The sequence below is a fragment of the Malania oleifera genome, chromosome 1 (genome assembly GCF_029873635.1).
Source record: "Malania oleifera isolate guangnan ecotype guangnan chromosome 1, ASM2987363v1, whole genome shotgun sequence".
NCBI lineage: Eukaryota > Viridiplantae > Streptophyta > Magnoliopsida > Santalales > Ximeniaceae > Malania > Malania oleifera.
In genome coordinates, this window is record NC_080417.1 from 99,546,939 (window position 1) to 99,619,027 (window position 72,089).

Below are 72,089 nucleotides of genomic sequence, written 5' to 3' on the forward strand. Positions count from 1 at the left end.
AGAGTGACAGACTCCCAGGGTCGTACCGTGAGTTTCACCAATACAGTTATTATCATGACTTCAAATGTGGGATCACAGTACATAATTAATACAGATGATGAGAATTTACCCAAGGAATCAGGTTATGAAATTATTAAGCAAAGGGTGATGGATGCAGCAAGATCAGTCTTTCGACCTGAGTTTATGAATCGGGTCGATGAGTACATAGTTTTCCAGCCCCTGGATCGTGGTCAGATTAGCAGTATTGTAAGGTTACAGGTAAGTTGCTGCACTTCTATGAATTTATGTTGCTTCTTGTTCTGCAAATATAAAGGGACTATGCATTCAATTAATGTCTGTTAATTTGATTGACTAATCATTTTGCTTAAAATTAATAAGCAAGCAAATCTGGACAAAATAGAATCAGCTAGCTGAAGATTACTGTTGGAACTAGAGATGCAATGGTAAAATTAAGCTGTGCATATAAAAAAAAATTTTAGTTTCTTTTCAACTTCGGAAAATTTAATGGTGAAATTGAAATCAAAGTCTAAATCAATGTGCAAAGAATAAAAATTGAAATAAAAAACTAAAATCAACTAGATTGAAGTGTAGAGAGAGAGATTTGGTTTTGGTGGTTCTTTCTGGTTTCAGGTAAAATTATGAATACCCTGAAGGGGTGCCTTATTTTTGCACTTGTTCTTCTGTGCAGCTGGAACGGGTGCAGAAGAGGATAGCAGACAGGAAAATGAAAATCCAGGTGAGCGATGCAGCAGTACAACTGCTGGGAAGCCTGGGGTATGATCCTAACTATGGTGCAAGGCCGGTTAAGCGGGTAATCCAGCAGTATGTTGAGAATGAACTAGCCAAGGGCATATTGCGAGGGGATTTTAATGACGAGGACACCATCTTAATCGACACAGAGGTTACGGCATTTTCTAACGGCCAACTTCCCCAGCAAAAGCTCGTATTTACCAAATTAGACTCCGATTCAGACTCAAGTTCTGCAACTGAAGAGGATCGGCAAGTTTTTTCAGAGAGTCGATGAGTGTTGTATTTTAGTTTTGCTTCACGGAATCACACTCACAGTGATGCACCACAGAAAGCTTGTGCCCAAGATATGTGTAAGGAGTTCATGCTACTCCAAATTCTCAAATGCTGTTTGTAGCTTATTTATTTATAGCTGAGGGTTGTTTATATATATATATATATATATTTTAAACCAGGGGTGAGAATAGATTCAAGAAAAATGCTTCTTTATTAAGAGAGAGAATACAGAAGTATGAAACTCCGATCATCACTAAAATTGTTCGAGGCCAACCCTAGACGTTATACACACATACTTGATAAAATATGGTTGCTTATTAACCCTCTTACTAATAATGAATTTACTTGTCTAATACCTTTTTCTGAAGAATCATGTATATTTGAAGCAAATGCAGTGTCTTCATCTTTGCCCATTTAATGATTGGAGCCTCTTCAGCTTCCTTCTGAATTGAACTATTTTGATTGATATTATTGTAGGTCTCAATTGAAAAAATATGGTTTTAGTAAATTAATGTCTTAGGTTAACTTATTTGTGTATGAGTGGCTATATTTTGTATGATGCATATGCTTCTTTTGTACTGACTTGACAATCATTTTTGTGTATTATGACTATATTTTTAGGGATGATTGTTTATAAGGGGCTGGGAAATGAAACAAAATTGATTGATTGTTTTTGTTATTATATTTTTGTCTATTATGATTTTATTTGGAAGAATTTTTTTTTGACTTTTTGAGTTCAACCGTTATTTTGATGTTGACAAAATACAAGTATTTTATGTGTGTAATTAGTGTTTAAATAAAAATGAAAACAATGAGAGCCTTGAAGAGCACATTGACTTGACGCATTCTATGGAAAAGTAGAGCAAAGGAAGGGTGCTATAATTTATTTGATTGTATTGCATTTATTTTAATTTTTATATTTGGTATGTAATAATGCATATCATGCATGATGTGGGTAAATGCTCAAATAGAGACCATAGAATGACCCTAGATAACCAAAGTTTTCATAGAAATAATTTTGACAAATTATAAGGTCAAATCAGGACTTAAGTTGTGATTTCATCTGAGCTCAATTGACAGACCCATAAGTGACTTATTTAGCTCGGTCGATCGATCATCGGTCAATCGACCGGTTTTTTACTAAACCTTCCTTAGTTGACCGATGGGCAAGGAAATTTGAAATTACTTTAAGGCCAGTCGACCGACACTTTGCTCAGTCGATCCAAGTTCTTTGATCTGGCCATACTTTGTGTTCAGTCGATCGGCAAAGTGAGTGCAAAATGTGCTTAGTCGACCGAATTTCAGTGCTCAACCAACCTTCCTAATGCGACAGCCGACCAAGTATCCAACGTTTTGAAATCGCTTTAACTCAGTCGACCGAAATTCTTGGGATTAGTCTAATTTTCCAACACTAAACATCATTATTTTTTAATTAAATATTTCTAAAAATGACGAGCGTATCCCTAACAGTCATATTTTGTGGAAACTCTATATATAGCCAATTCTAAAACACAATTAAGGACTTTTGATTAGCTTGAAATACTCTCAAAATTTATTGTGCTATTGTTGCTTATACTCACACTTACACAAGCATACACTACTTATACTCTTTCATTTATTCCTTTACAAAATCATTTTAAAAAGAGTTCATAAATTCATTCTCTTCAGTTATTGCAAACTTGAAAATTGAGTGAATACATTCTTGTGGGCATACTATATTCCCTTCAAAGTTGATACTCTCTCATACTCATTCATATTTTGAAAAATCATTTTTAGAGAGTAAGCTTGAGTTTTTCTCATATTATTTCTTTGATAAATACTATTTGGGAAAACTTATCTTCAACTTCTTCTGAATCTTTGCTTCCTCTTTGCTAGATGCAAAAACTTGTTTTTGTGCTTACTGCAATAATACATTTGTGAAGCTAATCTTCATTATCTCTCATAGTTTATAGCTGAAAATTATTTTTGTAGAGATAATATTTTTTGAGGTTTAGATCTTTGAAAAGTACTTACTGATTTTTATATATTTGAATCAAAGATTATTTTTACCATCATCTCTCACATTTCTTAATAAACATATTTTTTTGAGAGATAAAATCCATATACTCTACTGAGCATTAACTCTCATCATACAAGAGTGCGTTTGAGCTTCAACTTGTACATCCATGCTTATTTTAGAAACAATTTATTTGTACAAATTGTTATCTTTGTATTCCAGGCGTGGCCTGAAGAGGGAGAGTTGTCCTTGTAAGGAGTCCCGATTTGGCTCAAACCCGGTTAGGTGAGTTAAGATTTGCTCCATTCTGTAAAGTGTGCATAGTTTGACTCAACCTGGTAACTGAGCTAATGTGTCTCTATCTCGTAAGGAGAATTGGTTGTGACTCAATCCCGTAATTGAGTTAGAGAGTTTTTGCCCCGTAAGGAGAGTATAAGTGGCATCGCTCTACCTGATTAAAGTGAGCACTTAGTGAATTCTTGAACTGCTGGCTTAAGGCAAGGACGTAGGCAGGATTAACCGAATCCCGATAACAAATTTTGTGTAGTGTCTTCTTTTTCCCTGCACTATTTAATTTCCACACTTGCATGCTAATATTTAACTTGTTGTGAATGCTATATTTGTTCTTAAATATTTGCATATTTATTTATTCGAAAAATTGGTCACTACTTAAAAAGACCTGAGGTTGTGAAATACTGAATGTAATTTGAATTTAACTTAAGAATATTTTTAATACCCAATCCACTCCCTCTTGGGAAAACACCATTCCTATCAAATTTCTTTATTTTGACTATGATGAAATGGAAAAAATTGATTGTTATTCACATTGTTTAGTGACGGGTCCATTTATTATTTGTTTCTTTTTGTGTTCAATCTAAAATCAAATGTGTAGTTTAGAACTTGAATGCTCGAGAACTTTATTCATGCTTTTAAATAAATTTAAAATAATTTCATTTTGAATAAATTTTTTTTTTGGTTTGGAGTTCATATCGTTTTCCCTTTATTTTTGTTAAGACAAAAATAAGACCATTGCTATTGCTTATTTGTTTCTTTCAAATTTTTTTTTTTTTTAAAAGTTATTGGATGCAACACTCAATTTTATAACTCAATTTGCAACATTACATTCTCACTCAATGCCATAACTAGAAATAGAATTTTTTTTTGAGAATTATTTTGTTTAGTTTTCATTTGTGTAAAATTTGTATTTTACTTTTGATCACAGTGCTTGTCTCTATTTTTTTTTTTTCCAGAAACAGAAACAAGTGCAACTTGATTAAAGTAGTTAATAGGATAGGACGTGGTTTACTCACTTCGAGAAAGATTTTTTTTTTTTTTTTTATTGTTTAGATTAAAAAAAAAAAATCAATGACAGTATCAAGGTTAATTGCGTGTCTTACCCAATTGAAGGATTTCTAATTAGCTAAGCCTTTAATTTTTAGTAGTCATTTGTTTGTTAAATGAAATCTAAATTCGAGGAATGAATTAGCTTGGTTAAAAGTTAGTGTTCAATTATACAGATTTTAAATATAAATTTTAAAGATTTATTAAAATATATATATATATATATATATATATATATATATATATATATATATAAATAGAGTTGTTGTTAAAATTTTGACAAATGCACCCACACATGATTTGAATTGTATTATTTTTTTTTTCGGAAAAAGTATGCCGCTATTAAATTAGCCTATTCGTTATTTTTATGTTAAGATTCAATTGCAAAGGTACACATTAATTTATATAATAGTAGAGTTAGTTGATCTAAAGAATGAATGCAAATATTTAATTAAAATGTTTGAATTTTAAATTTAATTTTCACTAGTAGTTTATCTATATATTCATTGATTTTGAACTTATCTATTTTTTTTTTCACAAAATATTAAATTCATTTAACACATTATGTGTGTATAATGCACGTGCACTACTATATATATATATGTATATAATCGTGCCTGCTTGTGTTATCATTTAACTGCTAGATAGCATGGCAGTCAAGTTCATGTCTTCACCGCATAGTTAAACTTTAGGATGAATATTTAACTCCCTCTTCATCTACAAATATCAATTTGTGGATTTCTCACTCTTTGATCTAGGTCATACTTTTATTATTTTGTTTGTAGGGGACCAATTATTCAATCATTACATAGAAAGGACTACATATGGTTGTTATTGAATCTTGTGTCACTAGTGCTAGGATCAGAGGAGCTCATGGAGGGACTTGATACACATGGTGAACACCAATTTGACTCAAAAGCTTAAACATATTGGGTCTCGAGTCTAACCATGTACATAAGCACCCATCATCCACTCTAATTTCCAATGCGGGACAAACTCACAAGTAAAATTCTCAACAATCTCTCCCTCAATTGTGAGTTCCAACCGCTCTCTCTTGAACAAAAACCATTTCCTTTATGGGAGTAAGTCCAATTCCCCAACAGTTACTCAAGTGGGCCTTACCATTGGCGCCTTATGTGTGTCAAATTGCATTCCACGTGCCTCTGAACCAATCCTACCTCTCACGTATTGACCCTATTTGAATCCATCCGCAGCCTAGATGATCCTTATTGGTCTCGGCGACACACTTGGTCCTCCAACTGTTAGCACGTTAGGATAATTAGTTTCAAGCCTCGACTTTTATGATGTCACTCACCCAGAGTTACGAACCTAACTCTGATACCACTTGTTAAGACTGGAAGAGCCCATGGGTGGGCTTGATATTAAATGCCACAGACTTCGATAACGTCATTTTGATAGCTTTGAGAGCTTTCCGATTAAGCAACTCCCACTCGTCCTCATTCATAGATTCTAGATTTCCCTTCAATGGTAAGTGCAACTCCTTCCCAAACAAGTATTCTTTAATCTGCATCTTCCAGAAACCAAAATTGTTGCTGTTAAACATTTCGATATTTGAGCTCTTCTCGTTCGACATCTCGATTCGCTGATTTAGAGATGAAATTAGCTCAAATGGACAGTACGATTGGATCCAGAACGGTCGAAAACCTTAGAAATGGTTTAAGTCTTCCGAAAAATGGCTCTGACACAACTTCAAAAAATCCAGTCAAATCCTTGGTCAAATCTGGTCAAACACAGTCAAACTTAACGGAATATACCTCTGACTAATGGAATATTCCTAACGGCATCACTGACACAGTTAACAGATGCCGTTTGCTGATGTGGTAGGGTGTGGGGTCCACTGTTGACATGGCGCTGACATGGCACTATGGGGCCCACCTGCTAGCAGATTATGTGGGTCCCACTAGATGACTAGGTAGCGCTATCGTGTCAGTTGCTGCGGTTGCCACATGGTGACTGATGGGGATGTCGCGTGTCGGTTGGTCAGGTCTAGATCAACCGGCATGGATCCGGGTAGGGTACGGTTCGGGTCTGGAGCGGGTTACCGGGTCGGGTCGAAGTGACCAGGTGAGGAAGACACGTGGAGCGCGTGCGGGCACGTGGCCGGCAGGTCGCTAGTGCGTGAAGGCGCGTGAAGACACGGACGACTTCGGCGTGGGGCATGTGGTGCCGTCTGGGCTCCTTTCGAGCTCCGATTTGCACCATTGGCTTTGTCTCGACGAGATGAACATGATGGTGACCTTAAAATTAACAACTAGGCCTTATATTGAATGTATATTATCAAATAAAGGAGACATCCAAATTGAATGAATATGTTGATTGTAGAGACCCTTCATTTATGCTTAGTGATGGAATAACTTAATAAGTAAGTCTGTTAATAATTAAAATGTTTTTTGTTTCCTATTAAGTGTGTTAATAATTATAATGTTCTCCATTTCCTAGTTGTTCAAGTTTTGTGTGAATGTTTTTTGAAGTGTTGATGTGGTGATTGGTTATGGGAAGATATATTTAGAAACGTTGGGATCTTATGCCTATTTCTGTTAGAAATGTTGAGATCCTTTGCCTGTTCCTATTATACATATAGGGATAGATGCCCTTTACACAAAGATGTCCTTAAAAAACAAGAGATTGGAATCTTAGAAATTGTAAAAATTATAGAAGTGAGAAAGGAGGAAGGAGAGTAGACTCAAATAGAATAGTTAAAGGCCGTGATAGATAAGAATTTAGAGTGTTTAGAATAGTGTAGCCCCCGTTTGAATCATCTCAATAAATAAGTACTCTTTTTTATTTATTTATAAATATTTATGCTAATAAGTAGTGTTTGATTTACACTTAAATAAGTACTTATTTCAAAAAATACTTTTCTAATATACTTTTTTCAGGAAAATAAATATTTTCTATATATATAACAAAGTACTTATATAGAAAAAACACTTATAATAAGTAATTTCACACTGCTTTTAAATGTGTGCATTTTTAGATAAGTACGTTTTTCGAAAAAAGTAGTTCTATATAAGTAGCTCCAAACGATCTTATATATGAATCTAATAAAGTTGTGTAGGGACCAATTGTATGCGTATTGTGTTGATTGAAATGTGTTTGAGGTGTCTTTCATTAATGCCTATTACATGACTATTTATACTGTTTTTAGTTAATCATTAGCCTAAACTAATTAGGGAACGGAACATCCCTTTGATTGATTTCCTTTGCCCAACTAGTATAATTCCTTTTAACACACTTTTATCAAATGGTTTAACTTGACAAATTGTGCCATTATTACATTTGGCTTCTTGAATCATTGCCTATTTAAGCTATTTACATGATTGTGGTCCTAAATGATCTTGCTTGCTAAAATCTTACTCAACCAAATCTCTAATTGATTTTGTATCTCAAAGTAACAAAACTTATGCAATCCTTGAGGTCCATGTCTATAGTTGATATCATAGAAGTTCTGAACTTGGGATGATGATACGGTACTTAGTTGGCATATGACTTACCGTAGTTAGGCAATCTCACATGTTTGGGTTGTCGTTGAGCTTTTAGATGTGAGTTGGGTGATACATATTTCTTGATCGGTTACGAATCATGACCTTTTTAATGCCACAAGACAATTTTTGGACTTGCACGATACATTTTTAGAAGGTGTACAAACATTCCAAAAAAAAAGAAAAAAGAAAAAAGACACCCCACGGTTGCATATTTAAAAGAATCCCAACCGTTTCACCACATGCACTGATACAACTTTATACATGTATTTTCAGAAACATTTTAAACTATTTTCAATACACCCTTATTTTTCTCAATTGACTTCAATTCTTTCAAATCCATATTTAAATCCATTCACATCATTTTCTAATAAATTCTTGTTGAAGGATTGCCGGCACAACCCCTCAACCATGTCCTCAATATCCAATAGAGCTACTTCATCCTCGCTAAACTAATTAGAAAAATCAATTCTACCACCGCTCTATAAACGTTTACCCTTTACAAAGACTCACTAACCATCATGGTGAAACTTCAAACAAAAGCACTCACCATTATAGCCTAGCCAGAGTGAAGAACAATGTGATGATAAAAATGCTCGAAACATAAGGACTTACATTCATATGTGAATTTTACTAAAGGTCAATAACCTTCAAAATAAAGTTTTGGAGTTTTGAAATTCACTACCTCATTTTATATTCTAGTGAGATTTTCTATGCAATAATACATGATATGTTGTTACTAAAGGACTAAACAATTTTTTTTTTTTTTAAACTTATATTTGCATTGTGATTTTAAATTTTTCTTATTTTTAAAATCACAAACCTTGTTGAATACTCTTACATACCTTATTCAGTCCAAATTGAAGAAACCTCCCTTCTTCTCGTAAGTCCTTACAATATATTCCAAAAAAAGAAATCTCTAATACAACAAGTGCGGATGTGAACATTTTTTACATAAGAAATTGAAACTTACAATCACCTCGTTCTCTTCCCTAATCTAACCTTGATATTGGAATTGTGAGTACTGAAAGTTTTTAAAAAAAAATTAAGATTTGTTAAAAGCCTTGACTTTTGTGATTTTCTCATCTAATTTTATATAAATAATAATTTTTGATTATAATTTAACTAGATTTTAAAACTTTGAGGGGATGAATTACATCAAATTTAAGTAAATTTATGTTGTAAGGTCATGACCAATTTTGCAATAAAATAAAGAAGATAGAATCGTAAATGGTAATGGAGATGTGTCCCGGGGGTCGGGTTGGCCGAACGTCCAATTGATGCAAGGAAGCCGTATCTTTATTTCGAACTTTACTTGATCTGCGAGACCTAAGTGAATTACGCTGATCTGTAGGTTTGGTGCCGCATCAGGGTGCGAAGGGCTTATTGGTGGCTGGAGTTTCTATGTAATAAAAAAAAAAAAAAAAAAGAAAAGAGAAGAAGAAGAAGACAGAACCGTGTTTGTAGAGCAGAGCAGAGCACACGCGTCGGTTTCCCTTTCCCCCTTCGCAAGAAATGTTTTTTGTTTAAAAATAAATTTTTGCTCCTAAAGCAGTGGGAAATTGAAAAACAAGAGGAATTCTGAAATTCAGAATTGGATTTCAGGGTAATTTCTGACTCGATCTCAGTATCATTTCTGATACGCTTAGGGTTCCAAATCAAGGGGCTTTAGGGTTTTTGTTAAAGATGGCTTCCTCTGATGATGCTCTGAGGCAGCAATTGTTGGATCTCCAGAAACAGCTTTCTAAGAAACAAGCCTTCGAAGGGGCTGTCTTCTCCATCAAATCTCTGTTTCAGGAGCGATACCCCTCCGCCTCCCCTTCTCTCCAGAACTTGGTGCGTTAATTCATGAATTTATTGCTTTCTTTTCAGATTGATTGATTTTGCTTGATTTGTGCAATTTTTTTTTTCCTTTCGTTTTTCTGGTTGAGTTTCTGTTTGAATTTCACTACGGCATCTTCCTTCTAGGTTTACTATTCATAATTTTCTTCTGACGCATTCCATGGATCGAGCAGACCTATGATTGTTAGCTGGTTGCGTATTGATTGATTCTTTCTCCTTCAAGATACTTTAACTCTCAGCATATCTGAAGGATGGTTCAATCGAACCTGAAATTTATCCTATCTTAATGAATTTTTTTTTTTGTTGAATATTGTCCCACTCAATTGCTCATTTCATTCACTCCTTCATTTTATTCTCTCAATTGCTGTTTGGAGGAAATAATTTAAATATTGTATTGGTCAGAACCTCAACTGCTCGCAGCTATATATGTGTGTGTGCAGGCTCGCGCGATTGTATATATGTTTGTGTTAATCATTTTTGGGATTCTTCGCTGAACTAAATTGCCAATTGATGCAGTTTTTCTCTGTCATAAGCCGGGTTGGCACGGTTTTAAAGACTAGATACACAGCACCTGGCTTCTGGCTTGCGGGGCTTAAGCTTTTTGAGCAAGCTGAACGTCTAGTATCTGATTCTTCTGAGAGGGAACACTTGAAGAGTTGCATTGCCGGGGCTAGGGAACAGTTGCATGAACCAGAGAATCAGCCTGGGGCTTTAGAATCAACTCAAGATAGAGCAAATAGAGGTCCAGAATTGTTCTTGTTAAAAATATTTTGAATATTTATCATATAGTTTATTTTTATAAGCTTTGAGTTTGTTATCGATGCATTCAGGATATCTTTTCGAGGGGCACCTCACTGTGGATCGTGAGCCCCCACAGCCTGACTGGCTGGTGCAATCAAACCTTTTATCAACTGCCGCCTCACTTTTTACAGCGGAATCTTCCCAAGGTCATGCAGATGATAATAACATATCAGAAAGTGCTGCCAATATACTTCAAGAACTGATAGCAAGCTACGAGAATATAGTGCCAGAGGTATTTATTAGCTTCTTGTCCTCAGCAAATATAGTCTTGAGCTTTCTTTCAGACATTGAAATAATGCTGTGTATCCATGTAATTTAAACATTGATTATCTGCTTATTTTTTATCATGATTTCATCATTTCACATCCTCTAGTTTGTTATATGTTTATTTATCACAATCATTATTTGAAATAAGTTTACAATTATGGCTCTTAGTTCACTTCATGAAGTAGAATTGAAATGAAACAGTTTTCTTGAACAACACAAGTTTTTCATTTAGTAAGTAGTTGCTGAAGTGGAACTAATGCAATCTTGGATAAAAATTCTGTGGGGAGAACCCTTTTTATACATTACTAGCAGTAGACTTTCAGTCTTGGTCAATTGAAGCTTGGCAAAAAAGAGTTTGGTGCAACTGCAAACTGAAACCAGTTGCCTATAAATTGTTATATATTCCATCAATGATAAATGCATAACATGCGAGATTTTGATGCAGTTTTCCTTTAGCATGGTTTAAATATCTGCGGTCATATATGCCTGAATTGTATAGCCGAACACGATTAAAATTGGACTAAAATTCATTCTTCAATATTTCTCGTTACTGGTAATAAAATATCAATTAGAACCCAGCAAGCAGATTAATAACTTTGTCTCTAGACTACTGCAGCATAAATGTGCATGCTAAAGGTAGATCATTAACAAACTGTCTGTTTCAAGAGAGAATTATTTGAAGCCTAATTTTGTGAAGAAATTAGAGCCTTGAATACTTGATCTGTTTTGTTTTTTTCTTTTATTTGTAAAGAAAGATAGAGGAGGGAGCTGAGATGGGACACCTGCAATGGTGGTCAAATAATGCATAAGTGAGGATGGGTGAGCTAGCTAATGTGAGTGGTAGCAGAAAGGCTAGGGATAGACCTAGAAGAACTTGGAATGAGATAGTAAGTATTTAACAGCCCTCAACCTATGAAAGGATATTTTTCAAGATTGTGTAAATTGTCAAAAAAGGATTCACGTAGCTGACCCACATAACGGGGCTTAAGGCTTGTTTGATGTTGTGAATACCTTTCTCAACAGTCATCTAACGTGCCCTTTAGTATGCTTCTATAAATAAATTACTATTGGCTCACTTCTTACAAATAAATTTGGTTTACAATGAAGTATATGTTATTAGACATATAAATTCAAGTGCCCGATTACCTTTTTTTTTTTTTTTTTGATCTTTTTCATTCGTATTTAGTTGTGCTCCTGTTGAATCTCTTTAAAATGTTCCTGGTTATTGATGTATGAGTTTTTATTTGAAACTGATTGGGTTCTATATCTCATACCATTGTCATTGTGCCTAAGATTCTAGAGAATGGTGGTGTTGCTCCAAGGGCACCACCTGCCAGTAAAGAGGTGGTGGCAAAGCTTCCTGTTATAACTGTTACAGATGATGTCCAGACCAAGCTTGGAAAAGAAGCAGAATGTGCTATTTGCAAGGAGAATTTTGTTGAAGGCGACAGTATGCAAGAGTTGCCTTGCAAACACATGTTTCACCCTCCATGTCTAAAGCCATGGCTGGTAATGCTCTTAAACCTAATTGTTGGCGAATTATAGAAACTAACATTACTATGGCATCTAACTGTGGAAATCGGGGCCTTCGATTTGAAATTGTGTGAAATTTGCAAAACATAGGATGGAAGTATATTAATTTTGTCTAGTTTGCACAATCTCAAATCCAAAGGCTTGAACTCCATGTTATCAAGCACAACCAAGTATTCCCCTACTTCCACTGGTTGTGGGTTGAGGTAGGTGCTGGGTAGGCATTCTGGCTATCATGTGGAGTTTTGTGCTTTCTGTGATTCTTTTTCGTTACTTTCTTGTTAGGTCGTGTGGTATTTTGTTAGTGTGGTAGCTTCAACATTTTATTGTTTACTTCGTCATTTTCTTGGTCTGTGGAGTAACTTGTTTTCCCTTTGTGGCAGGATGAGCACAATTCTTGTCCAATCTGCCGACATGAGCTGCAAACCGATGATCATGCCTATGAGAGCTGGAAGGAGCGGGAAAAGGAGGCTGAAGAAGAGAGAAAAGGGGCTGCAAATGCTGTTCGTGGTGGTGAATTCATGTATGTCTAAAATGACTGATCGGAAAAATTAGTTCATGTGTTCACTATTGTAAAACATGTTTGGCAACTTCAAAAAAATAAAATAAAAATTAATGATGTCACTTCCTTTGCCCAACAATGTTTTGAGGAGGAACACACTATCGCTTTATTTATTTAGTATATGTATTCTTTGGTCTGCTCTCAATTTAGATTGCTGAACTCCTTGTTCATGTATTTGTGTGGCTAGGAAGTCATGTGGTTTTGTTGATTTTAATCATGGTTTGATTATAATTGCCATGTTTATGCTTGTTTCACATAATAGAGTTAGGGTGGAAATGAAGTTGAAATTGTGTTGGTATATAGTAATTTGCAGGAAAGTTACTTTTGTAAAAGAATGTGCTATTTCATTATGCAATGGGATAGAAATAAATATTCAACATTGTGTATTAATATAAATTTTTATGTTATCCACTTGCTTTGTATGATTCTTATTTCATTATTATACTTTTTCATTCTACGAACCCAATTCTTGTGACAATTTTTTTTTTTTTTTTCAATAATTGGCTTAAAAATGATAATTATGAATGCTTTAAAGTCTCGTTCGAAGCCTAGTAGACAGTCGGAAGAAACGGGAAAAAAACTTTAGCGAATTTTTCTTAGAAGTTTTAATAATGAAAAATTGATTCTTTTAATTATATTGTTTTTGTCAGAATAAAAATCTTCTTGGAAACAAAGGGACACTCAAATTCAATGTGAATTTACTTGTACAAAATTGAGGCAAAGATGTTTTTCCCGCCCTTTCATTGATGAATTCTGCCTTTCTTTCCGCACATACATTAAATCAAATATTTGTCACAATCACCACAAGGAAGCGACATATAATAACGACACTATACATGAAAGTTCTTCCTTTGAAAATTACTAATAAAAAATATTATATTAGTATTTGGATTTGCTAAAGCTACGACACTATACATGAAAGTTCTTCCTTTGAAAATTACTAATAAAAAATATTATATTAGTATTTAGATTTACTAAAGCATAGCGAAACACATTACTATTACTCACACCAAAACTTAGTTTTTTAATTTATGTGAATTCAAGTATTGTTGTGATATTTTATAATTAATGAATTCTATTTCTCTAGCTAAAATAAGATACACTTGGTGTCTAAGTTTATGGTTTCTAATGCCTTAGTTACCACTAAAAATTATAAAATTAAAAAGAATTTTCCTAGTATTGCCTAAACTTTCTAAGCTGAGAAAATAAAAGTAAGTATGAGCAAATGGATGGATGAAAGTCTAGTCATGTCTTCTTTTCAAGTACTTAAGGATGATTATATATTTTTTCTCCAATGATGAAGATATTTATAATTGTTTTTTAGGTTACTCACACATTTAGTTAGTGAACTTGTGATTGAAGGTTAAAAATGTCATTGAAAGCTTTAATTTAATATAATTTGTAACTTTTGGAATTGTTTCAATTTAGCATGAACTCTAATGCATAGGAAAATCAGTAGATAAAAAGTTACCTTGACATCTTAATCAGCCTTCCATAGTATCCAGTTGTCAACTTAGTTAGCTAATTCGACTCAACTAACTCTAAATTGATTGATTACACTTACCCCTAGTTCCTCCTAATATCCTAACATTGAAATTAAAACAAAAATAAAAAACTACCTTACTTGGGGCTAGCTTAAATGAATCATATTTGATTCTTTAGGGCCTTTGCTGCATGTGAGACAAAGGGATGCTTTTAATGCATAAATGGCTCCATGTGAAGGTTAGATGACGGAAAAGAGTTATTCCACGATAAGCATTGTGTCAGGGTCTTAGAGTTTTGTGATCTTAATACTTGGTTTTGGTGTATGATTCTGACTTGGAGGGAAGGTCGATTAACCTAAATGTTACCATGCAGATGTCACGTGAATGGTCCTAGTATGTCATTGTGACTTTGTGGTTGGCTTTGCGATCTTAATGCAAGGTTTTGGTGTATGATTCTGACTTGGAGGGAAGGCTGATTAACCTAAATGTGACTATGCAAATGTCACGGGAATGGTTCTGGTACGTCATTGTGACTTTGTGGTTGGTTTTGCGATCTTAATACGTGGTTTTGGTGTATGATTCTGACTTGGAGGGAAGGTCGATTAACCTAAATGTGACTATGCAAATGTCACAGGAATGGTTTTGGTACGTCATTGTGATGTGGTTGGTTCAGATTTTATTAATGGTGGTGTTCTCAACCAAGATGTATGATCATTAGATCTTTCATGGTTTCTCGTATGTGAATAAGAATATTTCAGAATACATGACTTTAGGGGAACACTAGGTGAGCGACCTACATCCCTTAGTATCCTATTGGGCACAAAATGAGCGCCCTGAGGAGCACTCAAGGGCGGGCTCTTGACGTCCTTTAGGGGTGTCCTGGGCTCTTGTGTGGGATTGTAAGCTCCATAGATGATCCATTTGAGAATAATATTGTGTGGTACTCTTAGCCTCTAGGTTTGGGTGGTCGCCCATGGTCCCTGGCTATTCAATTGTATAGTGTCATACAAAACCCCAATTGTGTTATGGGGATGAGAGTTATCCTGAATACTCATAAAATTTGAGTTTATTTCCCTTACCATTTGAGTATGGGTTCCTCAATGATGACCTTAGTTAGGTCAAGGGTTGTCAAGCCATGAGGCTTAACCATTGGATTAGACATTTGAGTGTTTCCTTGGCTAAGGATGAGTACGACTAGGCTAGACTTGGTGTAGTCTTGTTGTCGCCTTTTGGCCATTGAGATCTCCATGTTCGTGATAGTTAGTATTAGGGAAAATCTCTCGATCTTGAATGAAAATGAGATTGATATTATTGGCATCAACTCAATTGTGGAATTTAGTTTGTGACATTAAGTGGGAGAATGAGTAAGTTATCTTCGAGTAGGTTTTTGTCTCACACTTCTCTTTTGTTATGTAACTTGTTATGGGCAATGAAGTGAAAGTTGGCCTTTATTGAATATCTTGTGAACATTAGGTTACTTGATGGTGCTTTATCCCCTTGAGAAAGGAAGAGGCTAATTGAGGGGAACTAAGATAAGTATACCTTGTGGCCTTGAGGCATGTATGATAGCCACACTTTGAGAGTCATCCTATTGTGGTTAGCATTGGAGCTCAAATGGTCATCCTTTGAGACTTTGTGGTGTCCTTGTTCCATAGGTAGAGGTGATGCTCTTAGATTTGGTGAAAGTGGACGATTGGAGGATTTTTCCCAAGATTGTCTTTCTCAAAACTTGGGAAGTTCATACATATAGAAATAGGTAACATTCTTGGATCAATGGAGAAGAATGGTGGAACGTGCGGGGTTTAGGCACGTCAAAAAATCGTTTACATAAGTTAATGAGGAATTTTTCACCTTCTATTTTGGTTCTTTCAGAGCCATTTTCTGATGAAAGTCTGATGTCGCAATGGGCTGACTTTCTAAATTTTTTGAATTTTTGTGTGAATGCTTCCGTTGGGGGGGGGGGGGTAAAATTTGGATGTTTTGGGAAGAGGAAGTGCACTTTGAGTTACAACATATGTCTGATCAAGTTATTTAGGGTATTTTTAATTCTGTGGACCAGATTTTCTTGGCTTCTTTTGTTTATGCTAAATGTCGTCAAACAGATTGTCGGGAACTTTGGAATGATTTGGAGTTTGTAAAGAGGGATGATTTCCCTTGGTTAGTGGCGGGAGATTTCAATATCATCTGTTCATATTCAGAACGTATTGGTGGTCATATGAGGCCATTATCGGCTATGGAGGAATTTAATAATTGCTTGGACAACTGTGGTCTTATGAATTTGGTTGGTACTAGCAGCAACATGTCTTGGTGTAATGGTCATAGTGGTAATTCTCGGAGTTGGGCAAAACTGGATAGGGTGCTCTATAATTCAAATCTTCTCCAAGTTTTGCCAAATATTTATTTTGAGTATGGAAAGAGGAGGACTTCAGATCATAACCCATTGATTATTCAATTTCATAGAAATCTGCATCGGTATGGTCCTTCTCCCTTCAGGTATTAGAATATGTAGAGTATGCACCAGTCTTTTAAGTATTGCGTGGAGGAAGCCTATAGGGAGGAGTCTCATGGTTCTGGTTTAGTTGGACTTGCTGGTAAATTGAAACATACGAAAGTTGCAATTTGAAACTCGAACAAACAAGTTTTTGGACATGTACAACAGAACATTAAAAAATTGAAGGAAAGTAAGGAGGCTCTAGAGGCTCAGCTTCAGGAAGGGTAATCGCTAGAAATGGAGGAAGATTTTTTCCTTACTAAACTCGAGTTGGAAGCATGAGGAAAGAGGGAGGAGGCTCGTATTTTTCAGCTAGCCAAAAAGAAATGGTTGGAGGTGGGGGATAACAATACAAAGTTCTTTCATGCATTTGTGAACCAAAGGAGGAAGAAGACTATGATTCATTCATTGAAACTTCTAAATGGAGAAGTGTTGAATTCTATGGAGGTTGTTCATGAGGGTGCAGTAAGGTATTTTTGAACTTTCTTAACAGGTGCAGGCCCCAATCGAACAGCTAACCTTGTTGATATAATATCTCCTATGGTTTCTGAAGAGGAGAATATTGATCTTTGTCGTGAACCGTCTGAGGTGGAGGTAAGGGATGCTATTCTTTCTATCCCGAGAAATAGTAGCCAAGGTTCGGATGGTTTTGGTTTGGCTTTTTTCCAAGATTGCTGGGATATTGTAAAAGAAGACGTGATCGATGCAACTAGAGATTTTTTTGCTGGGTCTCCTCTTCCTAGATTTTATTCTGCATCTTACATTGTTTTAATCCCAAAAGTTCAGAATCCTCAAAGTTTTGACAAGTTTAGGCCTATTAGTCTTTGTAGTGTTATCTACAAAATTTTTTCAAAAATTATTGTTATAAGGATGACAGGTTTATTGTCTGCATTGATTTCTCTGGAACAAGGAGCTTTCATTCCTGGTAGACGTATATTTGAAAATATTTCTTTGGCACAAGAAATGGTTCATTCTCTGCATAAGAAGTCTAATGGTGGAAATGTAATGATCAAAGTAGACATGGCTAAGGCATATGATAGGGTCGATTGAGATTTTTTAAACTTGGTTATGAAAAGCTTTGGTTTCTCATGAAGATTCTGTGGTTTAGTGGTGGAATACGTTTCCTCTCCTTGGTTCTCCATTATGATGAATGACACTTATAAAGGTTTTTTTAAACCTTCTCGAGGGCTTCGCCAAGGAGATCCTCTATCTCCTTATCTATTTATTATTTTACAGGAAGTTCTCTCTCGGCTTCTAAAGAAAAATTTTATGGAGAATAAGATAGGGGCTTACTATCATCCTCGTGGGGCGCCTTTGGCATCTCACATTCTCTATGAGAATGACATTCTTATTTTTCCCAATGGCAAGAGAAGTTCTATTCGAATGCTTATTAAGACTTTGAAGAAGTATGAGGATTGGTCTAGTCAATTGATAAATAAAGAAAAGTCAAGTATTTTTTTGTCAAAGAGAATTGCTTTTGCTCGGAAGAGATCTCTGTTAAGGATGACTGGCTTTGCAGAAGGAGGTTTCCTTGCTACATACTTGGCTGTTCCTTTTGTATCGGGACGTCTTACGACCCGTATTTAGAGCCCCTAGTTGATAAATTGAGGAAAAAGATAGCGGGTTAGAAATTTAAGCTTTTATCTCAAGGGGCCCGCCTAATTTTAATTAAGCATGTATTATCATCAATGGCGGTTCATCAATTGGCGGTATTGGACATTCCTAATATTGTCTTCAAAAAGATAAATTCTATGTTATCGAATTTTTTTTAGAGTGGAGTAAATGACAAATGGAAAAGGAATTGGTGTTCCTAGTTTAATATATTTAAGCCTGTTTGTGAGGGTGGTTTGGGTGTTAGAGATTTGGAAGAGGCAAAAAAATCATTGCATATGAAGTTTGTGTGGAGATTGTTAACTATGGATAATTTGTGGACTCAATTTTAAAGCTAAGTATTTGTATAAGAAACACTACTTGAGAGAAATGAAACTAGATAAAGAAACTAGATTTTGGAGATCGATTGTTCGTGTGATTCCTGAAGTTTTAGAGCATGTCCGTGTTCGAATTAAAGAAGGGTCGGCTTCTTTCTAGTTTGATCGTTGGTTAGCCTCCGGTCCCCTTTGTGCTAAGGTTTAGGAAATTAGTAACCATAAGCTACGAACTCGAGATTGTTGGGATAAAGATGAGTGGAATGTTGATTTATTAGTGGATCTATTGGATGAAGATCAAGTTGAGGAAGTAATGAACTTTGCTATTGTGACGACCTGTTATTTATTCAACATTTTTTTTCTTTTCTGAATATAATAAATGTCATTTGTCAGAAATACTAAAAATAACATCCCAGGCTCAAAGAGCATTGAGGAAAGTCTGTCTGTCATACATATCTAAGCAACGGTACACAAAACTGGGAATTGCTATATACAATACAATATAATATACCAGAAAACTATACTGCTCTGCGACATATTTACAATACAAAATACCCAGTGACGTCACTACAATCTGAAGACTATCCTAAAAATACTGTTATCTCAAAAATACCTAACCTTCCCACAAGGGCAGCTCAAGTCAATCTCCACTTGCGAGCCTAATCTGCTCGCCTAACTAGATCTCCTGAAAAATGGTAAGTCACTGGGATGAGACAACGCTCAGTAAGTGGAAATATGTTATTACTAGTGTGTGACGACTGAGTTAAATAATTAAAATACTGAAATAATACTGTAATCTAAGAAAACTGATAAACTGTACAGAATATATCTATCTACCATGTAATCTTAAAAATATGACTGTGTATTTGAGTTTACTATCTGAAGGTACTGCTAGTATAATAATATAAATTGCCGCTATGTGATATATCTGTACATAGGAACTTTTGCTATACCATGGGATCTGTATATCATGATATATCCCCTCATGATAGGGTTGTGCGGCTCGTAGGTTGGACTTACTCTAGTCGGCCCTCCAGGTAAGTCAATCTCTATCATCCGCCAATCTGTGATGATCTATGTAGATCCTAGCCCACTGCAATCACTCCGAGCTATCTCAAAGCTCTATCATCGTCTAACCGGCTACCTCAACCCAGCATGCTGGGGAGACTACAAATCTCTCCTAGCATGGTTAGATGAAATCCACATGCTAACTGAGTCATGTGGTTGCACGTGTCTGAAACTAGCAACGGTACCGTGCTCTGTTGTAATTATATCTGTCTGTAATTTCCACAAGGATATGATATTATGTAATACTGTATACATATATATAAATATACACTCATCTTGCTGCTTTTAACATGATTTCAAAAACAACCATAACACTATATTTCTGAGCTATATTATCTGTATGCTCTGTATATAATATCTGTATGCTCCGTATATAATATATGTGTACTTTGTATATAATATCTGTATACTCTGTATATAATATATGTATGCTCTATATATAATATATGTATGTTCTTTATATAATATATGTGTACTCTGTATATCTGCTGTAGCATTTTGATGCTATCACTGTATAATCTGTCTGAGTGTTATGGTCTAGAAATAATGTTTTCTTTGAAAATACTGTAAGTCTAATTTATTTCTAATATTCTGAAATATCTGAATATCTGTAAATCTGAAATACTGTAAAATCTATATATGTAGGGTATTGTAATAACTCATCCCACACATTTGAATAAACGTAGTCTCACGCTCAATTTTTGTAATTTATGTTATAAAAATAATATTCATAATTGTCTGGAAATAATCTGATATACATGCTTGAAACACTCATTCATAATCTTCTGTATGCATAATAAAAATTTCTAGCATAGTATATTTCCCTTACCTTAATTCTGAAAAGCCCCTATTAAATTCTGGCCCTATACCCGCAGGGTTCCTAACTCAATATCCTGAAAACAATATCTCTCAGAACAAAACATCAGTATTTTTTTTACCTACAACATTTCTCATAATTACAAGGAAGGCATAATCTGAACAAAATATCTTACCTTGGATTTGGGATGAATTTCCAATCAACTTTCCCCACGATCTACTCTGGCAGACTTGTGGAGAACTTTGCTAGGAGCATCGTGGTGGCCTCAGATCTTCAATTCAGCGAGAAATGGGGCCAAGATCGAAGAGAGAAGGGGAGGGGGTCGTAGGAGAGAGAGAGAGAAGAGTTCTACACTGAAATTTTGGTTAAATCCCGAGTTTCAGCTATTTATAGGACTGGATTCGTCAACGAAACACGTCACCTCATCGACGAGTCCTTTAATAATTTCGTTGATGAACTTCTTCCCTCGTCGACGAATTCCCTGTGTTCGTCGAGGAGGCCTTGTCTAAGAATCCCAAGTTATTTCATTCAAAGTGCAATGTCGTCAATGAACGCCAAGCCTTCTGCCCCCTTCTGTTCCTGTTTCCATTTCCCCTCCATTTTTATTTAAATACCAATATTTTTTGGGTTGTTACAGCTATTTCTTGCAAGGAGGGTCAAGATACAGTAATTTGGGAACCTTCAACAGATGGGAAATTCACCACGGCAAGTGCTTAGGAAATTATAAGGGAGCATAAAGAGGAATTCTTAGTTGCAAAATGGATCTAGCATCCTATGTTGCCAAAAAGGGTGTCAATTTGTATTTGGAAGTCTTGGTTCACTTGTCTTCCGGTTGATATTCGTATTAAAGAAGTAGGTGTTCAGATGGCCTCTCGATGTGATTGTTGTTCAAATGCCAAGATTGAATCTCTAGACCATGTGTTTTGCACCGGATCTTTTGCTCAGGAGGTATGGAAAAAAGCAGCAGTGGTGTTGGGTGTTAGTTGTATGGCAACGAGTACTTGAAAAAGTAGAGTTAATGTCTGGTTTAGTTGTACAAGACGGGCCTCACAGTTAGGCATTTTGGTAGGTCTTATACCTAGTCTCATCATTTGGAGACTCTGGACTCGTTAATGTAGAGTCAGGATGGAATCAATTCATGAATTGGTGAGAACTGTGTGGCTTGATATTAAATATTGGCTGAGATCCATTTTAGAAAAGTTAAATAAATGTGCACCTTCTTCTTGCACGAATATTGCAGTCCTTCGTGCTTTGGATGTTTAAGTAAAAAATGTGGGGGTTCGTCTTCCTCGTGTAGTTAGATGGTGTAAACCTAGGATAGGTTGGGTTAAGTTGATGGGAGTTGTAGAGGTAACCCAGGTAATTGTGGTGGTGGAGGTGTGATAAGAGATGAAAAAGGTTTATTTAAAGCATCTTTTTCCTCATTATTGGGTTATGGAACAAATAACATGGCTGAATTGAAGGCGATTATTTTAGGGATTAATTTGTGCAAAGATCTCGGATTTGATCAAGTGGAGATTGCATGTGACTCTGCTTTATTGGTTCAATGGATAAATTCTGGGAAGTGCTCGGTCTGGAACTTATGGGAATTGTGGGAAGAGCTTATGCTAGCATTGAGAGGCATACAGTTCAAAGTGGAACATGTTTACAGAGAGGCGAATAAAAGTGCAGATTTCTTTGCAAATAGGATGAATTTGGTATTTTTCGATCATATAGTTGTCAGGATGATCTTCCTCAGCAAGTCAAGGGAATGATTCGATTGGATTTGTTGGGTTTTCCTTCTTTGCGCTCATGATGTTTTTTGTTATCTTTCGGAGTTTTGTTTGTTTTCCACTTTTAGTGGTTTAGTTCTTAGTTTTTTTGTTTGGTTGCTGGTATTTGGTTTTTTGGTTTGGTTTATGTTGTAAGTTATTTTTAGGGTCTTAGAGTTTGCTTTTGTTGTCTCAAAGTCTCAAGATTGGAACCACGATATTCCACCGTCATAAGTGAGGGGTTTTCTAATAAAGCTAGGAGGTGCCACCCTCTTTTACCAAAAATAAAAAATAAAAAATGGAGAAGAATGAGTTGTGAGAACCTTGGGTAAATAGTCCTCAAGCCACAGGTGTGGTTATGTGTTAGTCACAGTGGTGGCATTTACCTAGTGAGGTATGGAATCTAAGGGAACTGCAATTGTTGCTTATTCGATTTTGTTGGAACCTAAAAATGCTTTTATGATTTGAGTTCTAGTGGGAATGTGCTTAGAGACCGCAATTGTGGAATTGGCAGCAGCGTGCTTGCATCATGGCTTTGTTGCCTTATTGACAACCTATGCTCGAGGGCATCATGATGCATTTTTCTAGAGGGCATTTGAGCCATGTTGCTATTGGGCACATAACCTAAATTGGCTAGAGGGCCTTTCTGTTTGTTGTGTTGTGAAAATTTGTGCTACACAACCAAGCTAGGGGATTTCCTTTCAGATGAAAGCTTGAGACTAAGCTAGGGGGCAGTGGTATCAAAATGTTAACCATTATAGATTATGGCTGAAATTGGTTTGTTAGAGGACAAATGATTAAGAATCTCAAGCTTTGGTTTGGGTTGCTTTAAATGTCCGAGGACATGAAAGATTGGTAATAGTGTTAAAGATTGTCACATGAGGTGTGATCCAAGCTTGAGCCTTGAGGACTCGAGGTAGTTCTCATGGTGATCGTGTGATTGGATTTAATCTAGATGGTTAACTTCAAAATTGTGGGATGCTTGAACATGTGGGTTACAATGGGAGTAATTAGGTCCCAGATGTTGAGTTTGTTCATATTTTGGCTCCTTTGGTATGGACTCATCCTTGGAGTTGTCTCAGTAGACTCCTAGTGTGGGGACTCACCTTTGGAATGTGGTGTTAATTTCGAGCTTGGTTTGCTAGATATGGTAACCTTGTGGTTTTGAGATTGATTGTATGCAAGAGACTCCCGGGTGTGCATCCATCTTTGGAGTTGTGTCTTGTGGGACCCTTGGGTGGAGATTCACTTTGGGAACAGGATGTTGGATTTGAGCTTTGTTTTTCTTTTAGTTGGTTAACTACAAAGCGGGTTGATGGTTAGACTTGGAGAACCTTCAAGATGGGATATATCCATGGAATATTAAGGTTAGTATGGAACTAAAATGATATTTTGGGTTGGTTGCTTCATGCGATTAATCGATATGAGTCGCAGCTGGTTTAAAAATGAGTTTTGGCTTCTAGGAAATGATTTGCTTTTGTGAATCAATAGTAGAATGCTCTTCTGCACTTTAATTAGAATTTGGATTTTGAGAGATAAAGTTGTAAATATGAATCCATATCAAGGATTGAGAATTTGAGTTTTAGGAGTCTGTTAATCTTCCGAACTGTTTGTATGCTAGTTAGTGGTCATCTTACGATTAAGCTATGGCGTTGGACATGAGAAGTCTTGGCTTGTATTAGATATTTGAGTGTGGTTCTTAGCGGAGCTTGCATTTGAGTTTGGATTTAAGTCAAGGTTGAAGACCTTGTGTTCAGACATGTTCCACAAGTTCCTTGAGATCAAATTGGTATCAAGTTTAACCTGGACAAGTTTGGCTATGATAAAGAGTTTGGGATTATGGTTGGTCTAAAGCCTTATGTTTTGGGGTTCAACAAGTATACTAGAAGTTGGATCATGTATGTTCATCAACGAAGATGTTGATAAGATGGAGTGGGGCGAAATGTCTGGGCCTTAGAGTTTTATGACCTTGACACATGGTTTTGGTTTATGACTTTTAACTTATAGAGAAGATTGGTTAACATGGATGCGACTATTTAGATGTCATGGGGATGGTTTTGGTATGTCATTATGTTTTTGTGGTTAGTTTGGATAGTACTGATGATGATGTTCTCGAATCAAGATATATGATCATTAGATCTATAGTGGTTACTTATATACGAATAAGAATACTTCGGCATACATAACTTGGGGGAACACTAGGTGAGTGTCCTACCCTTTGTATCCTATTGAGTACTAAGTGAGCACCTTAAGGAGTGCTCAAGGGCAAGCTCTTGACATCCTCGAGGGGTGTCTTAAATTTTCAGGTGGGATCGAGAGCCCTATAGGCAATCCATTTGAGAATGGATTGTTGATACTTTCAACCTAGAGGTTTAGGTGGCCGCCTTTCTTGGTCATTGACTATTCAGTTGGGCGTGTCATCTAAGACCCCAGTTGTTGTATGGAGATGGGAGTTACCTTTAATGCTGGTGAAATGTGAGTTTATCTCTCTTATCGTTTGAGTCTAGGTTCCTCAGTAATGACTTTAGTTGGTTCAAGGGTTGTTGAGTCGCGAGACTTGACCACTAGGTTAGACATTTGAGTGTTTGCTTTAATAAGGATATGTACAACTGAGCTAGGCATGGTGTAATCTTGTCAGTGCATGAGCACAACTTCTTGACACTTTCGGAGGATCTTGGCAAAGGTGATTCCTTTGGCCATTGAGATCTCCACGTCCATGACACATACAATGGGAACTTACCAATTGTTCAACATTGAGATTTTTATTTTATTTCCAACTATTTCTATTTTATTTCCACTACACGATCCTTTCTCAAGCACAAGTTTATTGACTAAATATGTAATGACCTCCTGTTTTTCTATTTTTACTTCCATTGCATAATGCCTTCTTAACTTCTACTTGTATGTGTTTGGTTTGAATGTGTTTTAGAATAGCAAAAGAAACATACAAAATAAGGCATTTCAAAACCGCAATGCAAAAATTATTTTTAAGAAACAAATGGTCTATCCTTTTGTATTGCAGAATAAAAGCACATGGTTGAATAATTTTGACAAGTGTTAAGATTTACTATTTGTTTTTAAAAACAAATGGTATGACCATATGTATTGTATATGTATATTATCATCATGATACCGAAAAAATTTCTCGTGTATTTTATATATAATATTACTCAGTTGTTTATTTTGGCTAGATATTGATAATGAGTACTCTAGTTTGTAGTTTCATCATAGTGATTAGCTAGTTGATTTGGAAGAAGAAAAATTATTCATGGTTATGTGATTGACTTCTATGCTTTGATAGCTAGGATGAAATATCACTTCTTGATATTCAAGATATGGTTGAATAGTGCTGCCCTAGCAATCCAACAATTTTTTTATTTTTCCGGAAAATAACAATGAGTGCTTTATATAGGGTCTGAAAATAATTGAAATTATAGGGATGACAATGAAATGTTAGAAGTTGTTCTTGAATATGGGTGTATGGAATTATATTGAAGCATGATACTTATGAGTATGTAGCCCAAGTTGCACATGTCGAAAATCTTGATGAATAGGTTGATTATGAAAATTATTTTCATGAAAGTGATTATGAATAAAAGTTGATAATGACTTGTATAAGGTTTATGTGGACCCCAATAAGGGGATGAAGCAATTAGTAAAAGTTTTTGCTCACGAAGGAAGTTCAATAGGTGTGGATGCCAATATGATTGTAAGCTTGATAATGCTTCCTCTATGACCTTTAGAGTGCGTTTGACTCTTAACTCTAGATGCAGTGACCATCTATGAAGTTTCTTGAGTATAATATTAATGTGGACATGGAAGCACCCCAATTCAAGCTTAGGATGTTCTTTAGATCATTTGATGAATTCAAAGAGGCAGCTAAACAATACTATCGTAAGTTTAGGTCTCCATAAGATTCAAGAGAAATGATCAAGCTAAGGTAAAGGTTGTTTGCAAAAAGGGGTGTCCATTGTCTTGCTCATATATAGGAAATGAGACCTGACAAGCATACCTTTGTTCTTCTGCCATTGCTTGCATATTTAATAACAATTGAAGGATAGGGTCATATAAGTGGATTTACAAAATTGAGACTTATCCGAGAATATATGGCCAAATAATGGATTTGATATGTGGAACAAGTGGGAAGGGACATGTGATTCCACCAAAAATTGTGGTGCCAAATAAGGGCAAAGAAAAAAAAATTGATGAAAGATGCAAGGAAGGTAAGGGAATTTTTAGCGCCAAGGGAGTCTTCATATGAGCTTGATATAAATTGGTGAATACCAACTTGATCCAAAAGTTTAAGACTTTAGGTGTTAGGCTCAACCATGCATATAAGTTCCATTATCTACTTAATTTTTCTTATATGGGACAAACTCACAAGTGGATTTCTCAATGAACTCCCTTTCACTTGTATTCCAACTATTCCACCTTTAACAAAATTATTTTTTATCACTTGATATTATGCAACCAACTATAAGCCACTACTCAACCATGGGAAAGACCATGAAACCATAGGAGTCCATTCTCTATAGATTAGCATCCATAGGATTTATTGTGCCTCGTCTACGTGTCTACAACTGCAGGTACACATGCATGAACACTCGAACCCAATTCAAAGTCTCCCCTAAAGTAGAAACCATCTCCCACATGGGAGCAAGATAAATTCTCCAACACTTGCTCAAATGAGACTTTACCATCCATGCCTTAAGTACGTGCTTCAAATTGCATTCCACATGCTTTTGAAATTCATCCTATTTCCTACATCCTAACTTTATTCAGATTTATCTGCCTAGCTTAGAGGATCCTTATTGGATTTAGTCACATAATTGGTCCTTCAATGGTTAGTATGTCAAGAGGATTATCTTTACACTTTGAGTTTTACAATGTCACTTGCCCATAGTTTGAACCATCAATTCTGATGTCACTGGTTAGGACTACGGAAATCCTCATCAGTGGGCTTGATATGCACGAGTGAGCACCAACTTGACCTAAAAGTATAAACCTATTGCATCTTAAGGTCAACCATACATATATAAGCAACCATTATCCACTCAAACTTTCCAATATGGGAAAAAACAAGTGAAAATTTTAATAGTAATCCAAGCCTACTAAAGCCCCTAGTTGGAGCTAAAAAAAACACTCAATATGTAGACAACAAGACCAATGCAAAATATTCCACAGTTCCTATTGAGAAGGAAACAAACCACTTAAGAGTGGTGCGAGAAACACAAAGGGTTAAAGTTATAGATCAGTCTCATATTAGATAAATGAGTTGTTAGTTGTTATGATAATTTTGTAAAATAAACGAATGAATGTACTTGAACTCAAATTATGTTGAACAACAAATCAAATTGAACTCAATAGGATCTTCGTTGATACCATAGAGTTACACTAAATTACTTTAGATTTTTTTCCTTTAAAAAAAAAAAAATGAAACAAGGACATATATATCATTGCCATCACAAAGGCACTACATTACCTACAACTACAAAATAGAAAACATTTTTATACTAGAACAAATCATAAGCATTGCCACTACACTGCGTATGTTAAGGACACCATCCTCAAATTCCCAAACTTTGCTACATGCTTACTAAAAAAAATCAAAATTCCACTTGTAAAATAAAAATGCACAAATCACCATATATGACAGAATATTCACTTTAAACTTCTCCAATACCACTTTTTTCTTAACCCTCACTTTTTGGATCAAGACAAGAATCATATCCTTAGCTCGTCCTTGAAAGGCACATTATACCATATTAAGTAACCACGTGAATCAGCTAACTGTAAAACATATATAAAAAAAATTAGGAATGTCTTTGCAAATGAAAGGGGGAAACAAATTTATTGATGGAACTTAAAGAGATTTCAAAAGGGAAGGAGAAATTAATGAATGAGACCAAGAACACCAAAAAATTTCTATATCCAAGAACCTCCTCCCAATGTTAGCATCAGTCTATGATGTTTTTATCAGCATAGTAGTATATTGTTGTAGTAACATATGAGAAGGTGCTCCTAGAGTTCAAAGTAAGCATAATGACAATACCAGGTAGGATGAGTGTTCCATCTTGAGTTAGGTTTTGGCTCCTATATTCAAATAGAGCTAGGGTTTGGCCCCTACGTTCAGATAGAGCAAGGGTTCTTGCAATAGTGGGTTAATGAATAAGTGCCAGGCTTCCCGTAAAAATGATTATACTATTTGAAGGTTGATTGGGATGCCAACACAACCTTCCATTACTAATCTTAATAAGCATTAAGGTTTGGATGGAATCGAAGAAATTTTGGAACTTCAGCACAAGGATTGTATGATATTGAAGTTTAGTTATAATTTTGAACTTAAGTCACAAATTTAATTACTAAATATGTAATTGATTGTTTTTGCAACCAATTCAAAGGTGCCATGGATGGAAACATTCCATTTATAATAGGAAGATGAGGAAATAAAAAGGAAAATTTGTCCTTTGTAGGCCAAAAATCACATACAATGCTTAATCATTGAGTTTGACATACAATTTAAAAGAAATATTGAGCCTTGTAGTGGGCAATTCTAGAAAGAGATAGTACTAAAGATATTAATGCCTCCAAGTTTGTCTCCGTGATGTTGTGCCTTCTCTAATGTTTAAGTTTTGTTACTTATAAGCAGAAAAAAAAAAAAAATGTCGAAGGGCTGGGTTGGTTGTAAGTTGCAATTGTCTATCAAACTAGCATAACACACTCCAAATTAGTTATCATTTCAATATGTTGCACATAGTCAACACCGAAGTTGCAAACTCAGTTGAGATATTGATTTAGGAAAGAGTTGAAGTTACCATATGCTTTATATAAGAAAAAAAAACAAATTTTTTTTTTAAAAGGTAAAAGAATCAAGGAAAATGATTTTAAAAATCTAATAGATTTCTAAGAAAAATGATTAGGCAATGAGCCTTGTGATATCTCTAATATGTAGCAAAGCTCGATTGCTTTATCAAAAAATGACTTTGCTTTGGACATCAAATTTTAAAATAAGTTTTGAACAATATATGTTTTTACAGCTTGGGATGTAACATTTGAAATGAACTAACTTAAAAATCTTTTAGGATGATGAAGGATCATTAATGTTGGATGCATTCAATTTGTCTCATGAAATATTGTCTCTCTCTTCAACAATATATATATGGGGAGGTGATTGCCTCTAGTACCTCTTAAAAAAAGGACTTTTTAGAGGACAATTCCCTTGCTTCCCTTCATTGGCCACATAAATGATAATTTATCTAGAAGTGAACATCAATAAACATTGAAAGTGGAATAAATGATTCCCTTCATCATTGTATTCCACACAAGGGCAAAGCAATGAAGGGAGCAAGAATGGGAGATCAAGTGACATCTTATTCCATGAATTTGTTAAGGAGCTATCCACCCATTTATTCCTATGTAGGAGTTACTTTTAATGCCACACTTTAGTTTGTTCTTTAGCAAGGTAGTTGGCTACGGTTTCTTTGGCCATTTCTTTGCCAACAAAACGAGATTTTTTTCCTTTTGTATACATAAACAAAAGTAAAATGTTATTAGGGTAAACATATAAAAAAGTGGTGAAAAGAATGATTGAATGAAGAGAATAAAGTAGAAAAGGCAAAATTTTACTTGAACACTAAAATAGAGCAAAAGAGTACAAACAGGACAACTACATTTTATCTCCAAGACATAACAAGTGATAGATTGACACAAAATGACTTGGCTAGGAAGTTGCCTCGTGTTAATATGTATTACAGCATTATGAAGGATATAAATTGAAATGAGAACTACTAATTTTCGCATAAGAAATTGCAGGTAGAGATCCGCATTGCTTATACATATATTGCGTGGGCATTGTTTATACAATAATTATGTGCAAGATGATGTGGCAAACATTGGCCGATTAGACGATTAGAGACTTGTACTGTGTTGAATGTTTGATACTTCTGTAACTTTTAAAAATAAACTTTTAAAAAGGAACTAAGAAATAGGAACTTACTAACTTTATTGTAATTCCTATACTCCCCTAGACAAAGGAGTTGAACTGAATATTTTGTAGAATACCTAAAAACATTTAAAATAAATATATATGTTTAAGAGATGTAAATTAATGCATTCACAGTTTGATATTTGAAAATTTTGATGGCATTCGTAAGAAAATAATTCATTGAGAAAAAAAAAAAAAAAAACTCTTTAGCCTTCAAGCTTTTTGAATCTACAAATTTTTATTAAATTCACCCAAAACTTAGAGGTTTGCAATTTAAAAATTTAAAAAGTTATTAACAAATGCATTTTACCTAACTTTTACTTTTAAAAATGAAAAATTGAGCCAAAAAGAAATAAATTCACTCTTAATTGAGTGAGAAAGACCTTATTAATTGGAAAAGAGGATCTCCATTTGATAACACTGCAAAATTTGCACACACATTGATGGTGATCAACCAAGAGAAGTTACAAAAGTTTAAGATGACAACTAACAACAATTGACCATTAGAATAAAGCTGGTGACTATTTTATCTTCATCATCTTCAGCTGAAGTAATATGAGTACTATGAGCATAGTTGCTTGTAACCACCAAGCACCAACTCTAAATAGTGGCTGAGGTTGAATGTAAAACTGTGAAAGCTTTTTTGTAACATTAACACTATAAATACTATTCATGTTTATAGTTAGCACCAATCCGTAGTAGTAAAAGACTCTCTCTCTCTCTCTCTCTCTCTCTCTCTCTCTCAACTTTCTTCTATTATGTTTCTTTGTAAATTCCATTTTTATAGAAATTTAAAGTAATAAAATAGAGTAAGAATTTATTTTTCACTAGCCATGTGTATGCGCTTGGCGTGCTATGTAAATTTTTTTCTTATAAAAGAATAATTGACAATTGATGATGAAGTTATAACACACTAACTCATGCTGAAATAAGTCGGTGAACAGTTAAATTTGTATCCAAAATTCCCACGGAGATGACACTTGACAGTCTATTTAGTTATTTAGCAAGATTTCCAAATCGACACTGAGTGTCATGCATTAAAGTTGTCTTCACAATAAAGGGATTATTTTGATATTTTTCACTTGCGAATTTGTTTTCCATCTGCATAAAGGAAAGGCGAGGGGCATGAGAATTCAAGATCACAACTAATCATACACTGCTTTTTGGAGAAATAAGGTTTCTAACTATCATACTCCCCCATGATCCATCACTTTTTGGACTCTCAGCTCTCATAGTAACCATTAAAATCATGATATTATTGAGGTTTGGAGGATCACCAGCACAGGTTTGGAGGATCACCAGCACAACAATGCAAACATTTAGAGTAGAATACTTGAAGGAGTGACACCAGTGTTGATCATTCACAATTTTGTAATGAGCTTTAACCATACATCATTTTTATTTCTCAAATGAATCCTTCACAGTTTGATTGGACAAAAATGGAAAGAAAGAAGAGAGAGAGAGAGAGAGAGAGGAGATGAGTTTCTTTCCGCATTGTTTGATTTAGTAAGGGATAGGTGTGGTGCAACATAAGAAAGAAAAATAGAAGTCCATCGTTTCCAATAGGATTATTTTAAAAATTAACCTTTTTGAGTAGTTTTCTCTGATTTGGGAAGGAACAAAGTGATTCTTTTGTCCCCTTCTCCATTTTTTGTGAACCAAATGAGATTTGCGAAAAAACTCATTTCTTTTCTCTTTTCTCCCCAACCAAACAGAATGAGATGAAAATCAAGTTTTTGTACTTAATATTTAAACCTTACGAGATTGTTGTTCAAAACACATCCAAAAAAAAAAGATAAATAAAATAAATAAATAAAGTGTCGAACAAAACAAAAGAGCAAGTGTGGCTTCATTAGTCAGGCAGGCTAATTGAGGTTGATCAATTTTTTCAGCTTAATATTTGTCTACTTCTTTCCATTGTGCAATTCAGCTTAGTTTCTTTGGTCCTTTAAAATATGCAGAGACTGAAGAATGAGAATGATATGAGCTGCCATTCGTCAGTGTTTGTCCCCTGAAAAGTTTCATTTGATTGTTTTTCCTGCGGGATTTGAGTATGAATATTTGGTTGGATTGCAATGTTGGAGATTAGCGTGAAATAAATTCAACTAAAACATAACACCAGTTTCTTCCAGCCCCTTTTTTATGGTAGATCCATCAAAGAGAGCATAACAGGATGTCACTTTTATTGGCCTCATTGGAAAGAAAATTGGAAAAAAAAAAAAAAAAAAAAAACATAAAAGAGTCTGGTTTAACATCATTTAGTCAAGCTTTCACGATTATCAGATTGCTCTCAGTTGTATTTTGATGATTTGCACCCGTCTATTCCCTGTTGGCCAGAAATCTGTTTCCATAATACTGTCACTTGTGAGTTCAACACATGATTCGTCTTAACTGTGTTTTTTTTTTTGTAAGTTAAGGAAGAATATTTAGCCTTCAATTAAAATCAAGATTAAGCAATCAATCAAGGATTGAATATACATGCTTTCAGTTTAGGTAGGACTAAGGTGGCCAGCAACCTCATTAGGACATAATAAAAGCTGTTACCCGTTTTTTGGCGACCTTGAACTTAGATGCAGGAGTCCCATCACATGGTGATGCTTCCATATCAGACCCTGAGGGCAGTGCTTCTTACACACAACCCAGATAGAACCTTGATTCAATTATGACTGGAACTTACTCCCATGATGACCACCTCCCCCTCATTATAAACCTCAAAATACTTAGTAGGTCATATACTTTTGTCTATTATTTTGAATTCAATAGAAATAAAGTTATAATGCAATTACTGAGGCAATGTTATGTGAATATATACTATATGTAATGTTAGTTTGAGTGTTAGAGACACATATTTCTTTTAAAAAATTACTGCAGTGTATGAAAAGTGTAGCAGTAGGGAACAGGGGGAAATAGGGAAGAAAAAATACAATCAGAACAAGAAGTAGAGAAAGGACAAATACAGCAGCAGCAAAAGACCAAGAACTCACTGTCTTAATAATATTTTTTCTTGTGGAGAGAAACAATGGTGGGCTGCCTGACAGCTTTTCTATTTTCCAGCTCTAATGTTCCAGATTGCGTAAAAATGTAAAAATGTTGTGTTCGTCTGTTATGGGAGGAAGGTTTTTTATTTTTAAAACATGTGGATTTATTGAATTCCAGAGTTTTGGAAAATTTTCTCTATTTTGATGTCTGATGTGGTTTCTAAATGGATTGCAAATCAGTTAGTAAATTCTGGTTTACAAAAACTGCATCACTGTTATGTTGCACCATTAAGACAGACGACACCATGTTTTGCTTAACCTTGAGAACTCAGAAGGGAGTATTTTCAAAAGATTCTCGGGTAGGAGAAACTCAAACTCATCTCTTATGATAGTTAGCAGAAGTGGAGGTGGTAAGATGCTGGTCCTTCATACAAGCAGTTAATGAGGAAGCCAGACATTGGCAGACCCTTGTTGGATCGAGGAATTGGCGTGTTTAGTTAATTAGTTTATTGGGTGATCTTAGTTTATTAGTAATAGAATTATGTGTATTCAGGGGTTTGTTTGTAGTAGATGTGTGTTTTAGGGCTTCTTTTGTAAATTTATGCATTTTAGGGATTTCTTGCAAATAGGGTGAAAGAAGTCCATGTAAGAATTAATTTCAAATGAATTGAGTTTAAATTGAAAAGATTAACGGGAGTTTTCCCCCAATTATATCTCCTTCCTCCTCTTCCTTTCTCTCCTCTATTCCTCCCAGATTCTCTCTTGGTTGAAACACTTTGATGATGTTCGGCATCATTTGGCATTAGAGCCCAAACTCAAACTCTATTCTTCCATTTCAATCCGTCATTCTTCCCTCCCTCATTCTTCCCCTTTTATTCTATCCAACCATCACTCCCTCTCTTTCAATCTCTCATCTCAATGCTATCCATGAAGTCAATTACCAATCCCAGATTCCAGCCACTTCCTTCTCGGTATAAAATTTCACCCAAAATAAAAAATTTCTGCAACTTCCAGCTGAAATTGCAGTCATTTCACTCATATTTAAACACCACTTTGTCTGATGATTTTCAAGACCACCACCACCACCACTGCAAAGAGAGATTGCCGATTAGACCCTCCCCGAAAATTCATTGCCATTCAACAAGGCATGTAGCACCATGTGCCGGAGAAAGATTCCCCAGCCATCGCCCCTTCAAAATCCATAATTTCCTGCATTTTTTCATCACACCACCACCAACATTGCAATCACCACACCAAATCTACCTTCACCACAAATTTCATCACCTGAAAGTCGCTGCTGGCAACTCACACGCTGGTGAGTTGCATGACTGAAATTTTGGAATGTAGCAAAATAATTTGATTCCATACATGATATTTTGCATTTGTGCGCAATATTTTGAACAGAATCACTAGAAATTGGACTGCCACTATACCATCAGCCCTATAGAGTCAGTTGCCACTGCCAACATCCAGAATCAGATTACATTGTATCCAGTATGTTTTCTAAGTGAACTTGTAAATTTCTGCATGATAATCGAGACAAAAGGTGAATTGAAGATAGTTCTTGAGGAATTAGGAATTAGGTTTGTGGGAAAATTGTGTTAAGGGCTTTTAGTAATATATAGTTCTTGAGAAATTAGGAATTGGGTTTGCTGGAAACTTATGTTAAGGGCTTTTGCTGATATATAGTTGCAGTATATGTATGTTTGTGTATGTATATATGTAAATACACACACACACACACACACACACATACATATAAGCATAAAAACATACAAATCCAACCATGGTGACAAAATATTGGAAAAATAAATGGCTTCTGTCATATTTTGGGCACAACATTAAGCCATTCCATACTGTTATTTGTGATTCTTATACTTCTGTTTTGATAAGCAAAGAAGGAGGAAAAACATGAAGGGGGCAGCACAGCAGGACTCGTCGACGAAGGGTCTATGTTCGTTGACGAGGGAACAGTAGAGGTTTGTCAACGAAGGCTTTGAAGCTCGTCAACGAATAATTACCGAGAGCAGAAAATTTTAGACTTTTGGCATCGTCGACAAGAGCCCTGCCTTCGTCGACGAAGGTTTCTCTTGATCTCGTCGACGAAGCCCTTGTGTTCGTAGACGAGGGGCGCCTGGGCTGCGGCCATTTTATGAAATTTTGAATTTTTGAACGTTGGTATTAGAGCGATTGTTGTTATGGCATCGGGATCGTCTTCTGCAAGATTTGACATTGTCAAATTCGATGGAACCGGAAACTTTGGTTTATGGCAGAGGAAAGTGAAAGACATTCTTGTGCAACAAGGAAAGGCTAAGGCTTTACTTGATACTCAACAGGAAGGAATGGATGAGGCAACATGGCTATATTTGAAAGCAAAGGTAGCGTCGACAATACGCTTGTGTTTGGCCGACGAAGTTCTCTATCGAGTGATGGAGGAGGATTTTCCAACGGCTATCTGGTGAAAGTTAAAAAGTCGGTACATGTTTAAATCCCTCAATAACAAACTTTTTCTTAAGCAGCGTTTATATTGACTTAAGATGGTAGAAGGATCTAGTCTAAATCAACACATAAATGCGTTTAATCAAATCATAAGTGATCTTATGAGAGTTGATGTGAAGTTTGATGAGGATAATAAGACTTTGATGTTGTTAAATTCTTTGCGCTCAACTCATACCTACGAAAATCTTGTGACCACACTTACGTGGGGAAAAGAAACATTTGATTTGGAAGAGGTAACAAGAGTTTTGTTAAATTTTCATCAAAGGTTGAAAATATGTGATGAAGGAAAAGGACTTGTGGTAAAGGGTAGTAATGAGTAAGGCAAAGGAAAGTTTAAAAATGGGTTTACTCAGAAATCCCGAATCCAAGAAAAAGAAGGAAATCCAGTGTTATAAATGTGGTAAAAAGGGACATGTGAAACTGGAGTGTCTGGAATGGAAGAAAGGAAATGCTAATAAGCATGAGAGGATTTCTAAATCTGTGAATGTTGTTTAAGAAGAGGATTCAGCGGATGGTGGTGATGTTCTATCAGTTTCAGCGGAATCGGATAATCTAACGGACTCCTGGATACTTGACTCCGCATGTTCTTATCACATGACTCCAAACAAGGAGTAGTTCAGCACTTACAGGTTAGTAAATTCTGAATCAGTTCTTATGGGTAATGATGCTTCTTGTAAGATCGTTGGCATAGGAAATGTAAAGATAAAAATGTTTGATAGTGCTGTAAGAACATTGTGTAATGTAAGACATATACCTGAGTTGAGAAAGAGTTTAATATCTCTTGGTACTTTGGATTGTAATGATTTTAATTACAAGTCCAAAGGTGGAGTCTTGACGGTATGGAAAGGTAATCTGACTGTAATGAAATGGCAGAAATTGGATGGAAATATTTACACATTACGGAACTTCCGTTGTAGGTGGAGTTGCAACTGTGGATGCTGAATTAGATGAGACCGTCTTGTGGCATATGCGTCTTTGGCATATGGGAGAATATGACATGAAAGAACTACACAAAAGAAAATTGTTGAAAGGTTTGGAAATGTGGCAGTTGGAATTTTGTAGATTTTGTGTTCTTGGAAAATAAAACAGGGCAAAATTCAGATCAGCTATTCACAAGATGAAAGGAATTCTTGACTATATACAATCAGATGTTTGGGGCCCAGTTAGAGTGGCATCAAAGGGTGGACAAGTGTACTATGTGAGTTTCATTGATGATTACTCACGGAAGGTCTGGGTTTACTTCATGTGTCACAAATCTAGTACGTTTGCCAAGTTTAAGATTTGGAAGGCTGAAGTGGAAAACCTGACAGGGAGGAGAATCATATACTTAAGGTCGGCTAATGGGACTGAGTACGCTGATTCTCGGTTTATGGAGTTTTGTGCGGAGTAGGGCATCAAGAGACATTTTACAGTTTGCCGGACGCCTCAGCAAAATGGTGTGGCAGAACGGATGAACCGGACTCTTGCTGATAGGGTTCGGTGTCTCAGATTGAATGCAAGGCTAGCGAAGAACTTCTGGGTCGAGACAGTTAGTATGACTTGTTTTCTGGTTAACCAATCACCAAGGGCATCACTAGCGGGTAAAGTGGCAGAAGAGGTTTGGACAGGAAATGTAGTAGACTACTCCGAATTGAAGGTATTCGTGTGTCCAACCTATGTCCACGTGTCTAGTGAGGAGAGGTTTAAACTTGACCAAAATATCGTCGTTACATCTTTTTGGGTTATCCAGAAGGTGTGAAGGGGTATAAGTTGTGGGACCCAGTGGCAAACAAGGTGGTGATCAGTAGAGATGTAATCTTTGATGAGAAGGTTATCGTGAAGTATACTCAAGAGTTTGATGAACAGAAACAAGAGCTAGAAGCTGGGGCAGTGATGAACATATCGTGCAGGTGGAGTTGGAAGCTCATGGCAACAGAAATGATCATGGTCTCGTGGTTGCAGGGAGCTCTAACTTGAAAAGGCAGCAAGTCGATGATATTCCGTTAAGAAGATCCAGACGCACTATTTGGCCTCTGCCAAGGTATATGTTTGAAGAGTTAGTGTCTTATACTTTTCTTACTAGTTGTAACGATCCAACTACATTTCAAGAGGCAGTGCACGGCTAGGAGAAAAATAGATGAATGAGAGCAATGATTGAGAAAATGGAGTCACTACGTAAAAATCAAACTTGGGAGTTCTAGATGGAAAGAGACCGATTGGATGCAAATGGGTGTACAAGAAAAAGGAGGCAATATTATAAAAGGAAGGTAAGAAGTTCAAGGCACGGTTGGTGGCAAAAGGATACTCACAGAAGAAGGGGATAGATTATGATGAGATCTTTTCTCCAGTAGTCCGACATACTTCCATCAAAGTTGTGTTGGGGTTGGTAGCTCATTTCAATCTTCATTTGGAACAAATGGACATGAAGACAACATTTCTTCACGGTGACAACAAATTTACATGGTACAGCCGAAGAGATTCATTGAACCAGGAAAAGAAAATTTTGTTTGCAGGTTGAAGAAATTTCTTTATGAGCTGAAACAGTCTCCAAGGCAACGGTATAAACGGTTTGACTCGTACATGATGAAGATTGGCTACAAAACAGTGTGAGTATGACTACTGCGTGTATGTGAACAAACTTGATGATAGCTCGCTTATTTTCTTATTATTGTATGTTGATGATATGTTGATAGCTGCAAGAGATTTAACTGAGGTGAATCAGTTAAAGGACTTGTTGTATAAGAAATTTGACATGAAGGATTTTTGGTTTAGCCAAGAAAATACTTGGGATGGAGATTCGCCACGATAGGACTGCAGGGTGATTATGACTATCTTAGGGCAGTTATGTACAGAAGGTGTTGGAGAGGTTTAGCATGGCTGATGCAAGACCGGTGTGTACACCTCTAGCGAATCATTTCAAATTGTCTACTGCAGATTGCCCAAGTTCGGATGAAAAAATCCGGGACATGTCAAAGGTCCCCTATGCTAGTGCTGTGAGGAGTTTAATGTATGTCATGGTATGTACGAGACCAGATTTAGCTCATGTAGTGAGCGTGGTGAGCAAGTTCCTCTCTAATCCAAGAAGGTAGCATTGGGAAGCTGTAAAATAGATACTCAGATACTTGCGGGATACATCGGGATATGGCATCAAGCAACAGGGTTGTCCTTCAGTTATGGGGTTTGTTGATGCAGATTATGCTGGAGATATGGATGACAGAAGGTCTACAATGGGATATGTGTTTACCTTTGTAGGAGGACCAGTATGTTGGAGATCCATGGTACGATCTCTGGTAGCGTTGTCCACGACTGAGGCAGAATATATGGCAGTTGCCGAAGATGCAAAGGAGGCCTTATGGCTTACTGGTTTAGTCAGGGAGCTGGGATTATAACAAAATGGTGTGGTGCTGCATTGTGATAGTCAGAGTGTCATTTACTTGGCGAAGAATCAGATATACCATGCTAGGACCAAGCACATTGATGTGAGGTTCCACAGGATTCGGAAACTTGTATTGGAGAAAGTTCACACATTTGATAATGCAACAGATATTTTGACCAAATCAGTTACTTCAGAGAAGTTCAAGCATTGCTTAGACTTACTTCATGTCTCCAAGTGATAGAAGGGAGACATACCCAACCAAGCGTTTTTAAGTTCAAAGTGAAGCAGTTCATGTTTTTGAAATTCTCCTAAGGGGCGTATAATTGTCAAGGTGGAGATTGTTATTTGTGGCTCTTATACTTCTGTTTTGATAAGCAAAGAAGGAAGAAAGAAAAACATGAAGGGGGCAGCACAGCAAGAAGGAGGGAACAGTAGAGGTTCGTCGACGAATAATTACCAAGAGCAGAAAATTTCAGACTTTTGACATCGTCGACGAGAGCCCTGCATTCGTCGATGAAGGTTCTTCTTGGTCTCGTCGACAAAACCCCTGTGTTCGTCGCAAGGGGTACCTGTGCTGCGGCAGTTTTTTGAAATTTTGAATCTTTGAACATTGGGTGGTTGGGCAAACGGTGGGAAACCTCCGAGGAAACTCTATATATGTCATCTGATCATATTTTGAGAGTAAGAGTGATCATTATTGAAGTGTATTGTGTGCATTGTGATTTTCATAGTGAAATTTGTGTGCCTTTTGCTTCCGTGGATATAGGTTTTGCTGAACCACGTAAATCTTTGTGTTGTTGTTCTTATTGGTTGTGTTATTTATTTCTTGTTATTTATTCCGCTGTGCAATTTCATTATACGATCCATTTCACAACACATACTTTTGTCAAGTGTGGAGAAATTGTACTAAATGTTTGTGAAGCCTTGAGCATTGAAAGTCTTCAAAAGAGCAAAGGGAGGTATTTTGCCTCTCCTATATGCATGTATTACTTCATTATAGATCTTGTTTCCTAAGAGGAATTTTGTGTATCTAGGTTTTCTTCTTGACAACTCCGCCTGTGATGCACTTAACGTCCTAATTTTTTCACACAGAGTCGGTTCCAAGCCCGGGTTAAGGAGGAGGATTGCGTTAGGTAGCTGATAGCCAGTATAAAATTTGTCAGATCACTATGATATGAATCCTTACCGAATATTTACTGGGGCGTTCCCTACGGGCAACGCGTTGCACTTGAACCACTTGGGTGTAGCGAAAAGTGGGCGAGGGTGGGCTAGGTCATCGCTTTGAAGCAGCACGCCGTGTCGGTGCCCGGATACGGTGTCAAATATGTGAGCGTTCTTACATCATTCTGGAAGTGGGCAGGTAAAGACGTTAATTCAGGAAACAAGGTTTAGATTAGCAACTTGAAATATAGGGACACTTACGAGTAAAAGCATGGAAATTGTGGACACAATGATAAGAAGAAGAATTAATATAATATGCCTTCAAGAAACTAAGTGGGTAGGGGAGAAAGCTAGAGAAATCGATAAATCATGATTTAAACTTTGGTACACTGGAAAAAAAAAACATAAGAAAGGAGTAGGCATCATTATAGACAAAAACTTAAAAGATAGCGTTGTGCACGTAACTAGAATAAGGGATAGAATTATAAAAATCAAGATGGTATTAAGACGAGATAATAAATATCATTATTACTTATGCTCCTCAAGTTGGCTTAGCAGAAAATCTTAAGAGACAATTTTGAGAAGATATGGATAATATTATACAAGGCATACCAGGAACTGAGAAAATATTTATAGGAGGAGATTTGAATGGACACGTTGGATGAGATAATAAAAATTATGAGAGGATACATAGAGGATATGGATATGGAGACAAAAATGAGTTTGGGGAGATGATCTTAGAGTTTGCTCTGTCATATGATTTTAGTATAATGAATACTTACTTTAAGAAGAGAGAAGAACACTTAATAAACTTTAAAAGTGGATAAAATAGAAGTCAAATAGATTTTTTTTTAACTAGGAGGGTAGATCGTTTATCATGCAAGGATTGTAAAGTTATTCCAGGTGAAAGCCTAACCACACAATATAGAGTTTTAGTGTTAGATATATGTATTAAAAAATGGAAAAAAAAGGATAAAATAAACCAGTGTAGGAGAACTAGATGGTGGGACCTAAAAAGAGAAAATATAATAAAATTTAAAGATAAAATGATCAAAGATGGGGATTGGACCACAGAGGATGGGATAGATACAAATACTCTTTGGAATAGATTAGCTAGCTCTATTAAAAAGATAGCAAAAGCGATTTTAGGTGAATCAAGGGGAAGATTCTAAAATAGCAAAGAGAGTTGGTGGTGGGATAAAGATGTACAAAAAATCATAAAGACAAAAAGAATTTGATATAAAACGTGACAAAAATGTAGAAACAGAGATAACTTTGAAAAATATAAGGAGGCAAAAAAAGATGAAAAAATGGCCGTTAGTGAAGCTAAATATAGATCATTTAATAGTTTGTATGATAGATTAGGTACAAAAGAAGGGGAAAGAGATATATTTAAACTTGCTAAAGCTAGAGAAAGGAAGAGCAAGGACTTAGGAAATGTAAAATATATAAAAAGTGAAAATGATATTATCTTGGTTAAGGATGAAGATATTAAAGAAAGATGGCGAAGTTACTTTAGTAAGTTGTTTAACGAAAACCAAATAGAAGGCCTAAACTTAGAATTGTCAAATGAGGAAAAGATTAAAAATATAAGATTTATTTGCAAAATTAGCGTTAACGAAGTTAAGTTTGCACTAAAAAAGATGAAAAATGAGAAACCTATGGGACCAGATAACATCCCAATTGAAATTTGGAAATGCTTGGGTGATAACGGAATTATATGGTTAATTAATTTATTTAATACAATTGTAAAAACTAAGAAAATGCCAGATGAATGGAGGAAAAACACTTTAATACCTATATACAAAAATAAAGGAGATATTCAAAATTGTAATAACTATCGTGGAATTAAACTTATGATTCATACGATGAAACTATGGAAAATGGTAGTTGAACAAAGATTAAGGTTAGAAACGAAGATCTCAAAAAATCAATTTGGTTTTATGTCTGGGAGATCAACCACAAAAGTTATTTATCTTTTAAGAAGATTAATGGAGAAGTTTAGGGAAAAGAAGAGGGACTTGCATATGATATTTATTGACCTTGAGAAGCATATGATATGATACCTAGGGAAGTTCTATGGTGAGTTTTAAAAAAAAAGGTGTATGTTGTAGGTATACCAATGTCATTAAGGATATGTATGATAATGATTAGTGTAAGGACTATAGATGGAGAAACTAGAGAATTTCCAATTACCATAAGTGTACATCAAGGATCTGCTTTGAGTCCTTATCTTTTTGCTTTAGTGATAGACCAATTGACTAAGAGTATTCAAAAGGAGGTTCCATGGTGTATGTTGTTTGCAGATGATATTGTATTAATTGACGAAACTAAGGACGAAGTAGAAGCTGAGTTAGAATTATGGAGAGAAATTTTGGAATCTAAAGGCTTTCGGATAAGTAGAAATAAAACAGAATATATGAAATGTAATTTTAGTAATGATAGGAGGAATATTAGAGACAAAGTTAAACTTGATGATGATGAAATATATAGCATTTGTAGATTTCAATACCTTAGATCTATTATGCAAGCTGAAGGAGAAATTGAAGATGATGTAATGCATAGAGTTAAAGCAGGTTGGGTAAAATGGAGAAGTGCTTCAAGTGTGCTATGTGATCGTAGAATACTCTTAAAATTGAAAGGGAAGTTTTATAGGACAGCTATAAGACCAGCTATGCTATATGGATTGGAATGTTGGGCAACGAAGAAACATAATATCCAAAAAGTAAAAGTTGCCGAGATGAGAATGCTTAGATGGATGAGTGGTATAACATTGAAAGATAAATTAATGAATGAACATATTCGTGGTAAGTTAGGTGTAGCTCTTGTAGAAGATAAGATAAGGAATGGACGACTCAGATGGTATGGACACTTGCAATGTAGGCCACATAATGCACCTGTGAGGAAGAGTGACTTAGTTACTGTGGGGGGCAGTAGAAGGGTTAGGGGTAGACCTAAAATAACTTGGGAGGAGATAGTGAGTAAGGATTTAATATCCTTGAATCTATTAAAAGAAATGGTCCATGATCGCATAAATTGGCGGAAAAGGATTCATATAGCCGACCCCACTTAGTGGGACTAAGGCTTGGTTTTGTTGTGTTGTTATTGTAGGTCTTCTTCATGACATTGTTTTAAGTTTAGCATGTTTCCTTGTTGGACATATTCATTGATTTCAAAAGAAAACCCTAACTGTAAATCAATCCAAAGAAAACATCTAAAGAGGGTGTTGTCGTGCTCTCCTAGAGTCTCTCAAGATGAGAGAAACCTTGTATATCCAACAGTACTACCGTAAAGGGGTATAAGGTGTCCCCATGTTAAATAGAAGGTAATCAAATGAAAGGTTAAGATTTTAACAATTAGGCTTGTTTGGTTTATTTCCCTTTTGGATTGATGACATGCTCAAAGGTGTATCAACTCAACAGCAAATAACTAAAGAGGCACACTAGCATTCTCCTAAGGTCTCCTAAGGTGAGATCGTCCCTGCATATTGAACTATATGAAAGGATGCAGGGGGACCCAACAGAAAAAGTAGTGAATTTAAGAACAATTAATTTAAAAAGTGATTGTACATGTTTTAATAAGTACAATTAGAACATAGAATGGCCAAGTTGTGACGCTAATATCTTCCTCTCGCATAATCGGACTCTCGAACTCAATTCTGGCTTGCAAACCATAAACCTTCCCTTCCATAGGTTGGACTTAGGATTAATTTAGTTTCTTTTTAATATGATAGTGATTAGGTGACCTAATCACACTTAGTAAAAATAACATGCTAGTGGAAACTCCATCTAACCATCAAAAGTTAAAGTATGCTCATACTTCCTCGCCACCCCATGAGGATGAGAAATCCACTAACTATTGGGATGCGGTGGATAGGTATACTTATAAATTACTTATAATTTAATATAATTTTTTAAGCATTTAAGCTCAATATATCTAAAATCATCTTGAAATATAACTCAATTTAACCCCAAAAGTCCAACTCTAAAGGAGCCTAACCAAGCCATTTGAGCTCAAACTCAAACAACTTCTAGCTTCAATATTTTTTTAATTGAGAGAAGCTTCACACAAAAAAGTTCAGCTGTGTGGTTTGAAGGCAGCCATACTATAGATAGATTAACCATTCTGGGCCAAGTAAAAAAAAAGAGCCAAAAGCAAAAGATGGATCCTCCTTTCACTACAAGATGAATTATGCACACATAAGTAGTCCTTCAACTAGTATCCTCGTGGCAGGCAACTAACAGAATACCAAAATCAATTAAAATTTCAAAAACATTTGGTGATTTAAATAAATACTTGCAATAACCAAGTTCACATCATCACAAACAATGCTGCTAAGAGAATAAAGAAAAAAAAACCATTTAAATCATGTAATAAAATCTTGAAAATCAAAATGTTGTCTCAAACAAACTGGGAGAGTATGTCATGGCTAGGATTAGAAAGGATACACAAATTTCCTGACAGATTTCAAATTGAAGGTGAGGTAGTATCCAATTAAAAATATTTGTCTCCTAATTGTATTATAATTTTGCTTTTGATCTCTAAACTCAAACATATACATACAGATATCATCCCTTCCAGTACTTTAAAATCACAATTAAAAACTGGTAGAAGGAACACATCAACACATGACCATAAATGTAATGAGTTAACATAACATATTAGTAATTTGACCATTAAAAGACAGAAGGAATGAATTTTCTTTGTTTCTTTCTCTATAAAATTACCCTTTAAAGAAAGAGAAGAGAAAGAAAATGCACCTAAAAATCTAGTTAAAATAACAAAAACGAAATTGTCATTACACATCACAGTCAAACATTAAGGGGGTCACTACAAAATATAAAATTAAAACAGAAGGCTATAATAGTATTATTGTTCTTCTTGTCAATTTATTAATTAAAAAAAAAAAAACAGTGAAGTTTTTCTAATCATAACATTTATGTTTGCATTAGACAAACTCAAAGAAGTGCAAGTCATGCTGGGGAAGTATAGACCCCAATCCCTCAGAATTTTTCTTTCGTTTTTACTATTCTTCATAAATATTCCAGAATCTTTGTCAGTGACATGCACAACTACGTGTTTACTGAAATGGCCTAGATCTTGGGTTAGTTTTTTTCTTTAAATTTTTTACTCCTTAAAAATGGCATTATGGGGCAAACATCCTTACAAATCTTGGGTTCATGTTGTGTTTAGAGACATGTATATAAATTTCAATCAGGTACGGAAAAAGTACATGTGTTGGAAAGAAATTGAACGGAATGTCTCCAAACACAATATGGACCAAACATGTCTCAGCATGTTAACCCTGCACAGACCTTTTAATAAAGCGGGAAAATATGAGAAAAAAAAAAAAGAGAAATTAAGAATGTTTCATAAAAAATGACATCACCTGCACCAATGACAAATAAAAAAAAAAAAAACAATAAAAGAACACTTTAGAACTCAACTAATCCCAAGAAGTCATCCTGAAATATTTGATATCAATGTTTCCCTTGACATGAACCTTACAAACAATTTAAATAATATGATAAGAAAGGATACACATTTTTTGGTACTCATTTTATATAAAGTTTTTGAGATCAATGACCTTACAAAATCTACATTTTATGATATGCAGTTTTTTTTTTTACAAACAATATGATCTACACATTCTTTTAACTTTTGGTACATATATATATTTTAAAATTTTAATACTATGTTTCAGAACCTCAAACTTGCTTGAGCAAAAGGTGATTGTAGAACAAGCATATGGATTGTTCCTTGTTCACAAACAACCTTAGCTGTGTTCATGATTTTTTGTGAGTCCTTCTCATGTTCAACCTTATTAGCAATTAAAAGGTCAATGCCTTATTCAAAAAGTCTATGATGTCAGGCTGCGATAGGCAACTTGCATGAGGTTGTTAACATGCACTGCTTCCAAAAAAGCCTTAGATGATCCTAGCTATGGAGCTTCATCAAAGAAATGTAAAAAGGATATGGGTGAAATCTCCATGGCTGGCTGCTTCAAATACAAGGTTTCTTCTGCATGCAGACCTTGTTCTGCATATGCCACAATTTCTTGGAAAACCTATTTCATTTATATCTTGTGCTCCGGACAACTTTCAATATACACATTATGCTAAACATACCAAATCATGTTGTTCAAAACAGGAGTGAGTTTTCCAATAGACAATTTATGACAGATTTTAAACTAATATGAATGGAAGAGCCTCACAGCTGGATTTGCAGGGCAGCTAAGACCTAAGATACACAACTTCATGAAATAATACTAGAACAACAATGGAAATCCTGACTCCAGAGTAGGTGGTACAGATAAAATTGATGCCAATACCAAATTGTCACTTTGCTTCACAGAGCATCTTACGGGTAACAAAGTTTCATTTATATATTTAACAAAAAAAAAAAAAAAACACTGGCTACGAGAATAATAAGGAAGGGAAAATTAAAAAAAAAAAAAAAGCTTATGGAAAATAATGAGTGAGGTCATTATCCACCAAGAAGGCCAATAAGGAGCACAAACACAATAAACCAGAAGGTGGCATTAGGTGAGAATTCACATTGAAACCAAATGGTCAGGGATTTTAGAAAATTTGCCTACTTATATGCCTGTTATCTGAAGTAGAATTGTATAGGAACAAAAGAAAATAGAAAAGGATATGAAGTAACCCTTTAAAGGTTTCTCAAAAGCAAGAGAGGTCCAGCATTGTGCTCCCACTCCCAATGTGAGGCTGCATGTGGGTAATGAGTCTGCTGGACTCCCAGGTTCAGATGTTTTCATGCTTAACTCTATACTACTGTAAACATTCCATCAGTAAAGCTAAACCAAGTTAGGCAGGTGACAGGGAGGAGGAGGAGGAAAGAAGGTTGGACACATTAGTTGTCAACATTAATTACATAACTTCTAAATTTCTGTTCTTGGAAACCAAAAGCTACTGATTCATTTATACATTTCATAACTATAGTAAACAATTTTCAAATATGATTTTGAGTAATGTTTTTTTTTTTTTTTCCTCTTTCTTGTGCTTACTATGCCTTTGAAAAACCTCAATATATCCTTTTCTTATTTTTCTTTGAATAAGAAGAATACCTGCTTTTGTTATCAAATGAATCTTTTGATAAGTTCTGAAGCATTAATGCCTGTGTTTTGCCATCAGGTTTAAGACTGCTCTCACGCATTCTCATATATAGCCTTTTCGCCGATTCAACCTTGCCTCTTAAACACATTCCATGGACAACAGCATTATAAAGAGAAACATTTGGGCCAACCTCCTGAGAAACAAACATATAAAATTTAATGTCAACATTTTGGGCATCGAGATGAAAACAGAGTTTAAACAAGTGTCATGATTTACCCACAAGAAAATTTGAAGGTTAATATTCGAAGGGATTAATTTATTCCTGTGAATAGTGCATCATGCTCGAAACACAACACTGTCTTAAATTAAGCTTGAAATCAGTACCTGAATCAAGGCTAAAGAAAAGTAAAAAAGAAACTCCACGGGTTCAAGTCCATAGTGATCAATCAGTTTCTTGAGCATACATTGTGAAAGAAATCTTGAAATTGGTATTTGAATCATACCAACAAAAGTTGTATAAGTTATTTTAAGCAAAGAATACAACTGATGGTTAGTTTCGGTTTTGCTGAAAATGGTTCACAACTGAACAAAAAACTTGGAATTTTAATGGAACAGTATTCTGTTAAATGTTAATGGAGAGTTCCTAAAATATCCAGACTTGTAAAACTCGCATTGGTTCCCAAAAAATTTTAAAGTAAGAATATGTCAGCAAGTTGTTGAAAAATGGACGATTAAAAGATAAAAAAGAGACTGAGATGTATGAAATAACAGGACCTACATCTAACATTTCTTCCACTTCAGCCCAAAGAGATCCCCAAATGCAACTTCTTATTAGCGACAAATAGGTGAACGTGTCTGGGCTGCACTTCTGGTGAACCATGTGCTTATACACTTGGAGCGCAACTTTTGGCTTCCTTGCAACCTCACAAGCACCAATAACAAGATTATATGATGCAGTTGAAACCGACATTTCAGAAGCTTCCATCTGCCAAAGGAGTTGGATAGCTCTATCCCATAAGCCAAGCCTCTGGCAAGATAGCAGAACAATGTTATACAACTGTAAATTTAATTGAGAGGTCTGCTCTCTCTTGATTCTTTCAAACAGCCAAAGAGCATCAAGATGTCGATTCGCCCTGTACAAAGCCCTGAGCAATGCAGTCCATGTGTATGCATCGGGCTTGTGACCCATAGATTTCATGAGATTGTATACCCTCAATGCTAATTTGACATTTCCACCTTTCCCTAGTGAGTTAATTAATGCATTGCATGCAATTGGATTTGGCTTCAGTCCATCATTTAACATATTTTGAAAGACACTCAGTGCCAAACCACACTTTCCTTCCTTTGCACATGCACCAATTACAGCTTGCATTGCATCCTCAACTGGTTGTAATCCATTTTGAATCATCTCAATGTAAGCTTCAATGGCCAAGTCATTCTGACCACAACGAACAAAAGTGCAAACTAATACACGATAAGTGACTATTGTGCCAATTTTTCCATTTTCCGTCATGCTTCTCCATATTCTCTCGGTCTCAACCCAGTTGTTCACTTTGCCACAAATTGATATTATTGTGTTATAAACAACTGCATCAAAACCCATGTTCACTTTACTTTCACTTTCCAATCTCGCAAACATTTCTATGGCTGCATGACAACCTTGATTGTCTGAGATAGCTTTAAGAATTAAGCTAAATGTATGGCCAGTAGTGACCTCATTTGTCTTCATGAAGTCAAAGAAACTCAAGGCATCATCAAGCCTATCATTCCTCAAGAGGCTAGAAAGAAGAGAATTACAAGCTTGTACATTAGGTCTGAGACCTGATAATTCCATGGACTTAAACAATTCCAATGCACTCCTGACTTTGTTGCTTCTGCTTAGCATCAAGACCCTTCTTGATAATATTTCTTCATCCCTCTCCTCTAGAGCATGGATTCGAATTTCATTCATACTAACAATCCCTTTTGAAACAGTCAAATTCTGGCTAACATCTTGATATCTGAAAGTGAAGTCTATGTGAACTTTGGAATTTCCCCAAGGTGGCAGTTCTTGTTCATGTGAATTTTTATTCAATTCTTCCTTCCCTAATAGAACCACTGCATTTTCTTCACCCTCCTCAAAACCCAAACCAATATCAACAGTACCAACCGTATTTGGAACAACTATTGAATTAGCTACCCTTGATGACCTGCGCAACACTTTCATTTGAGGTTTTTTCCATTGTTCAACCGCAAAACAAAGGAACCCATTTACAGAAATGCAAGTCATAATCCGCTCATGTCTTCCAAAAGAATTCTTCTTTGTTTTCATTGATGAGCATATTTCATAATCACGACTACCTGAGGTATATGATTGGTGTTGGCAACTAATTCTATTTGATGTAAAAAGAATTAGATTAGAACCCTTCAGTACTTCTCCCATAACTGGACAAACCCAGTTGGGTATTCAAGCCCTTACGAGGCACAGGTAAACATTACAAACTATCTCGACTCAAAACAAACCATTTCAGGCATAGTCCGCCGTCTTGAAACTCTCAAAGCATCATAATTCATTAAACCCAAAGCAATATATGAACTTTAGACCAGTTAAAACTACGTAAAGACAAAGCTAATATACCTCTCGAGAAAATATATACAACACACACACACACACACAAAGCAAATAAGCAAATCTAAAGCACGAGACGAAAAACAATTTTGTGGGAGAAGAGCTACCAATCAAGCTGGAAGCAAACCGACGTTAAAATGGGGGAGTAGGAAATTCCTGCAAAAGATGCTGGATTCAGAGAGAGAGAGAGGGAGAGAGCAAGCCAGAGAGACGGGGAGAGATAACCAAATCGAGATTTTTAAGTGACAGGGAAATGAACCACGATTCCTGATGAGACGACGTCGTTTTATGCCCACATGATGAAAATACCGCCGCTTCACTGCCCCTCCTAAACGCACCGTTTTAACCTTAAACGCCCTCAAGATTCCAAATCGTAATTCAACCTTCTTTCTTCTTTTCTGATCCCTCCAGCCTGCATTCTCTACTCATCGTTCTACTCTCTTCTTCCGTTCAATCGTCACTTTCTGCAGCCCTGTATAGGATTCATAAAATCAATGGGTGAGTTTTTTTTTTATATATATTTATTTTCTAATTCGTATAAATGGCGACATTGACTAAATTTAATTTTAGGGAATATGGATTGAGATCATATTTCTCGGTCTTTTTTTGAGAGTTTTGTATTGCAATTTGTTGCTTCAGAGGACGGAGGAGAAGAAAGGAAAATGGGGAAGGCAGTAGGGGGGATGGAAGGAGTAGCATCAATAGCACTGCTGCCTTGTGGGTCTATCTCTGGCCACTTCATCCAACTTCCCCAATCCATCTGCTATGGCCTTCATGGCACTGGTACATACTTCATATGTTGCTATCTCTTTGTAAAGCTTATATCATTCTTTTCCAGCATATGTTCACCTGGTTTTGGTTCATTTTTTCTATGAAACCCTTCACCAAAGCTTTGATTCATCCAGAAACATATGTTTATTCAGAGCTTGTTATTGAGTTTTCTAATTTTTCGTTGGTAATTTACTCTATGCTCTCATCATGGTGGACTGCTTGGTTGCAGCACAATTGCCCAAATGATGGTACCTTGAGACGCCCAAAATGGCGTTTAGTAACCTGGAAATTTATCATTTTCCTATCTTGGGAGAAAAATAAACGGGCAAGGGTAACAAAATCCTTAGATTATGGGTTTTGGCTTGTTTCTTGGTGGGGTTTTGAAGAGTATTGCAATTGAAGAAATATGTGCTTAACTTATTGATCACAAGCTTAGAGAAATATTTGAGAAGACGAGGGAAAAATTTGTTCTAAATCTCAACCATAACTTTGAAGCACGATATGAAAGGGAGGTGCATAGCGCACACACACCTGGAATGCAGAAGTGTTCAAAAGTCATACGAGGGGCCAAAATATTATTTTTTGTGAAACTTTTACGGTATTGGGAATCCGGTTGTGTTTCATTTTCTGCAAATAGGATTTTCATTCAAGTTATATTTATATCTTAGAAATTTTTTTATTATTGTTTGACATGAACTGCAAGTTATGAAGATGAGCTGATGAACATTGTCAATGGATAATGTGTCTGTGGCAATGATAGGGCCCAAAGTAGAACTTCCGTAACAATGAAAATTTAACAATGTGCATTGTTTTGGATAAGACCTTGAACTTAGAATTCCTTGTCTCAGTATGCGACAGAATATTTGAGCATGCTATTAAAATCCATGGGGATGACAAGAATGTTCTAACTGGTAAATGGATTGAGCACATAAGACTTAATTGGTGATCTTTGTCATCCTCCAGCCAAATCTATAACAGAACCCATAGAGAGCCAATATCACAATTTGCAAATTGAAAGTTGTGATTTTATCTCAGTTAGCTTTTTTAAACACATTTTTTTAGAGTTTCTGTTTTAATTATATGTTTGCCTTTGATTAATTTGATTTTCTTTGATCCTCATGGTGGTGAGGCAATTAGAGGAAGGAATTTGGTCCTTGATGAGTAGCTGGGAGAAAATTACTTTCTATTCCTCAGTTTTCACTTATGCTCCTCCTGACTTAGCTTTGTCAATACACATCTGATTCTATGTATTTTTATTTTATTTTTTTCCATGGTAAAAGAATTGGAGTGCGAAAGGGAGTGCAGCAGGGGTGAGGATTACCGTTTAATCAAGCTCACAATCACAGACTACAATGTTGGTGCTGGTTGCCTCTTGCTTTCTTTTTGTATTTTTTTCGTGACCATCTTCCTTCTTTCTTTCTCCCGGTTAGCTGCAACATTGTTTGTAAGCCCTTTCTGTAAGTATATTTATTGGTATATAGCAGAGTAAGAAAGAGCAGACTGTTGTAGTGGAGTGCAGAGGACATGATGCTGCGCGGTTCCATGACATTGATCATGCTCATGGGTGAGTCATCTTCCCATTTTTTGCTGTGGGAATCTTGAAAGAACTTAATATTTCTCTGATCAAAAGACACCATGAGTATTTTCAATGTTATATTAGCATCTGTTACCACCTTAACATTTTTTTTTTGGGTGGCAGCTTTCTGTCCTTCGGACTTATGTTTCATTACTAAGCATGGATAACCATTGGACCTCTAAAAAATGGAGAATATATTATTTTTGCATGATATATAAGTTTTGTGCCGTGGTCCCTGGACCCTGCATACGCGGGAGCTTTGTGCACCAGGCTGCCCTTTTATAGCAGTTTTGATGATCACCATTGCAAATTTTAAAAAACATATCCCTGTTCATCATCAGAATGGACACACATGCATGCATGCACATTTGTATGCTTCTATCCTTTTGCTTTGTCCTTTGTTACCAGTCTGGGAGCCATGACAACCATTGAACCTGTTAAAAGATGCAAAGATTAGACCATTTTGGATGAGATAGAATTTATGAAATTCACCATTTAAATAATTTAGGCTATATATTGTTTATGACTTTCATATGTATCAATATTTCAGCAGTTTTTTTTCATTTTTTGTAAGAATTCATTGCTTAGGCGAGGCCTGATCCAGTGATAAAATTGTTGCACCCAAACCTAAACGTTACAAGTTCAAGTCAAAGAAGCACACATCATGCTCTAGCTAGACTCCTTAAATCGCATGGGAGCCTTATTTCAGTTCATTGCCTGGGCATATATATATATAGTTCTTTTACTTTTATTTGCAAATTGATTCTCCCATCTTTTTTTTTTTTTCATCCTTACCTATATGTCAATGTATATAAATTTCTCTTTTTGGCAATCTGTACACAGCTGGGAAAAGGATGTTGTGGGTATGGTTGAGGAGAAGCATGGCAAGAACAAGATTCTGGTTTCTTTTGAGTGCGAGAAACTGAAAGCTGAGAAAGCGGCTGAAGACCATATCAGGCAGTTCATGCCCAAATTAGCTGGGCTTGATGCTGTTGGTTAGTCTCTTTTTCCCTCCATTTTCCTGATTCACTCCTTTATACATTCCATGGGGAAAACATAAAGTAAAACACTGCCGTGCATTCCCATATGATACAGATATAGTGGGTATAAATTTCTGTAGAATTTTCCCAAGTCGAGATTTGGGTTAGTTCAATATTGGAATATATTTACACCTCCAAATGCCTTACCAAACCCCTTGCATTTAAATTGTGCAGTCAACATTGGTCCAATGAGAATTGTAGGCTTGGATTTTGAAGAGGAGGCCGACCATCAGGCTGATATATGATACAGTCTCATAGATATGATGAGGAAGGCTCCTTGCCTTTGTTTATATTATTTTGGCTTGGCATGTCGTACATACAGATATTGTATTGTCATAGTAATTGAAATCTAGTGTAATCCCCCCTGCTTCTTGGAAGGGATAGATTAAGAATGGCATGATTTTTTACTCTGTAAGCCATGTGATGATGAAGAGTTGCAGCACAAGTAGTATGGAATTGTGGAGCGGCAGATATAGAGCATTTTGAATGTAGAATACAGTGCTATATCTATATGCACACTTTGTGGCTGTTTGGATATCTCTTACTCTCAATGGCAGAGAAAGGCCTCCCAATTGTCACTGACTTAGCCTCACTGTGTACCTTATCCTTGGCGAGGTTTTAAAATTCAATTTTGACTACATTTTTCAGGCATTAAAATATTAAAATTTTGATGTTGATTATAATTATAATTTAAAAAAAAAAAAAAGAAGAGAAAATTAGCAGTGAAGCATGAATTCATATGAATCTTTAGAAATGTTAATGGACATAATAGTAATGGAAGATTTAGTGCTAAAATATGTAAATAAAATTAATCTATGAGATGTATACAGTGCTGCAGTACACTACCTTTAATACAATAATCAATTAAATGTAGTAAATTGACATAAATAAAATTTGTATATCGATTAAATTTTAGTTACCGTTCAAATACAACTAATTTAGACATAAAAGGTCAAGTCCAATGTTGATAATTTTGTATATGCTTTCAAAATTTTGAAGCTTTTCATTCATATCTGTATCATATTAGTCTTTATTTTTCAAAAGAAGAAGATCTATTAAACCAAAAATGTTCAATTTTAGCTTTGAATCTCAATTTTCAATTTCAAGGAAATTTTGTTGAAGTAAAATTTTGTTAAAATTAAAAGATTTTGAACAATATTAGAAAATTTCTCCAACACATTATACATTTTCATCACAAATCTAAACTTGTCTAAATAACTTTGTTGTGACTTTTTCTTTTCTTTTCTTTCCTTGTTCTTAGGAGTAATTCTCTATTTTAATATTTTATCCTACATATGCCGAACCTTTTCTTCTAGTTTTAAATCCAATAATAGAAATTTTAAAACAGGGTAGGGTCTATTCTTATACAAATTTTGGAGAACTAAAAATTAAGATGGTATTTTTGGAATTATTTAAAATATGTTAAAATAAATATTAAATTATTTTTCACTAGACCCTAACTTTTTGTTTTTGTTTTTATTTTTTTTCCAACTCCTATGTTTTCCAACTGACTCATTTTCTAGTGTTTGGTCATCTAGAAATTGATGTCAAAGATAGAAAACCTATGTTAATAGAAAACCCATCACTATTATCGTAACAATGTGACGTAAAAACTATTACAGCCACAACATCCTATATTTACCACATCAATATGCACAATGTACAATAATGTACAAAACATAATCTATGTATTATTATTATTATTATTATTATTATTATTATTTTAGCTAATTAAAACTTGAAACTCACACCGGACTTGAACTATACAGTAAGAGATATTCCATCTCTCATCCCAATCAAAATTTGAACTTGAGAAACTCAAAGCATCAAATTTTAACTATTAGGAAATCTTCTAAAAAACATATGCTGATATGTATAAAAATTGCAGCACATTTTCATTGATGTAAAGAACCAACCTTCAATTGTTAGGATTCTTGGCAATTCATCAACCGACGAAACCGTCGACATTTTTCTCCTGTAAAGCATTCTATCTGAAACCATCGAAGCAATCATCGAAGGGTATATAGAAACCGTCAACGGTTTGCTAGAAAACTACACAATTTTCTTTATACGCCCCCTCAAGATAGGCATGCCATTAGTTAAGCCGATCTTGGAGCACAAAGAGTGAAATTTCTGACGAGATAGAGCCTTAGTCAAGAGGTTTGCAAGCTGATCGTGGGTGCTAAAATGAGAGACTTGTAGCAAACCTTTGGTGACCAAATCACGAACAAAATGGACATCAATAGCAATATGCTTCATCCGTGAATGCATAACAGGATTAAGACTCAACTGTGTAGCACCAATATTATCACAAAACAAATGTGGAGGCTTAGTAATTGAAATATTGAGTTCATGAAACAATGAGTGAATCCAAATAAGTTTGAAGGTGGCTGAAGTAAGAGCCCAATATTCCGCCTCAATGGAGGAACGAGCCACATCATGTTGTTTGGGTGTGCTCTAGGAAATGGGACAATCCCCTAGAAAAATAAGATAGGCAAAGGTGGAGGATCTGGTATCCCTATCACTGGCCCAATAAGCATCAGAGAACCCTTGAAGAGTGAGACTCCTAGTGCGCTTAAGTAGGATTCCATGATGAAGAGTGCCCTTCAAGTATCGCAGAACGAATTTGGCAGCTGTCCAATGAAGTTGAAGTGGTTTATCCATGAACTAAGCCTATATATGACCGATAAGGCAATGTTGGACCGAGTAAGAGAGAGATATTAAAGAACTCCTATAACTCGGTAGTACTTAGTCGGATTAGCAGAAGAAGCGCCATCTTGAAGCTAAAGAAGATCCTTTATGGCAAGTGAAGTCATCATTGCCTTAGCACCATCCATCTTGGTGCAAGAAAGAAGATCCCGAATATACTTTTGTTGGGAGAGGAACAGCCCACGGGTAACTGAAATCATCTCAATGCCAAGAAAATAATGTAAGGGGATCCTTAAAAAAAATCGATGACCGAGCTGCTGAACAACCTTAGAGATAGCAGCAAATTACTTCCAATAAGTAAAAAATCATCCATATATACCAAAAAATAGAGAGTAACATCATCACAAGTGTAGATAAACAGAAAGGAATCAGATTTAGATTGCTGAAAAACAAGTTGAGGAAGACAAACACTCAGTTCTTGATACCAAGCACGAGGGGCTTGTTTCAAGCCATACAAAGACCTCTTTTACCTATAAACATGAGAAGACATATTAGGAACAACAAAACCTGGAGATTGAACCATGAATACATCCTTCTAAAAACGGCCATGTAGAAAAACATTATTAACATCCAGCTATCGAAGTGGCTAATTTTTCTGAACATCAATGGAGATGACAGCTCGAATAGTCACCAACTTCACAACAGGGCTGAACATCTCATTATAATCACAACCAGGCCGTTGCTGAAAACCTTTGGCCATTAACCATGCTTTATAGCGAGAAATACTACCATCAGGATTTCGTTTGATACGAAAAACCCATTTGTAGCCAACAAGCTTGATTGTAGAGCACAGTGGAACCAGCTCCTATGTACCATGTTTAACCAAAACAGTGAACTCTTCGGACATAACATGCCGCCACTTGGGATCTTTTAAGGCCTGAGACACATATGGGCTCGACCGGTTGAGGAAGAGGGTGTCTAGTGGCAAGGTAAAGATGTTTAGGTCTATGAACATTATTCATAGACCGAGTAGTTATAGCATTAGTACAGGTGGACCAGGCTAGAGATGCAGGTGTGGTGGATGAAGGGGTTACAGCTAGCTGAGAATGTGCATGGGAGGGTGATGAAGACCGGGAAGGTGAAGCCGGAGCTGCAGGAGCGCTGTTTGTCACTGTGGTAGGAGAGAAGGGTATCCGTCCAATGGAAGGCACCGCTGGTATGGAAAGATCCTGTGTGTTAGAACCCGAAATTGACAGAGAAGGCACAACCACATGGGCAAAGGAAGAAAAGGTAAAAACACATTCATCAAAAATCACATGCTTAGACATGTAAATGCGAGATGTAACAAGGCCCATACACTTATAGGCACTCTGGAAACTCAAGTAATCGAGAAAGAGACAAGGTGTAGATTTTGGTTGAAGTTTACAGGCGTTATAAGGTTTGAGCCACAGGTAACACTGACAACCAAAAATGCGCTACTTTTTGTAATTGGGGCAACAACCAAACAAATATTCGAATGAACTTTTATTTTTTCAAAATAGGAGTGGGCATACAATTTATCAAATAAACCGTTGCCTAAAACGCATATGACCAATAAGATGGAGGAAGACTCGCCTGACTCAACAAAGTGAGACCGGTTTCAACAATGTGCCGATGCCGATATTTACTTATACCATTTTGCTGAGGTGTATGAAGAGCAGTGGTAAACCAACTAATGGAATTAAGGGAGAGAAAATGACAAAGACCTTGATATTCACCCTTATTATCTGTGTAACGACTTGAAAATCTATACCATTTTTTTTATAAAACAGAATAAATTGCAAAATATAACATTGTGATACTCCTGTATAATATGCTATAACATCTCAGGCCCTAAGCGAGTACCGAGGAAAACTTGATTATATTACACACCTATGCAGCGATAAAACATAAAGCTGTTCATCCATATGAACAATACCAGAATTCAGTAATTCTACCCAAGCCATACATACATATATACATATCACCCCAGTATCATCTACTCAAAAATACTTTCTCCTGTATACACTTACCCTACAAGCAAGTTAGTGTAATCACCCTCTCTATCTGCGAGCCTAATCCGCTCGCCTAACTGGGTCACCTGAAAATATTAAATCACTGGGGTGAGAAAATGCTTAATAAGAGGAAATATGCTATTACTAGTGTGTGACAACTGAGCTTACATAAATATTATACTGATAAATAACAGAAACAGTGAAAGTTGTTTAGACAATATACAATACATTTCATATCTATTATGGCTTAAAATACATCTGTAATATCCAAGTTTCTACTTATTCATACTTCTAGTATTGTGATATGTCTGCTGATATTTTATAAATCTGTATACATATACATAACTATGAAATATACCCTGAAAAACTGTACGTCATGATTTAATTCCTCATGACAGGGTTGTGCGGCCTGTAGGCGGGACTTAACTCTGGTTCGGCTACCAGGTAAGTCAACTGTAACTCTACCAATCCTCAGCCCGACCAATCTGCAACCTCTTCTAGGCACGATACTGGTATCTACCTTGTCAAACCAACCACCTTAACCCAGACTTGTGGGGAGCCTACAATCCCTCCAGGCACGGTTGACAAAAACCTTCCACACACTATCTAAGATGTGTGGTTGCACTCGAATCTGTAATAGCAATGGTACCATGCTTTGATAACTGATTATTTACTGAACTGATTCATCAAGGTCTGATACTATATAGTATTGATATACATAATTAGCTTGCTGTTTCATCATGATTCCAAAATAACCATAACACCGAAAGCTAATATGAAAATACTATAATATCTGTACTGTATAAACTGTAATATCATTATGTTATGGAAAATAACCATAACACCGGAAACTGATCTAAAAGTATTCTATTATCTGTAATACCATAGCGTTATGGAAAATAACCATAACACCGGAAACTGATATGAAAATACTGTATAAACTGCAATATCATAGTGCTATGGCTTTAGCATTTTGGAAATCATGGTAATCTGCATATGCTATAAAATATCTGTCTGTATATACACTATAATTTATACTCTTATAAAATCGAATAAAACATATCTTTGTATAATAACATAACTTATACCAATCTAAAAACTATATCATTTATGTACTGATCTAATAAGGTCTCATAAACATATTTTTGTATCGATACTATAAATCATAATAATCTGAAAACTGTAGAATTTCTGTACTGATCTGTTAAAATCTCATGCCACACAAAAAAACAAGTATATACCTCATATTCTGAATAACTGTATTTTCTGATATACTAATAATTTGTAAACTGAGTAATAATCTGGAAAACACATAGTTTCTATAACCATTCTAAAGTTCCTAACATAGCATATTTCCCTTACCTGACTGACTGGGAGGCTTGTCTCCAACTCCACTCTCACGCCCTCGGCATACTATTCTCAAAATCCTGAAATAATACATATATATCAATTCCTCAATAAATCATTGAATTCCTCAACAAATCATCTCATTCATATTTCCTGAATTTGCAAAATCGTAATTTCTTAAACTATAATTTATCTGTAATTTACCTAGGATCTTGATAAGACACCCGTTGGGATCCTCAACCCATGCTTGTTGGGTCCCAAAACACCCTAACCCTGAAAACATAACACCTTAATTTTATTCCACAAAACTCAAGTATATTCTCATATAATACAAAATCTGGACTCAAATAAGCCTGCTAATACTAAAAATACCTAAATAATCTACTTACCCTGATTTTAGGATGGTGCCCAAGTTGCCTTAATCAACAATCTGTTCCAGCAAACTTGTAGAGAATCTCCCCAAGATCAATGTGGCAGCTTCTGATTGTCGAAACAGGGAGAAACGGGGCGATAAATCTAGAGAGAAGGGAAGAGAAACCGAGAAGGAGAGAGAAAAAACTAAGAGAAAATAACTTTTCTCGTTGAACCGTCGTTTTCTACTATTTATAGACCTTTGGCCACGTGGCCTCGTCGACGAGCCATGTCATCTCATCGATAAAGGCAAGAAGAGATCTCATCGACGAACTCGTTACCCTCGTCGACGAATTTCAGACCCTAAAATCAGCCCTCTCGGTAAGTTCTCGTCGACGAGGCACGTGTCTACGCCGACGAGCCCAAGAAGCCTGTTCGTCGACGAACGCTCTGCGCTCGTCGAAAAGACCTTACTGAACCCCCATGAAAAATTTTCTCTTCTCTCTCTTTTCTTAATTATTTAATTCTATAATTATCCAGGTTACTACATTCTTCCCTCCTTATAAAATTTCGTCCTCAAAATTTGCTATCTGTATTGAACATCATCCATTGAGAAAAATAGGTTACTTATCTTATTACTTACCCTCATTTATGGCGGAGAAATACCGTGGTTACATTGAGGGTTCTGGGATATTACAAATATACTCATAAAAGAAAATTTCTCCTAAAACCAAAACATTACCCACCCTATAATCTAAAATACAACTATACATTCATCACTTTGTACTGAATAAAATAGAATTATCTTTACCTGAACAACACTGACTATTACTGTATCCCATTAAGCAAGTGTGGGTATTTCCGTCTAATCTCCTCCTCAAGTTCTCATGAGGCTTCCTCTATGGTATGGTTCTTCCACGTGACTTTCACAAATTGAATTTTCTTGGTGTGTAGTTCGTGTTCCTTTCCGTCTAAGATTTGCACTAGTACTTCCTCGTATGCCAATGAATCTCTGAGCTCTATCTCTGCATAACTGATCACGTGGGAAGAGTCTGGGATGTATTTTCTCAACATGAAAACATGAAATACGTTGTGTATTCTAGATAGAAGAGAGACAAGCCCAAACCTCGTGTTTTCAAGTTCAAGGTGAAGCAAATCATGTTGTTCGGGACTCTCCTAAAGGGCGTATAATCGCCAAGGTGGAGATTGTTATTTGTGGCTCTTATACTTCTGTTTTGATAAGCAAAGAAGGAAGAAGGGAAAACATGAAGGGGGTAGCACAGTAGGCCTCGTCAACAAAGGCCTTGTGTTCGTCGACGAGGGGACAATAGAGGTTCATCGACGAAGGCTCTGAATTTTGTCGACGAATAATTACCGAGAGCAGGAAATTTCAGACTTCTAGCATTGTCGACGAAAGCCTTGTATTCGTTGACGAAGGTTCTTCGTGGTCTCGTCGATGAATCCTCGTGTTCATCAACGAGAGGCGAGGATTCATCGACGAGAGGCACCTGGGCTGCGGTAGTTTCTTTAGAAATTTGAATTTTTAAAAGTTGGGTGGTTGGGCAAACGAGGGGAAACTTCCGAGGTCATCTAGGCATATTTTGAGAGTGAGAGTGATCATTTGAGAAGTGTATTGTACAATTTGATTTTCATAGTGAAATTTGTGTGTCATTACTTCCGTGGATGTAGGCTTTGCCGAACCACGTAAATCTTCGTGTTGATCTTATTCTAATTGTGTGTTATTTACATTTACTTGTTGTTTATTCCACTGTGCATCTTCATTATTCGATCCATATTACAACAGCTTCCTAGGTTGTCTTTCCTCTTTTGAGCTTCTAGTTAACATCTTCATCAAAGTGCCTTATCCTAATAGTTTTCAATGAATAGTTATCAAATTTATGTTGGTCTCGATACTTGCTTGAGCTTGAGGGCAGGAATAAGACATAATCTATATACATACATACATACATACATACATACATACATACATATATATATATATATATATATATGTATGTATGTATGTATGTATATAGATTACGTATTATTGGAGATTAATTATATCTAGCTATGGGGATTATGTATAATAGGAGTGTAATGGGCAGGAGGGTTTTCGTGTATATTGTATTATGTTAATATATATGTATACGAAATATGTATTATTAGAGATTAATTATGTCTAGCTATGGGGATTATGTATATTAGGAGTGTTATTGGGGATATTATGCCCAATCATGAGGATTATATACAGTATCAGAAGGAGTTATGTACAATTGTGTAACTGCATGTTTTGTATAAATAGAGCCCCTTACATCTCTAATAAATTAGAATAATTTTTTCAAACCTTGTTAAGCTAACAAAAACATTATATAAAATTATATTAAATTTTTTCAAATTCAAATTTACATTTTGAAAGTTTTGAAATTCATACTCCCAAATATTTCCTAATTTAAGTATAGTTTTACGTAATAATTATATATATATATATATATATATATATATATATATATATATATATATAAGACTAGGGGTGAGTATAATTCGGGGAAAACCGAATTAACTGACCGAAATTGGTCGGTTCGGTTCGGTTAAAAAATTATGTTCGGTTGGTTCGATTATGCTTTCCAACATTTCGGTGAATCAGGTTTCGGTCCGGTGAATGGAGAATATTAATTCGGTTAACTGATTAACCGAATTAATAATTAATTAAATTTTAAATATAAATTAGTAAATTAAAATCTGGTTATTCATTATTCATTATTCTGGTATTCCCTCTCCAGCACTAGCAGTGCTCTCGCCTCTCAGAAGCCAGAACGCAGAAGGCCCTCACTGGTAGTGAGTCATTGCCTCTCTCTCGCTCACTTGAGCTCAGTCCTCCGCAATCCACACCACCAGACTCCATCTTCACGCAATGCCATCGTCTGTGTCCATCGTTGTCGCCATCGTCACCAACACAGACTACACAGTCACTACTCTCTAAAGCCGGAAGGCCATCACTGAGTCACTGCCTCTCTCTCACTCATCCGAGCTCACTGCTCCGCACCACCATCGCCATCACCATTGCCGTCCATCGTCACCAGCACACAAGCTCCCTCTCATTCTCATTTCTCTTCTCTCGCGCACATACTAGTTCACTGAGAAGTGAGAACCACCCCCGACTCCTCCTCATCGGCGTCAAGCTCAGCCAAGCCCAATCGTCTCCCTAACCACCTGTCCTCCACATAACTCTAGAATTTGGATAGTGGATACACCTTCCTGGCTTCCCCCCTTCCCTCACTTCTCAGATACACCTTCCCGGCTTCCCCCCCTTCCCTCACTTCTCGGTTAAATTCAGTTAACCGAATTACCCGAAAAAGAAATTCGGTCGGTTCGGTTCGGTGAGGCCAAACGGTTCGGTCGGTTCGGTTAACAATATTCTTTAACCGAAATTTTCGGTTAATTCAGTTAACTAACCGAATATAGCCAAACCAACCGTTTGCTCACCCCTATATAAGGTTTGATTAAAAGACAGAAACTTCTCCTAAGGTTTCAAAAATAACATAAATCTTTCTTAAGATTTCAAAAATGTCATAGATCTCTCATGAAGTTTGTTTAAAAATACATAGACCTTTCTTTTAAAAAAATTACAAAATATAAAAGAAGATTTGTGTCCTTTTTATAAACCTTAGGGGGAGGTCTTTACCATTTTTGAAACCTGGGAGAAGGTTCCTAAAATTTTTGAAATCACAAAAGAGGTCATTATTTTTTAAACAAATCTCAGGAGAGGTTAATGCATTTTGCCCTTTAATAATTGAAGATTGTTTTGATCTAACAAATTAACCAAAAACTAAAGATGGCTTTGGTAAGAATACGAAAGGGCAGTTTCCCAAGATTAAGCAATGGCAATCTTTTCTATTTTATAGCCACAATGAAAGACGAGAATATGGGCTCCGGTAGGTGACCTCAATAATGGGGCTTTGCGTTCTGCACAGAAGGCTTGCTCTACATGTTTAGGTTTAGTTTTGGTTATAATTTTCCAATAAAAATCAAATCTTCACATCTCAACCGTGTGTTTAGAATTTGGAAAACAATGTGAAAAAAAAAAAAAATTCACTTTTTTAATGTTTGATTATCCAAAAAAAGTGTGAAATAAAATAAAAAAGTATAGTAAATTAATAAGCAAGTTTTAATTTTAGACATCCCTCATATTTGATTTTTTTTTTTGTTCTTTAAATTTTTTTTAAAAAAACGATAATATTCAAAGCCCTTTGTACACTCAACTAATTCATCAGAATAGTAATTCCGACCCTCTACTCTTTTTTACTTAAATACTAAAGTATTATCTCAATTATTTTAATCATATTAAAATATTTTTTCATTTTTTTTTTATAGAATTTGACATAGAGAGAAAATATGGGATAAAAAAATAAATTCCTTTTCTTTCTTTTCCCTCAACAAAACCCTTGGCCAATTTGAATCAAGAACTCTATTCATAAGATAAACTTATTTTCCCTTGTATTTTTCTTCTCTATTAAATACTACTAAAAATTAGAGAAAAAAACTAAATATTAATAATATGTAAAATTAAAATTTTGTTCATAAGTTTGGTAATTTTTTTTTTTTTTACTTTCCTCAATAATTAAACATAAAAATATAGATCCCTTGATAATTTGTTTTCTTCAAATATTTTTTAAGTTTCTAATAGAGTCTAAATGAAAAGGGAATATGAACTCCTTATCCCCTACATCAGTTGAATGTTCAAAGAACTGAACCTCACATAGCATCATGGTAGATTTTCGGAGTTTTTTCCCATTTTATTATAATAAATAAATAAAATATAAAATAATACTTTGAATGGGAAAAATTTTCCCAAACTAATGCTTACGTAATCTCGCAACTTCATGAGAAGTTAGAAATTGACGCGTGGCATGAAGGGGAGCAAATCTCGCAGCTTGGAGCTGCGAGATTTAAAGAGAACAGTCAACGAAAAAGAGACACATGACAGGGGCGGGAGCAAATCTTGCAGCTCCAAGCTGCGAGATTTAAAAGAAACAAGCCAATAGAAACGAAATTGAAATAGAATAAAAATAATGCTAATGTGTATGTGTTCATTGTACAACAGCAACTAATAAATAAGAGTGACCGAATCTGGCAGCGCAGCAAATAAGACAACTCGCCTTACTGTAAGATCCCATTGAATTGAATTTATTTACCAGAGAAGAGAAAACTCAGCTTTGTTTATCTTCTCCCTAGGTCTAACGAATCGTTTCAGGGATTTTTTACTGACACTCTTGCAGGCTAATAAATAGATTATGGTTCATGGCACAAGGGCCTTTTACCAATTTATTCTACTAAATGCTCTTCTTGCATATAAAGGCCAAAGATTATTGGATTGGACTCTGTACTTACATTATATTTTAGACAATTAATTAAAATTTAAAATTATAAATCATCATAATTTTACAAAGACTGACTTTGCATTATCCTAAGTTTCTCAGAAAATAAAAATGTTAATTAATGAAAAAAATATCAATTTAGATTTACTTTTTAACAAATTTTAAATATATAATTTAAAAAAAAAAAAGAAATTATTGATTATAAATAAGTATTTTTGACATAAAAATTTGGATAAAATCGAAAAAAAAAATTGAAAATATGATTCTAACCCGTGAAATTACAAAAAAAATACTAAAAAATTTCTTATAATATAATTTTATTGACGAAATGAATAATTTGTTAGTTAACTATGAAATGCATGTGGAATAACAATTTTGTCCTTAATAAAATGATATTTTAAAATGACATTAATTTAGTAAGTTAAAAAATATATATGATTAATATAATGATTAAAGTCAAATAAGTGGATTAGAGACCGAACAAAAATTTCGAATTGACTGCTTTGATACTTTGGTCCAACTAATTATATAAGTATGACGAAATAATTTGTATTATTTCAAAATTTTATAAAAATATAATTGAAAAAAATAAATTTCTCAATAAGTTATAAAAATGCCTAGTAATTATAATGCTACAAAATATTTATTGGATGTAATATTTAAAATTAACAATTAAACATTTTGCAAGACAAATTTAAATTTATTATTTAAATATAAATGTAAATTTGTAAAAAGGGAAAGTTATAATTAAATTTAAATTATAACTTTAAAAAATTAAATTTAATTAAATTTTAAATTTAATAAGGGAAAGTTATATTTTAACAATGAAACAATTGTTATATTTTAAATTTAAGTTTTATAAAATTTATAAACTTAAATTTTATATTTTAAATTATAATTAAATTTAATTATAATTTAATTTAAATAAAACACATTGTTAATTTTAACTGAGAAATAATTAAAATTTTACGAAAATTATCTTAGGATACTATCATATGGGTAGGTAGATTATTCTTATTTAATTTATTATTTTGAGATAAGGTATAAAATTGTTTTATTAAAAAGTGATTTATTAAAACTCGATACAATAAATAATCTTAAACACCTATGACACTAGTTTCCATGCACAGTTAAATGCAAGCTATTTTTTTTTAATACACAAATAATCTTACTTTGACTACCCACGACACTAAATATACCGCGAAAAATAAAATCCATTAACCAAATACCATACAAATTTTAGAGATACGAATTTTGCAATAAAATCCATTAACCAAATGCCTCATTAACTCTCGCAGCCACGCGTCACGTTTCAGTTCGATGCCTCATTAATTCTCGCAGCTTGGAGCTGCAAGATTTCCTCAAGCATCGCCACGCGTCACCTGCCAGCTGTTTCTCTCCTTGCCACGCGTCGAAGGCAGAGCGGCCATCAGTTTAAATCTCGCAGCATGAAATTGCGAGATTACGTAAGCATTAGTTTGGAAAAATTTTTCCTATTCAGAGTATTATTTTATATTTTATTTATTTTTTATAATAAAATGAGAAAAACTCTAGATTTTCGTCCTATAATTTAGCATAATGTCACATAAAGTAGCTCTCTTTGCGTCTTTGAAATGACAACTTACCTAAAACTCAGAAACCATAGGTACCCTAAAAATTTAATTATTCAATAATGAGTGAAGTTGTCTAGAAACAAGGCCTAGAGCTGCCTCACTTTTTCTTTGCTACCCTTTTGCAGAAGCTGCAGTGGGGCAAAGCAAAGTGGTATTGGATTGTGTTGGCAATTATTGTTGTACTCCAAGAAGTCAGAAGGTCTGATGAGCTCAGCACAGTCCAAACTCCGAACAGTGTTTCCTGAAAAACGACAATAAGGAGGCGGCTAAGGCCATTTATGAAGTGACATTAACTGAGTAACTGGTTGGAGATGTGAAAGAGTTATCAAGCATGCTCCCTGAGAATTTATCCAATAAAATGCTCATGCAGCTGGAAGATAACTTAAGCTTGGTGTTAGGGTGTGACAATGTAATGGGGAAAATGGAAGAGTGAGATATTGCTATAATTGTATTCTTCAAGGATTTAGAATGAATATATGAATATCTGTGTTATCGCTTGTATGGTGATTCTCTTGTGGATAAATAATACAAGTAGTTCTTTTCATTGTGGTGTTCTGTTGCCTTGGATTATGATGTCTCTGATTGTTATAGTCTTATTCGGTGTATAAGAATATATTGTTCATGTGAAATCCTATTGTTCCTTGTTTTCCTTGAGTATTGAGACTCACCTGGTGCTCGTGCTTGCAGGCTTGAACGTGTGAGAGTTGGCTGACTTGTCGAGGGAGAGCTCTCAACGAGTGCCACACGGCCCTTACTTGAGTCCCATTTTGGGGGTCCGTGACAGTTGGTATCAGAGCACAGTGTGTGCGAGCGCCATGCGTGGGATTAGGAGAAATAAGTCAGGAAGAGTGAAGCGCATTGAGGCGCTTGAGATAAAACTTGTAACCCTGGAGACAACGTGCGGTGACCTCCAAGGGTTGGTGGGAACATTGATAAAAGAGAAAGGCGAGTCAACAGAGCTTGAGGCCGCTGAAGAAAACCCTAGAGAAAATCTCTATGGGGTATCAAAAGTCGTGGAGAGACTTGAGGAACTTGAAAAATTCATTCCAAGTGTGAAATCCCTGGAGAAACGGCCAAGAGAGCTTGAGGCCTTCCAGAAGAGTATCGAGCAGTTGGAAGCCTTTGAGAGTAGGCTACAACATATTGAGGGCATATTGCCATCTCTTTCGTCCCAACGGGGAGAGCCAATAGAGCTTGAGGCCTCCTTACGGGAGCTAACTGATAATCTTGATTTCCTTACAGAAGATGTTAAAGTGTCCATTACTGCTTTGAAGGGAGATTTGAAGGAGATGGGCAATGTCCAAAGTGCGGTGGTCCAAGTCCAGAGGGATTTACAAGAGATCACTGCGAAAGTGAATGCAGTGGCACAGTTAGCCCGATGGCCAGTTGCACATCCAAATGAGAGTTCTCGATGGAAGGTACCGGAACCTAAAAGTTTTGGGGGTACACGAGATGCAAAGGAGCTAGACAATTTCTTCTTTGATATGGAACACTACTTCACATGCTCCCGAGTGGATTTAGAAGTGGATCGTGTCAATATGGCAACGGTATACCTGGTGGGGGATGCAAAATTGTGGTGGAGAACTAAATGGAATGATATTCAGCACAATAGATGTGTCATTAACACATGGGAGGGGTTGAAACAGACGTTGAAGGCCCAATTCTATCCAGAAAATGTGGAGTATATAGCAAAGTGCAAAGTAATGGAATTGCAACAGACGGGCTCGTTAAGGAGTTATGTAAGGGAATACCAAGCCTTGATGTTGGACATTGTAGACATGACTGAATCGGATAAACTGATTCATTTTCTTCAGGGTTTGAAGACATGGCCAAGAAATGAAATACGTCGGCAAGGTGCTAGTGATCTCTCTTCTGCCCTCGCTGCTGCTGAACGGTTGGATGATTTTTCAGATACTTCTGGGAAGCGAAATTTCCCTACATCCGCCAATAATGATTCCCGTCCCAACAAAGTGTACAAGCCCACAAATGGGGGAAGGGATAAGGAGACAAATAGTTCTTGGAAAGATAAAAGAGCGCCCATGAATAGGGAGTGGAGGGGCGGACGAACAGGGGGTGGAGAGCGTCGACCGATCTCTTGTTTTCTTTGCAGTGGACCACATCGAGTGGCGGAGTGCCCCGATCGTAAGGCTTTGAATGCTATGAAGGCCCTTCGAGGGGAAACCGAAACCTCGACAGTAATTCCAGAAGAACAACCAAATATGGTGGGAGCCTTGAGATTTTTGGGGGCATTAGAGCGTCAAGTAATTAACAACAAGTCTCAGGAGAAGGGACTAATGTATGTGGATTTACTTTTGAATGGAAAGAAAATCAGGGCCATGATTGATACAGGGGCCACCCATAATTTCATTGCTGATTCTGAAGCTCAACGGTTAGAACTGCGAGTAGATAAAGATGTGGGCAAGATAAAAGCAGTGAATTCTCCAGCATTAACCACGGTGGGGGTGGTACCTAAAGTGGCATGCCAAATGGGATCATGGTCTGGAACAGTTGATTTCACTGTGGCACCCCTTGACGACTTTGATGTGGTATTGGGGATGGATTTTCTTAAAGTGACACGCTCAATGCCGATCCCAGCTGCGGATTGTCTTATGATAATGGGAAGTGCACCTTGTGCGGTCCCCGCAGTTTACAACAGTTTCGATGAGAGGAAGTTGCTTTCAGCCCTCCAATTCAAAAAGGGAGTAAAAAGGGGAGAATCTTCTTTCGTGGTTCTACCAATAGTCTCAGAAGATGCAGAAGTAGGGGAATATCCACTTGAGATTAAGGAAGTTTTAGAAGAGTTCAAGGAGGTGATCCCGGAACAACTACCCAGGGTTTTACCACCTCGACGACAGATTGACCACGAAATTGAACTTTTGCCAGGAGTAAAGCCGCCAGCACGTGCCCCTTATCGAATGGCGCCGCCTGAGTTAGCTGAACTTAGAAGGCAACTGAATGATCTTATTGCAGCAGGGTTCATCCGGCCTTCAAAAGCACCTTTTGGGGCCCCAGTGTTATTTCAGAAGAAACAAGATGGTAGTTTGCGCTTGTGTATAGATTATCGGGCTCTTAATAAGGTGATCGTGCGCAACAAGTATCCTATTCCACTGATTGCTGATATTTTTGACCAGTTAAGTACAGCTAGATATTTCACGAAACTGGACTTGAGGTCGGGATATCATCAAGTGCGCATTGTTGAGGGAGATGAACCGAAGACCACTTGTGTCACACGGTATGGAGCATTTGAATTCCTTGTCATGCCTTTTGGGCTAACAAATGCACCCGCTACCTTTTGTTCTCTAATGAATCAGGTTTTTCGAGACTACCTTGATCAATTTGTGGTTGTTTACCTTGATGACATACTGGTTTTCAGCACATCCTTAGAAGAACATAAAGATCATCTTCGAAAGGTTTTTCAAAAACTCAAAGAAAATCAGTTATATGTAAAAGGGGAGAAGTGTGCTTTCGCTCAAAAGCGTATTAAATTCTTGGGGCATATCATTGAGGAGGGCCAGATTCGGATGGATTCAGCTAAAGTAAAAACTATCAAGGAGTGGCGAGCACCTACATCCATTAGAGAACTGCGATCTTTCTTGGGTCTAGCCAACTACTACCGAAAGTTTATAGAGGGGTACTCTAGAAGAGTTGTATTGTTAACGAATTTATTGAGGAAGGGGGTACCATGGGGGTGGTCAGAAGAGTGCCAATCAGCATTTGTTGAATTAAAGGAAAAGATTGTAGGAGATCCTGTGCTAATCTTTCCTGATGTGACAAAACCGTTTGAAGTGCAAGTAGATGCCTCAGACTTTGCATTAGGGGGAGTTCTCTTGCAGGAAGGGCATCCAGTTGCTTTTGAAAGTAGAAAATTGTCGGGTGCCGAATGGAACTACACAGCACAAGAAAAGGAGCTTCTCGCAGTGGTACACTGTCTTCGGGTGTGGAGGCACTATCTCTTGGGGTCCAAATTTGTGGTAAAAAACCGATAATGTAGCAGTTACTCATTTTTTGTCACAACCTGGACTAACGTCAAAACAAGCCCGTTGGCAGGAGAAGCTAGCTGAATTTGATTTTTCTTTTGAATATAAAGTGGGGAAGACGAATGAAGTGGCTGACGCTTTAAGTAGAAAAACTGAATTGGCAGCATTGAAAATCATCAGTCATCTATCAACTAGTAGGGTGGCGCTACCTTTGAAGAATCTTATCAAGGAACATTTAAGTACAGACCAGCAGGCGCAGTCACTAAGCAAACTAATAGACGAAGGGAAGACACGACAATTCTGGGTAGAAGATGGACTGATAATGACTAAAGGCAGGAGAGTCTATGTGCCTAAGGCTGGAAACTTGAGGAAAACCTTACTGAAGAGTGTCATGATACGTTGTGGGCTGGTCATCCGGGATGGCGAAGAACTCATGCTTTGATTACACAGGGGTACTATTGGCCAAATATGCAAGATGATGTGATGAGTTATACTAAAACGTGCTTGATCTGTCAACAAGACAAGGTAGAAAGAAAGAAGACCTCAGGTTTATTGGAGCCATTGCTAGTTCCTGCTAGGCCATGGGAGAGTGTCTCTTTGGATTTCATTTCCTCGTTGCCAAAAGTAGAGGAGTTTGACACAATTTTGGTGGTGATTGACCGGTTCTCAAAGTATGCAACTTTCGTACCAGTCTCGAAGCCGTGTTCAGCAGAGAAGACAGCTCAGTTATTCTTCAAGCATGTGGTGAAATATTGGGGTGTTCCAGAAAGCTTAATTAGTGATAGGGATGTTAGATTCACTGGGGGATTTTGGGGTGAACTCTTTCGCTTGATGGGTTCAAACCTTAATCTTTCCACGAGCTATCACCCACAGACAGATGGTCAAACTGAACGTTTTAATGGGATGCTGGAAGAATACTTGCGACATTTTGTTCACTCCAATCAGAAGAATTGAGTTACTTTACTAGACACGGCACAATTCTGTTTTAACTCTATGAAATCTTCTGCAACTAATAAAAGCCCTTTTGAGATTGTGACAGGTCAACAACCGACTCTTCCACACACTCTGGATGGTCCATACAAAAGAAATTGCCCAAAAGCCTACCAATTCACGAAAAATTGGTTGCAAAACATTGAAGTCACCCGAGCTCAGTTAGAAAAAGCATCCAAGCGCATGAAGAAATGGGCTGACAAAGGGAGACGACCACAACAATTTGAAGCTGGAGATCTGGTTCTTGTAAAAGTGCCGCCGGAGACATTTCGCTTTCTTCGTGGCAAGGATAAAAGGCTGTTACG

The 72,089-nt window shown here is 36.0% G+C and overlaps 5 protein-coding genes across 8 annotated transcripts in view; 3 read left to right on the plus strand and 2 right to left on the minus strand.

The window, feature by feature from the left end:
* LOC131147248 (chaperone protein ClpB3, chloroplastic) overlaps window positions 1-1,201 on the plus strand; it is a 12,111-nt gene extending 10,910 nt beyond the window's left edge. Inside the window, exons 9-10 of the mRNA XM_058097011.1 lie at window positions 1-258; window positions 689-1,201. The exon at window positions 1-258 is cut by the window's left edge and continues 669 nt beyond it. Coding sequence (XP_057952994.1) covers window positions 1-258; window positions 689-1,024 — 594 coding nt within the window. The 3' untranslated portion in view covers window positions 1,025-1,201. The remainder of the gene's footprint in view (window positions 259-688) is intronic.
* An 8,090-nt stretch (window positions 1,202-9,291) lies between these two features.
* LOC131147249 (E3 ubiquitin-protein ligase AIP2) lies at window positions 9,292-13,079 on the plus strand. Its single transcript, XM_058097013.1, has 5 exons — window positions 9,292-9,699; window positions 10,222-10,447; window positions 10,536-10,738; window positions 12,067-12,282; window positions 12,687-13,079. Exons 1-5 carry the CDS (start codon window positions 9,550-9,552, stop codon window positions 12,834-12,836), a joined length of 945 nt encoding a protein of 314 aa, XP_057952996.1. The 5' UTR covers window positions 9,292-9,549; the 3' UTR covers window positions 12,837-13,079.
* A 6,093-nt stretch (window positions 13,080-19,172) lies between these two features.
* LOC131147250 (pentatricopeptide repeat-containing protein At3g29290) lies at window positions 19,173-50,322 on the minus strand. Of its 3 annotated transcripts, none has more exons than XM_058097015.1 (3): window positions 48,233-50,274; window positions 47,466-47,647; window positions 19,173-19,450 (listed from the first exon to the last, which is right to left on the minus strand). In XM_058097015.1, exons 1-3 carry the CDS (start codon window positions 49,874-49,876, stop codon window positions 19,438-19,440), a joined length of 1,839 nt encoding a protein of 612 aa, XP_057952998.1. In that variant the 5' UTR covers window positions 49,877-50,274; the 3' UTR covers window positions 19,173-19,437. The 3 variants fall into 3 exon arrangements, with proteins under 3 accessions (XP_057952998.1, XP_057952999.1, XP_057952997.1); XM_058097016.1 differs by lacking the exon at window positions 19,173-19,450 and adding an exon at window positions 27,739-28,191 and having other exon boundaries at window positions 48,233-50,118; XM_058097014.1 differs by lacking the exon at window positions 19,173-19,450 and having other exon boundaries at window positions 47,252-47,647; window positions 48,233-50,322.
* On the plus strand, window positions 50,264-53,986 carry LOC131147251 (uncharacterized). Of its 2 annotated transcripts, none has more exons than XM_058097017.1 (6): window positions 50,264-50,560; window positions 50,702-50,845; window positions 52,114-52,187; window positions 52,315-52,397; window positions 53,253-53,404; window positions 53,624-53,986. In XM_058097017.1, exons 1-6 carry the CDS (start codon window positions 50,557-50,559, stop codon window positions 53,692-53,694), a joined length of 528 nt encoding a protein of 175 aa, XP_057953000.1. In that variant the 5' UTR covers window positions 50,264-50,556; the 3' UTR covers window positions 53,695-53,986. The 2 variants fall into 2 exon arrangements, with proteins under 2 accessions (XP_057953000.1, XP_057953001.1); XM_058097018.1 differs by having other exon boundaries at window positions 52,318-52,397.
* Window positions 53,987-66,256: 12,270 nt separating this feature from the next.
* LOC131147252 (EID1-like F-box protein 2) overlaps window positions 66,257-72,089 on the minus strand; it is a 17,342-nt gene continuing 11,509 nt past the window's right edge. Inside the window, exon 6 of the transcript XR_009134659.1 lies at window positions 66,257-67,058. The gene's annotated coding sequence lies outside the window, so the exon portion shown is untranslated. The remainder of the gene's footprint in view (window positions 67,059-72,089) is intronic.

Bases quoted from the DNA above. Each gene is read 5' to 3' on its own strand.
- LOC131147249 (XM_058097013.1), top strand. From the start codon at position 9,550: ATGGCTTCCTCTGATGATGCTCTGAGGCAGCAATTGTTGGATCTCCAG. The intron at 10,739-12,066 runs GTATTTATTAGC...ATTGTGCCTAAG, and splicing joins ACGAGAATATAGTGCCAGAG to ATTCTAGAGAATGGTGGTGT. The intron at 12,283-12,686 runs GTAATGCTCTTA...CCTTTGTGGCAG, and splicing joins CATGTCTAAAGCCATGGCTG to GATGAGCACAATTCTTGTCC.
- LOC131147250 (XM_058097014.1), bottom strand. From the start codon at position 49,876: ATGGGAGAAGTACTGAAGGGTTCTAATCTAATTCTTTTTACATCAAAT. The intron at 47,648-48,232 runs GTAGGTCCTGTT...TTTGTTTCTCAG, and splicing joins AAGTGGAAGAAATGTTAGAT to GAGGTTGGCCCAAATGTTTC.
- LOC131147251 (XM_058097017.1), top strand. The intron at 52,188-52,314 runs GTTGGTGCTGGT...ATTGGTATATAG, and splicing joins TCACAATCACAGACTACAAT to CAGAGTAAGAAAGAGCAGAC. The intron at 52,398-53,252 runs GTGAGTCATCTT...ATCTGTACACAG, and splicing joins GACATTGATCATGCTCATGG to CTGGGAAAAGGATGTTGTGG.